This window comes from Ochotona curzoniae, unplaced genomic scaffold (assembly GCF_017591425.1).
Source record: "Ochotona curzoniae isolate NIBS_2020 unplaced genomic scaffold, NIBS_Ocur_1.0 scaffold_274, whole genome shotgun sequence".
Classification (NCBI taxonomy): Eukaryota; Metazoa; Chordata; class Mammalia; order Lagomorpha; family Ochotonidae; genus Ochotona; species Ochotona curzoniae.
The window spans coordinates 4564113-4625263 of record NW_024467101.1 but is presented as its reverse complement, the minus strand read 5'-3'; the positions used below and the strand labels follow the sequence as shown (position 1 = coordinate 4625263).

The following is a 61151-nucleotide window of genomic DNA, read 5'->3' as shown; positions in this document are numbered from 1 at the left end:
GCCAGGTACACACCCCGCAGTAGCTGCCCACAAGGCAGCCAGAGGACTCCTCCTTCCCCCAGCCCCACACCCCTCACTCCTCCTTCCCTCACCCCTACACCCCTCACTCCTCCTTCCCTCAGCCCCAAACCCTCACTCCTCCTTCCCCCAGCCCCACATCCCTCACTCCTCCTTCCCTCACCCCTACACCTCTCACTCCTCCTTCCCCCAGTGCTGCACCTCTCACTCCTCCTTCCTCCAGCCCGTGCTGCACCCCTCACTCCTCCTTCCCTTAGCCCCAAACCCTCACTCCTCCTTCCTCCAGTCCGTGCTGCACCCCTCACTCCTCCTTCCCTCAGCCCCACACCCCTCACTCCTCCTTCCACCAGCCCCACACCCCTCACTCCTCCTTCCCTCACCCCCACACCCCTCACTTCTCCTTCCCTCAGCCCCAAACCCTCACTCTTCCTTCCCCCAGTCCGTGCTGCACCTCTCACTCCTCCTTCCCCTAGTCCTGCACCCCTCACTCCACCTTCCCTCACCCCTACACTCCGCCGCTCCCCTCAGGCCCCTCAGGCGGCGCCCCGACCCGCCCCGCGCCTGCGCGGCGCACCACGTGCCGGCCGAAGCCCCGCCCCCGCCCCGCCCCCTCGCGAGTGCGGCCTCCGGCTTGCGGCGGCTCCAGGTCAGCTGCGAAGGCGTTGTGGTGGCGGGGTGGCTGCGGAGTGGGGGGAGAAGAACCGGGCGCGGGGAGCGAGCGGGTGGAGCGGGGCCGGGGCGGAGGGGTGCGCGAGAGCGGCCGCGGGGTCCGGGTGGAGCGAGGCGCGCGGGAGCGCCCGGAGGCGCGGGGGTCGGCGGCCGGAGGGGGAGCGGGCGGCCGCCTGACGTGGCGGGGCAGCGGCCCACCCACACCCACAGCCACGGGGTGGCGCTTGGCCGGGGCGCGGGGTGTCCGCGCGCGGGGTGCGGGCCCTACGCCCGCTGGGGTTCCCTGCACCCCCGGGCGCTCAGCGGGGCCTTGGCCGGCCCGCGGCGACCCTGCAACAGGCGGGTGCGTGGAGGGGCCGGGCCAAAACGACGCCGCCCTGGGGAAGGGGGCCGGGGTGGGGTGTGTGTGTGTGTGTGGGGGGTGTGCTGCAGCCTGGTCGGGTTAGATCGCTGGCTTTCTTGGTGAAAAAGCCGGAGATGGCGCTGTCCAGTGCCAAATCGCGCAGGGCTGTTGGCGATCTTGGCGCGGGGAGCAGCGGGGGCGTCGCCGCTGCCACCATCACCTTGTGTCCCCGGGCTCCTCCTCCCGTGGGCAGCTCGGCCTGGGCAGGGGGACCCGAGATGCCCTACTAGGTACCAGTCGGCTGAGCTCTGCCAGCTTTTCCCTGCCCCCACCTCCGGAAACTGGGACCCACTTCCTCGTTCCCCGTGTCTCCCTCCCCCGCCCCGGTGACCTGTGGTGCACCTCTTGGTCCTTGGCTACCCCTGGGTTTTGGGGTTCGGTAGAGAACAGTCAGCTTTGATGGGGGGAGGGTGGAGCTGGGGTGGGGAAGCCTTCGGAAAATGAATGCAAGCGTTGCTGAGAGCATTCGGCCTGGGAACTTTCTACACTTAAAAGTGTCCATGACAGTAAGACCGTGACACCCTGAAATATCGAGTTTTTTTTTTTTTTTTTTCCTAATCGTTTCAGTCAGCAGAGATTAAAAAGAAACACTGCCTGTGAGATAACAGCTACTGGCTGCAATCAGGATCTTATAACACAGCCGTGGGGCACAAGAGGGGGGGGTGGGGCCTTCGGGAAGGAGCACGTTTGCTCACAGTCCTTTAGACTGGGCCCTCAACTTCTGGTCATCTAGAAACTTCTCCCCTCCCCAGATGCCTGCTGCATGTATGGCCCAGCCAACTTTTTTTTTTCTTTTCTTTCTTTCTTTTTTTTTTTTTTTTTTTAAAGCATACTACTGTTTGCAGCCTTTGGAGGAGCCTCCAAGGGTCTATTTCTAGTACTGGATGGTGGGAGGGATATACAGTTGCTTGCAAAAGAACTGTGTGGCTCAGCCAGTTAAACTTGCCACTTGGGATGCCTGCAGCCCGCACTGGAATGCCTGGCTTTTATCCCAGCCACTCACAGGCTTTTGAACCAGCTTCCTGCCAATGCCCCCAGGGCGACAACAGGTGATGGCTGGAGTACTGAGTCCCTGCTGCCCTCCTCCACCACGGGAGACCCGGATGGACTTTCTCACCCCTTGGCTTGGTCGTGCCTCAGCCCCCACTGTTGCTGGCATTGGGGGGAGTCATGTCTTGTGTCTCCGTCTTTATCACTCTGCCTTGCTGATAAATAAATACATCTGTAAAAGGAAAAGGGGGTCGGGGAAGAAGGTTCTGGATTTACACATTCTCCCGAGACTCTTTAGAAGGCCTTCTAGAAGGTTCTGCAGGAGTGTGGACTAGTGAGTTTGCCCTGGGAGAGGATCTGATTGGGTTGGAGGTTTTATAACATACCTTTGGCTGGCTTTTGTGTTTGAAGCACAAGTGTATGACATAAGAAAGTTTGAGAATTTATTTATGAAACACCTGTAGGTTGAGGGGGGGCCTACAAGGAATAGCAGACCCTGGTTAGTGTTTCACATTGTTTTTTTCATTCTGCTAAATAAATTTTTTTTTTTTCTGGAGATAATCCTGATGGTGACTGGACCTGTTTATCTGCAATATCCTACTTGCAAGGGATAGTGAATACTGTTTCATTGTGTTGTCAAAAGTTTTATAAAGGAAGTTGTCCTTCACCTCTTCCAACATCCACTGCTCACTCTTCTCTCTGAATGTCCCTGAGAGATTTTCCACTCCATGGCTCAAGCTTGAGCTCACCTCTGTTTGATTTCAACTGTTGTGGTCCCGTGTCCAGCAAGCCCGGTCCGAGGATGGGTGTGGTCCTTCCTAGCAGGAAATTCGTTTTTTCCCCCTCACAGGCCCTAAGCACCTAGCATCCAACCCCATGCCATGGGACACGTAAGGACAGCAAAAATCTTTGGGTCTGCCCTTGCCGAGACAGTCATAGGCAAGACTCCAAGTTCAGTATATGGATAGCAGACTCATGTTTTGAGTTCATAATTGTGTATGGCTAGCAGACGGTACAAACATTCCAGTGGCCCTTGGCAGAAAGAGGGTTTTCCACCCCTACATAACTGAATTCCTTTTTTTTTATAAGATTTATTTATTTTTATTACGAAGTCAGATATGCAGAGAAGAGAGACAGAGAGGAAGATCTTCCATCCAGTGATTCACTCCCCAAGTGACCGCAACGGCCAGTGCTATGCCGATCCGAAGCTAGGAACCAGAAACTTCTTCCAGGTCTCCCACTTGGGTGCAGGGTCCCAAGGCTTTGGGCCATCTTTGATTGCTTTCCCAGGCCACAGCAGGGAGCTGGATGGAAAGTGGGGCTGCTGAGACTAGAACCGGTGCCCATGTCAGATCCCGGTGCGTTCAAGGTGAGGCCTTTAGCCACTAGGCCATGCCGCCGGGCCCATAACTGAATTCCTTGAGTCGTACTTGACACGTGAACATGGCCCTCCCAGACAAGGAGTCCTTCCATGACGCCCTGTAGCAAAGCAGCAGCAGCTCATCCACACCCACAGGAGCTGTTGTGCTCCTGGGGCTTGGTGTCTGAGATAGCTGTCACTCTCAGGAGAAGGCTGCCTGGACTCCGTTGTTGGGAACGATGTTGAGGTCTAGAGATAGGAATCAGGTGTCTGGAGTCTGATTTTACAAACAAATGGTAGGCTTTGAAATGTGTGTCCTGGAGATGAAGTTAGTGCTCCCAGAGGCTGAGTCTCCTTGGGTTAGGCAGGTGACATAGATTGCACATTTATTATTATTTTTTTAATTATTCTGATTTGAACGGTAGAATTATGAGAGAGAGAGAAGGAAAAGAAAGAGAAAGATCTTCTGTCTGCTGATTCACTCCCCAAGTGGCCATTATAGCCGGAAATGAGCCAGTCATAACCCAGGAGCTTCTTCTAGGTCTCCCACTCAGGTACAGGCTCCCAAGGCCTTGGACCATCCTCTACTGCTTTCCCAGGCCAGGGAAGTGGAGCAGATGGGACATGAACCAGTGCTTATAAAGGATTCTGGTGCTTGCAACGGGAGGATTAACTAATTGAACCATCGTGCTGGGTCCTCGGAGGATTTTGAGATGAGTCACAGGGAGCCCCAAGCAGGAGACAGTACTGGAGGCATCAGGGGGAACATTTACGGGCATTTGGGCATCTCTGTGCTGCCTGGGCAGCGTGTGTCCTCTCAGTGTACCCCAGGTGGGTGAGGAAGGAGGTCAGGGAGGGCATGAGGATTAGAGACAGAGACAATGGAGACAGTGAGGCTTTCCACACGGACAGGAGAGCCAGCGACAAAAACAAACAAAACAAAACAAAACAGGCTGGTCGGGAAAGCCCATGGCTAGATTTGGCATAGAGCTGGGGATAATGGCAGGCCATGCTGGCTTCTGGGCTGAACCTGGGAGCGTTGGGTCAGAGGAAGGAGTCACAAATTCCAAGCAGGAGGTGGTCAGTGGGGGGACTGTGCCTCAGCTCTGGCCACCTGGGTGGATGGGGGAATGTCCTGCTTTCAGGAGGGAGATAGAGCATGTCTGATGGGAAGCAGCAGATGCTCCTGGCCAGCCTGGCCAGCAGTGCCAGGGCCCCAGAGAACATGTGCAGGGGGACTGGCCACTCCCTGAGCAGGATCAGCAGATGCTCCTGGCCAGCCTGGCCAGCAGTGCAGGGGGCCCCAGGGAATGTGCGCTGAGGGACTGGCCACTCCCCAAGCAGGACCAGCTGGCTGTTGGCAGTTGCTCCTGGATATCCTGGAGGCTGTGTTTTGCAGTAGGTTTGTCTGATTGGCTGGGTGCCTAAGACTATAATCCAATCAGCTTGTGTTATTTTTTTTTCAAATCTGCATGTAAATTCCATTACTAGAGAGTAACCCTGGGTTTTTAAATAGGAGGCTGATGATCCCTAGGGTCTGCTAGTACTGTGCTTGGCGGTCAGAGTCTCCGAGAAGGCAGTCCTAGGGGCCAGCACTGCTAAGTCAGAATCATTCTCTGACCTCTGGGCTTCATGACCCACATCACTCAGGCCTTGCCTTTTTCTTTTCTTTCTTTCTTTTTTTTTTTTTTTTTTTAAGATTTATTTATTTTTATTACAAAGTCAGGTATACAGAGAGCAGGAGAGACAGAGAGGAAGATCTTTCATCCGATGATTCACTCCCCAAGTGACCGCATCGGCTCTGAAGCCAGGAACCAGGATCCTCTTCTCCAGGTCTCCCACTTGGGTGCGGGGTCCCAAAGCTTTGGGCTGTCCTCAACTGCTTTCCCAGGCCACAGGCAGGGAGCTGGATGGGAAGTGGAGCTGCCGGGATTAGAACCGGTGGCCATATGGGATCCCTGCACGTTCCAGGCGATTACTTTATCCGTGCCGGGCCCGCCTTTTTCTTATTTAAAGATTTACTTTAAAAAAAAAAAAAGAAGATGTATTTTTATTTTTATCTGAAAGGCAGAGTTGCAAAGGGAAGGAGCAAGACAGTAGATTTACCCACTGATTCTCTTCTCAAATGGCCTTATGGCTGGAGCTGAGCAGATCCAAAGCCAGGAGCCAGGAGCTGCTTCTGGGTCTCCCATGTAGGTGCAGGAGCCTAAGGACTTGGGCCATCCTCTGCTGCTTTCCCAGGAAAGCCTTAACAGGAAGCTAGAAGAGAAGTGGAACAGTCAGGATATGAGCCAGTGCCCATTTGGGATGCTGGCACCACAGGTGGAAGCTAAGCCTATATACCCCAGGTGCCAGTGCCAGGCCTTGCTGTTTTTATGCATCTACTCCTGTGGGAGGAAACCCAGTTTTTTTCTTTCTCAAAAGGAGGAACTTCTTGAGAATTTGATATATTCAAGTGTTTCCATGCTGTCTTCATTGTAAGAAATATTTTAAAAATAAAAAAATAATTTGAGAGGCAGAGATCTCCCATGTTTGGGCTCACCGCTCCCCCCCCCCCCCATCCCAGGAGGTGCTCACCAGTAGCCAGTGTGTGGCCAGGCCAAAGACAGGAACTTGGAGTTCCATTCAGGCCTCCCCTTCGTGGTTTGGCAGGGACTCAAGAGCTTGCACCATCCCCTGCCACCTCCAGAGTTGTGCTGTGGTGGGAAGCTGGTTTGAGAAGTGGAACTGGTGGATTCTCAAAACCGGGGGTGTCTTCTGGGACTCCCATGCGGGTGCAGGGTCCCAAGGCTTTGGGCCATCCTTGAATGCTTTCTCAGGCCACAAGCAGGGAGCTGGATGGGAAGTGGAGTAGCTGGGACCCAGGGGACCCAAACCAGTATTCTCATGGGATGCCTGCAGTTGCAAGGAAGAGGATTATCCAATTGAGCCTGTTTTAGAACACCCCAGGGGGACAGGTCTTTTTGGGCCTTTCCCCTCTGCCCCTCCGCATGCCACCTGTCCTCTCACTCGGCCTGGCTCTCTTGTCCTTGCAGCTGACGGGCCGGCCGCGGCGGTGTGGTGGGTGCCCGTGGAGCCGTCGCTATGGCGGAGGAGCAGGAGTTTACCCAGCTGTGCAAGCTGCCCTCGCAGCAGCCCTCGCAGTCTCACTGTGGCACCAACACTTACCGCAGCACACAGCACTCCCAGGCCCTGCTCCGGGGGCTGCTGGCACTGCGGGACAGCGGCATCCTCTTCGACGTCGTCCTCGTGGTAGAGGGGCGACACATCGCGGCCCACCGAATCCTGCTGGCAGCATCCTGCGACTACTTCCGGTAAGTCTGCGGAGAGGGTGGGAGGGGAGGCAGGTGTCCCTCTGCACTCAGCGCCAGCTGCGTGAGGCAGGCTCAGAGCTGTGGCCGGGCTCGCTTCTGCCTGTTCCCCAAAGTCTCCCTTAGCCTTCAAAAGGAGCAAGGAATGGATTCTTAGATTTGACCCGGGTAGTCCCTTGGATGTGCTCTTAAACAAATCTCATATGGCTTTTATATAAATATAAAACGAAGCTTCTGCTGCAAGTACAAACTGATTTTCTGCCTGTCCCTGGCTTGTACCCTCACCCCCTCAGCATTTTCACTGGGAAAACCTGAAACCTTCTGGAACGTTCTGGAGGAATACCAAGGCCCACTTGCTAGCATGTTTCCCACAGTGTGCCCTCTTTCTACTCCCACCCTTTATGTAAGTTCGAAGAAATCATAGTGATCCATTTCTTTTCTCTCTATGCCTACTCCACGCACCCTTCTCCAACTGGAGCTGGCCTCTGGCCCGCCCTGTCTCTTGGACCACGCCCACCCCATCACAGCTCTGATGCCAGCTGGGAGGGTCCTGAGGATGTCGGCCACTGCCACCCTCCTGCCGCCTTCCCTGGCTTGGTCACATCTCTTCTCCCTCAGGTGCTGGCCTTCTGTCCCTCACAGCAGGTGGCTCCATGGCCTCTCATGGGGTTCTCGTGGGATGGCAGACTAACATCACTGGCTTGTCTGTCTCCTGTACACATGGGCTGGAGTTAGTGTCTTCTCCCCAATGCTGGGGGCACAGGCTCTTCAGAGAGACAAAACGAACAGAATACGGGAAGAGAATTAGCCCATGGGACATTGGAAGTCATGACACCACAGATCACACAGCAGGCTGGAGGCCTCAGTGCTGGAGGACAGGGCATTGGGCAGTCTGGAAAGCCTGACAACCAGGCAGTGGTAGCAGCAGGCAGCTGCTGTCCAGTGGCCAGGAGTGTGGGACTGTGATACTCATGGGGGGGAGAAAGGGGTGTCCCAGCATTGGGGGGAGGGAGAAGGGGAAAGAAGGGAGACCCTTCCCTCGCCTGTCCATCTAGTCAGGGCTCCGGCTGATTGGTTGGAGGGCAGAGCTTCCTGGGTTGGTCCTCAGGGATTCAGAGGACTGTCTTTGCTAGAGACAGACTCCCCGCCACACCTAGTTCCTTTAGCCCAGATTCCTAGCCCTGCTCACATTGACACCCTAAAATGACTCATCCGAAGTGGTTGTCAACACACATCCTTCAAAGTTTGAATGCATACATCCTGTGTTCGTGGATACAAGGCAGGCTGCCATTCCATTTCCCTCTCCCCATTTTTCATGCTGCTGTGAACCCCATGGAGGTGGTGCCATTGTGCCCCTCATCACACACTTTTGGGTGAGGCTCCGAGGGAATGAGGGCCACCAGCAGGAGCCAGCCTGAGCCTCTCATCCCCAAGCGTAATACCCTAAGTCTGTTCCTGTTTGTCCATGTTGTCTTCCATGTTGTCTTGTTTGTAATTCTGTCTCTCTTAAAAAAAAAAAAAGAACTTAGAAACTGACTGAACTGGCTCAGCCATGGTATTATAGAAGGTTAAGCCTCCACCTGCAGTACTGTTATCTCATTGGGCGCCAGTTTGAGTCCCAGCTGCTCCACTTCTAAGTCAGCTCCCTGCTTACGGCCTGGGAAAGCCGTGGAGCATGGCCCAAGCACTTGGGTCTGTGTAGTCATGTGGGAAATCCAGAAGAAGCTCCTGGCTCCTGGCTTCGGCGGCCTGGTCCAACCCTGGCCCTTGCAGCCATGCAGATGGAAGAATAGTATTTCTCTCTCTCTCTCACCCCCTCTTCCCCCCCTCTGCCTCTCCCCCCTCCCTCTTTCCTCTGTCTGTAACTCTGCCTTTCAAATAAAAAAAAAAATTACGATTTTTAGCAACTGTCAAACAAAGACTTGCTTTATAGTGTAAGTGCCTCCTTAAAAGACTTGTGGAACATGTGACTTGGTGGTTTGGTGCAGACATGTCCCTGGGCATCAGTGTCTTTTCAGTTTCCTGGTCTGGAGCCGGGCAGGGTTGGGGAGAGGGCTAGTGTCTGGCTGAGGCCTTTTTTAAAAAAAAATTTTATTGGCAAGTCAGATATACAGAGAGGAAGAGAGACAGGAAGATCTTCCATCCGTTGATTCACTCCCCAAGCGGCTGCAACGTCCAAAGCCAGTGGCATGGAGCCTTTTCTGGGTCTCCCACATGGGTGCAGGTCCCAGGACCTTGGGTCACCCGCGACTACTTTCCTAGGCCACAAGCAGGGAGCTGGATGCGAAGCGGGGCCACCAGCCAAGATTGAGATTTTAGCTGCTAGACTACCACATCAGGCCTGACCTGAGGCCCTTTTCCCAGAGACAAGAGAGATTTTTTTTTTTTAATTATTATTTTTTTTTCATTGGAAAGGCGGATATACAGAGAGGAGAGACAGAGAGGAAGATCTTCCGTCCAATGATTCACTCCCCAAGTGAGCGCAACGGGTCGATACTATGCCAATCCGAAGCCAGGAGCCTCTTCTGGGTCTCCCACGCGGGTGCAGGTTCCCAAAGCTTTGGGCCGTCCTCGACTGCTTTCCCAGGCCACAAACAGGGAGCTGGAAGGGAAGCGGGGCTGCCGGGATTGGAACCGGCGCCCATATGGGATCCCGGGCGTGCAAGGCGAGGACCTTTAACCACTTGCGCCACCGCGCCAGGCCCAAGAGAGATTTTTATATCTGCTGGTTCACCCTCTGAGTTCTTGGCAACAGCTGGGGCCCAAATCAGGAGCCAGGAATGCCAGCCAGGCCTCTTGGTGGATGGCAGGAAGCCGGTTCCTTGAGCCCTCGCTACTCCCTGGCAGGAAACTGTCAGGCACTGCCAAATGGGACGAGAGCGTGGAGAAAATCTATAGAAATAATGGGTCATTCCTTCCCGTCCACCCCAACCACCCCCACCCTGCCTGCACTCCTCTCCTGCCGGCTGAGGCCTTTACAAGTCTCCTGAGAGCACCCAGGGCAGCAGTGGACAGGGCTGAGACACTCAGGGAGTGCCTCACTCAGCAGAGAGACCCACCCAGGGACAGCTCTTGCTAGACAGCAGGCTATGGGGCCTCCTGGGCATCCCCTCCCACAGGCTGATCCCATATCCTGCCCCGATCCCCTTTGCTCCTTGAAGGACAGCATGGATGCTGCCTTGCTGTCAGGGGTCAGAAGCCTTCCACGACCTTCAGGATTTGTAGCCGGAACTCTGGAGACCAACAGGAAGGGAGAAGGATGGGGGGAGGGGCACGACTGAGGGTTGCTGGCTCACCCTGCCCTGTGCTGTTTGAGTTACTGTTTTACAAAGAGCAGGAGCCAGGGCTAAAGTCCTCTCCTTGCATGCGTTGGGATCCCCATATAGGTGCTGGTTCCTGTCCCAGCTGATCTATTGCCCATCCAGCTCCTGGCTTGTGGCCTGGGAAAACAGTTGGGGTGACCCAAGTCATGGGGACCCTGCCCCTGCGTCAGCTCTAGGCCTCCTCCCTTCTCTGTTCCTGCCCCTCCCATCTGTCTCCTTTCCCTCCCCAGCCTCTTGACTCCACACAGCTCCTTCCCCTGGAAGTTCTTTTGCCCTCTCAGCTGCCTTCCTCCTGGGTATCTGAGCGTAAACTGGTTGGGTCTGTGACACTTTGCCCGCTCCCCTTCACCTCCTGCTTCTCATCCTGCGGCGATCCCCAAACAAGGAACAAGACATCCTTGCAAATCATTCTTCAACGTTCTAGAGAATGCTAGGGCATCCCCTGGTTCCTTTCCTGTCCCTGCAAGAGCCACAACTTAGCAAGACAGGGTGGACAGAGGCTTGAATTTTCTCTCTCTCTCTCTTTATAAATTATTTATTTACTTTTTAAATTTTTATTGGAAAATCCGACATATAGAGAGGAGGAGAGACAAAGGAGAAAGATCTTCCATCTGATGATTCACTCCCCAAGTGGCCGCAATGACTGGAGCTGTGCCGATCCAAAGCCAGGAGCCCGGAGCCTCTTCTGAATCTCCCACACGGGTGCAGGGTCCCAAGGCTTTGGGCCGTCCTCAACTGCTTTCCCAGGCCAGAAGCAGGGAGCTGGATGGGAAGTGGAGCTGCCGGGATTAGAACCAGCGCCCATATGGGATCCCGGCGCGTTCAAGGCGAGGACTTTAGCCGCTAGGCCACGGCAGCGGGCCCCACCCTAACTATTTTTAACTGCCTAGTTCAGTGGCCATCAGAGCACATTCATGTTGTGAAACCGATTTCTAAAATATGCCTTTGTGTTCTTGCAAAAAACTCTGTATCACCCACCCCAACCCCCGTAAAGCTCCATTCCACTTTCTGTTGTTTCTGTGGGTTTGACTGCTCTCAATTCCTCACACGTAGAATCGTAGTGTTTATCCTTTTGTGAATTGCTTACTAAGTGTCCCATTACAGCAAGTGATATGATTTCCTTTTTTTTTTTTTTTAATTTATTTGAAAGGCAGAGTGACAGGAAGGGAGAGGACGCTTAGCTCGATTTGCTCCATAAGTGACCGTAGCAGCCAGTGTTGGTCCAGGCATTGAAACCGCGAACCTAACAATCCATCCGGGTCTCACCTGTAGATTACAGGGACTTGAGTGTTGGGGCCATCACCTGCTATTTCCCTAGGCACATTTGTAAGGAACTGGCTTGGACATGGAGCAGCCAGGATCTGAACTGGTGCTCTGATATGGGGCGCCAGAAAATGCTGCCTCCTGATGATCTTCATTCTTTTTCTTTTTTTTTTTCCCTTATGATTTATTTATTTAAAGAATTATTTTTATTGGAAAGTTAGATATACAAAGAGGAGGAGAGACAGAGAAAAATCTTCCCATCTGTTGGTTCCCTCCCCTAGTGGCTTCAATGGCCAGAGCTGTGCCAATCCGAAGCCAGGAGACCAGAGTCTTCTCCAGGTCTCCCACACCGGTGCAGGCTCCCAAGGCTTTGGGCCGTCCTCTACTGCCTTCCCAGGCCATGAGCAGGGAGCTGGAAGGGAAGGGGAGTAGGCAGGATACAAAGCAGCGTTAATGTAGAATCCTGGCGTGTGCAAGGCGAGGACTTTAGTCACTAGGCTGCCGTGCTGGGCCCCGCTTTTTGTACTTGTGAGTGGCACCAGGTGTTTGGAAGGAGCTCAGCAGGTTCACATGTCGGGAGTGACTTTTCTTTGTTCTCCTCATTCCACCGTTCCTTCAAGCTGTAACACATTGGAGACGCTGCCCCTCGGTCTGGGCCCCATTTCTCAGGACCCCCAGCCAGGAAGATGGTTGCCCGAGCCTCCATGGCTGCAGGCTGTTCCCCTGCAGAGTGGTCAGCACTCTCCCAGGCTGGCCCTGCTGCCGTCCTGCCTCGTCTAACCTGCCCTGTGTCTTCTTTTGCAGAGGGATGTTCGCTGGGGGCCTGAAGGAGATGGAGCAGGAGGAGGTGCTGATCCACGGCGTGTCCTACAACGCCATGTGCCAGATCCTGCATTTCATATACACGTCCGAGCTGGAGCTCAACCTCAGCAACGTGCAGGAGACGCTGGTGGCCGCCTGCCAGCTGCAGGTGGGGCTTGCCTCCGGGAGCAGCACACAGGCACGCCCAGCCAAGGATGCCTGTGTGCTGTGCCCGCCGGGCAGTGACATTGGCCCAAGGGTGTGCCAGGAGGGTGTGGGGGCACCCAGCAGGTTTATCCTGATCTTCCTTCACCCGAAGATGTGTATAGGCAGCACAGTAACGGTCTGGGCAGCTGGAGGATGCCCTGTCCCCTGCGCCACGATATGGATTGAGCAATAATGAGACTGACTGCCCCACCACACCTGTCTTCATCTAGAACTTTCCCGTGTTCTTTTGCTCAGAGCTCTCTGCTGTCCCCGTGTTATCCCTGCCATTTTCACTCTGGGGAATTCCAGTACATTTGCCCCCTTCCCATCACCCGTCAGGCAACCAAGGTACAGCCATCTGTCTGCTCCTGCCTGGAGTTCCCTGTCCAGGCTCCCAGGCTCCCCGCTCTGTGAGTCCCACACTATTCTGTCAGCGTCCGGGGCACAGGACCTCGGGGACTCCCTATGTGTCTCCCCACACGTTGCACTTACGGCTGTCTCTCTACAGCTGTCCCCTCGTCCCACCCTGGCCTCCCTCTCCTTCTCCCAGCTCGCTTATGCCTTTTCTTTCCCTCCCTACACCTGTCAGATGTGCTGACGCCACACCTTGCCCAGCACTGTCTCTCTACAGTTTGTTCAGCTGTCCCTTGGTCGCCTTCACTGGGCTGTTTGGCTTCTGTGTTGTCAGCACAGCTGTTCACCAAAAGACCCTCAGAAATCCAGCAGTTCACACTGGAGGACTCACCACATTCTCCCATTGATTAAAGAGACCCTGGAAGCAGTAGAGTTACAGAGTGAGGAAGAGGGAGAAATCTTCCATCCCTGCTGGTTCACTCCCCCAGTGACCCCCCAAAGCCAGGAGTGGGCTGGGCTGGGCTAGTGGGGAAAGGGCTGAGTCCTTTCTAAAATGGGGACAAGGTTCCTTTTCTCTGTCGAGCTGACATTTGTCATCAGAAGGCAGCAACACCTGCGGGCGGCTCGCCCTGTGCCAGGCTGTTTCCCACCCTCCAACTCCCACGCCCCAGTCATTGCACATCTGTCTACAGATGTGGAAGCCAAGGCACTAAGTGGCCTCCCCCTGCCCCTCACACCTAGTATATTCCCAGGGCAGTCTGGTGGCAGTCAACCAGCTTGGGGCTGACTCTAATTTATCAGAAAGTTGGGGAACAGTTGAGGAAGGCTTTTTGTCTTCCCTCCTCTGCACCCCTGTCTCTAGTCCTTTCCCCCACCCCTCCCACCATACCGCACTGCCTGCTCCCCAGAGTCCAGACTGGCTGTCCTTCTTCCTGCAGATCCCGGAAATCATCCACTTCTGCTGCGACTTCCTCCTGTCCTGGGTGGATGAGGAGAACATCCTAGATGTGTACCGGCTGGCTGAGCTGTTTGACCTGAACCGCCTGACGGAACAGCTGGATGCCTACATTCTCAAGAACTTTGTGGCCTTCTCCCGGACCGACAAGTACCGCCAACTGCCCCTGGAGAAGGTGTACTCCCTGCTCAGCAGCAACCGGCTAGAGGTGTCACGCGAGGCCGAGGTGTACGAGGGGGCCCTGCTCTACCATTACACCCCGGAGCAGGTGCAGGCCGACCAGATCGCACTGCATGAGCCCCCCAAGCTCCTGGAGACGGTGCGCTTCCCACTGATGGAAGCCGAGGTCCTGCAGCGCCTGCATGATAAGCTGGACCCCAGCCCGCTGCGGGACACGGTGGCCAGCGCCCTCATGTACCACCGGAATGAGAGCTTGCAGCCCAGCCTGCAGGGCCCGCAGACGGAGCTGCGGTCGGACGTGCGGTGCGTCGTGGGCTTCGGAGGCATCCATTCTACACCGTCCACGGTGCTGAGCGACCAGGCCAAGTACCTGAACCCCCTGCTGGGCGAATGGAAGCACTTCACCGCCTCGCTGGCCCCCCGCATGTCCAACCAGGGCATCGCGGTGCTTAACAACTTCGTGTACCTGATTGGCGGGGACAACAATGTCCAGGGATTCCGAGCAGAGGCCCGGTGCTGGAGGTGAGGAGCAGCCGCCTGGTGGTGTCTCTGGGTGACCCTGGGGTGGGTGTGGTGGGAGGAGAGGGCTCCTGGGGTGGGAGTGAGTGTGATGGTGATGGGGAGACAGGGGTCATGTGAGACCCAGACACATCTCTGAAGACCTGCTCCCTGAGTCTACGTTGGGCACACATGCCTCCACAGATGCCCTCAGAGGGACAGGGACAGCTGTGAAGGAAGGCCAGGGGTATCTTGTGTCCCTCCTTTGCCAGCTGCTCAGAAGCCTGTTCAGCTTGCATCCTGGCCCGTGTAGCCTGGCTGGGTGGAGAGCCTGGGTGGTGAGTGTAGTGTCATCCTGGCCTGGCTGCACGTGAGGCGCGGGGAACCTGGAGCAGAACAGGCACTGAGGCTACCGCGAGGGAGGACAGGGCAGTGACTCCTCTGGCCTGTCTCTTTCGCTTCCCTGCATCGTATTTCAGTGTCCCTCTGTCTGCCTGCTCTGCTTGTCCGGCTCTTGTTCTCTTTAAGATTTATTCATTTATTTAGAAAGTCAGGATTACAGAGAAGTAGGAGTGGGGGTAGGGGCTGAGACAGAGAAATCTTTTTTTTTTTTTTTTTTAATTTTTGTATACTGACAGGAGGACACACAGAGACAGATCTTCCGTGCACTGATTCACTTCCCTCGTGGCCATAACGGCCGGAGCTAAGCCGATCTGAAGCCAGGAGCTTCTTCTGCGTCTCCCACATGGGTGCAGGCTTTGGGCCGTCCTCTACTGCTTTCCCAGGCCACAAACAGGGAGCTGGATGGGAAGTGGAACTTCGGGATTAGAACTGGTGCCCATATGGGATCTTGGTGCATGCCAGGCCAGGACTTTCGCCCGCTAGGCTATTGCGCCAGGCCCCTGGGATATCTTCTATTAGCTAGTTCACTCCCCAAATGGCCACAACTGGTGGAACTGGGCCAGTCCAAAAATGGGGAGCATTGTGTGCTGGGCATAGGTTCTCCCAGGAGAAGGAGGGGACAGCAGCGTTTTGCCCAGAAGCAAAATGGACTGCTATGATATATCACATCAGTCATGTGTGAGGCCACTGCTTGGAGCCGAGAAAGGCGCAGTAGGTCGGGAGCCCCCCTCCCCAACTGCCCACCCCACTCTCAGTTACTATTGGATTTCCAGGGGCTCCACTACCATACTTCGGCCTGCGTGGGCAGTATGCCGTTATCTACACTGCGCACAGAAAACCAATGTTGCCAAGAGGGAGTTTGCCAGTTGCTTGTGGGTAGCTATGATTAGGCAGAAGCTGACCACGTTCATTTCTCTTAAGGCAAGGGTGGTGGTGATGGGATCTTGGCCAAGTCATGGATGGCACTTGGAAGCAAAACAGAGTGACCCTGGCTGAACAGGATTGGGGCATTCCCCAACCAGCTCTGCTGTCCTGGCCTCCGGAAGCAATTGACTGTGTGGAAGGGATGTTGACTCCACCGGAAGCTGACAATAATACTTTGTAGTTAAACATGGGGAAGGGCAGAGTTCATGGAGATTTCCTCCCCAGCGCAAACGATGTGCCCTGTGGGCTTGAAACCACGCTGGCGTTGATGCTGACTGGGGCTTCTCTCTGTGACCAGGCTTCAGGATTGTCGCCCACCCCACCGCTCCCCTGAAGTACGTTGAGGTGCGGGGCAGACATGGGGAACCGTGGCTCAGGCTTCTCTCTTCTCTGGAGCAGCCCACAGGCATGCAGAGCAGAGAGCCCCCAGGACGCTCGGGGAAGGTGGAGACAGCCGTGTGCCCAGGACACAGGGAGGCTGGGTTTTCCTGCAGGCCATGCCACCCCTAAATTGAAGGAGAGTGGGGCACTGCCCATCCATGTGCCCCATCCTGTTCTGGGCCTTCCATCTGTGTGTCATGCAGGACAGTGGTTCGGTGACTGAAGCCAAATTCCAGACAGTGTCCAGATCCTGCTGACCATTGCCTCCAGCAGCAGGTGGAGCTGGCAGGGCAGGTGGCTGCGGCCTCTGGGGAGCTAGTGCGGGGTTTGGGTAGCCAGAACCAGTATGCCTGCCTGGGGGCTCGTGGGATGGATGTTTGGTTAACCTCCCCATGGGCCCACAATTGTTTGTTTGTTTAAAAGGCACAGTTAGCAAGAACAGAGAGAGAGAGAGAAGAGAGATATTTGATCCCTTGGTTCACTCCCCAAATGGCTCCAATGGTCAGGGTTGGGCCAAGCCAAAGCCAGGTACCTGGAGTTTCTTCCGAGTTCCCCACGCAGGTGAGGGGTCCAAGCACTTGGCCATCTTCCACTGCCTTCCCAGGGGCATTAGCAGGGAGCTGAGCTGGAAGTGGAACAGTTGGGACTCAAACCATTGCTCATACTGGATGCTGGCATCATAAGAGGCTTAACCAGATACACCACAATGCCTACCCACTGTTATGATCTTTTAAAAAAAATGTGTTTATTTACTTATATTTAAAAGGCGAAATGAGGGCCCGGCACGGTGGCACAGTGGTTAAGGTCCTCGCCTTGCACGCCTGGGATCCCATATGGGCGCCGGTTCTAATCCTGGCAGCCCCGCTTCCCTTCCAGCTCCCTGCCTGTGGCCCAGGAAAGCAGTCAAGGATGGCCCAAGGCTTTGGGACCCTGCACCCACGTGGGAGACCCAGAAGAGGCTCCTGGCTTCGGATCGGCATAGCATCGGCCGTTGCGCTCACTTGGAGAGTGAGTCATCGGATGGAAGATCTTTCTCTCTGTCTCTCCTCTCTGTATATCCGCCTTTCCAATGAAAAAATAAATAAATAAATAAATAAAAATAAAAATAAATCTTTAAAAAAAAATAAAATAAAAGGCGAAATGAGAGCTCTTGTATCCTCTGGTTCATTCCCCAAATGAATGCAGCCACTGGGCCATATCAGCCAAGTCTGAGACTCTGTCCAGGAAGTACTTGAGCCCTTGTCTGCTGCCTCCCAGGGTGAGCATTATCAGGAAACATGATCTGAAGTGGAGGAGCTGGAACTCAAACCCAGGTGCTGCGTTATGGGATGCTGACATACCAAATGGTGCAACTTAACTGCTGCACCACACCTCTGTATCCCTGTTAACGTCGTTTTTGTTGTTGTTGTTAAAGATTTATTCCATCTGCTGGTTCACTCCCCAAGAGGTCGTAATGGCTGGAGCTGAGCTGATCTGAAGCCAGGAGCCCTCACGCAGGAGCTTCTTCCAGGAAATGGTCTCCCGTGTGGGTGCAGGGTCCCAAGGTTTTGGGCCATCCTCCACTGCTTTCCCAGGCCACAAGCAGGGAGCTGGATGGGAAGTGGAGCTGCTGGGATTAGAACCAGCGCCCATAAGTGATGCTGGTGCGTGAAGGTGGAGGATGAGCCAGTAGAGTCATCATGCTGCCTCCCTCCCACCCACCCCCCCGACATTAATATTGTTAAACTCCTTTTTAAAATCACTAAAATATTTGCAAAGGCTTTAAAACATTTAGCAGTCATGAACCACAGAAGAAAGACCATTTATTTGATGAAGACCCCAGGACATTTTTATGCAAACTCGAGATCCAACCTCTGGGTTCAAGGAGCCAAGGTAGTTTGGGAGACTCTAGGTGACCCAATTGGGAATTTGTTTTGCTGTCTGGATGCTGGTAAACCCGGAGTGGCCCAGGAGCAGGTCCTGTCTCCCTGTGTCCTTATGGGGGCTCTGTGAGGGGCGCTGAGCCCCCTCAGAAGGGAACCTCTCCCGAGGTCTGACTTCTGCCAGTCTCCACTGCCCAGTGCTGCCACATGGCACATTAGGAGTGTGAGACAGCAATTTGGCCTGCTTGGATGGGGCAGGGTGATACATTGAGTCTTCAGCAGTGACTAAAACTGTTTTTATCTTTTAAAAAAGTTGTATTTTCCCAAAACATTTACTTCCATCTTATTCACAAGAGAGACAGAGACAACGAGAGAGATCTTCCAAATGGAAGATCTGTTTCTCTTCTCTCTAACCCTGCCTTTCAAATAAACAGAAAAAAAAAAGGAATCACAATGGGAGATTAAAAAAAAAAAAAAACCAAACAGGAATTGGTGTAATTGTGGTTATGTCACAATTATTGCCACATGGAGTCAGTGCTGACTCAGCCCAAAAACCTGAGACAGGAAGGAAGCTGGCAGAAGCAGCTGGTGGGTCCTGTCCCACGCTGGTGGGAGACATGACATGCGCCCAGACCAGGGCTCAAGAGAGATTTTTTTTTTTTTTTTTTTTAAGATTTATTTATAGGCCCGGCGGCATGGCCTAGCTGCTAAAGTCCTCGCTTTGAATGCACTGGGATCCCACATGGGTGCTTGGTTCTAATCCTGGCAGCTCCACTTCCCATCCAGCTCCCTGCTTGTGGCCTGGGAAAACAGTCGAGGACGGCCCAATGCTTTGGGACCCTGCACCCGTGTGGGATACCCGGAAGAAGTTCCTGGATCCTGGCTTCGGATCAGCCGTTGCGCTCACTTGGGGAGTGAATCATTGGATGGAGAGAAGGAGAGACAGACAGAAAGATCTAACACCCACTAGTTCCCTCCACAAAGTAGCCACAATAGCCAGAGCTGAGCTGATCCAAAGCCAGGAGCCAGGAGCTTTTTCGGATCTCCGACACGGGTGCAGGGTCCCAAGGCTTTGGGCCATCCCCTGCTGCTTTCCCAGGCCACAAGCCAGGGAGCTGGATGGGAAGTGGGGCAGCTGGGATGCGAGTTGGTGCCCGTTTGGGAGCCTGGTACATGCAAGGTGAGGACTTTAGCTACTAGGCTACTGTGCCAGGTCCAAGAGATGTTTTCTTAAAAGAGACCAGTGCTCAGGACAGGTGGTGTCCAGCTGATCCCAGCTGGGTCTCCCCGAGTACTGAGCCTGGACTGCCCGTTGCAGCCTGAGCGTCCCCGGGCTTGTATCCCCACCATTCAGGCCCTCCCTTTGGTGTGCTGGAAAGTGTGCTGACCTGCCCTATCCCATTCCTCATTGCATTCCTTCCCTGTCCTGGGATCTGAGGTCCTGGGATCCTCCTCTGGAGCTTGCGTCCCCTTTCACAGCGGAAGGCCTCCCCCGAAGTCTTGAGGGGTCTTCCCACATGTTGCATGCCTGGAGCGAGGTGTCTGTGCTAAGGTGGCGGGGGTGTCTTCCTCTTGTGACTTTTATCCCTCAGTTGACCATGGCTAGCCAATTGCAGGCCAGTGGCTGTGCTGAGGCCACAGAAAGCAGAAACAAACCCCAAGTGTGCGGTGCACTCTCCTCCCTCCTGTTCAGAAGGGAGTCTCACTGTCTTGCGCCACCTCCTTTGGGTAGCTCTCCCAGGCAGAGGCTGTCCCAGCAGGGACAGGTGTGGGTGCCCAGTGAATACCAAGAAGCCAGAGCCATCAGGCTAGACCAGGGGCAGGACCAGCACTCACCCCCAGGCGGGTGTGGCCTGTTGCCATTGGCCCCGCCCTCTGAAGCACCTATCCCTCGTGTTTGCTGGGTGTAGACCACATCTGGCTTGCCCTGTGGGAGCAAGGGCCCAGCTCATCTCTTCCAGGGCCAGCATCAGGGGCCCAGTCAGACTAGCCCTCTCCAGGGCAAATGAAAGCAGTGGTCTGTCAGAGGCCTTTGAGTCACTGGGCTCAGTCATTGACAAAGAAGTTTCAATAGCAGGAGCAGAGTCCAGGCCTCAGGATGGGGAGAAGGGGGAAGAGATGGAAAGAGGTCCCAGGAACTTGGTCCCTAGGCAGGCATTGCTGGGGAGGGTGCTGGCCGTGTGGGGTGGGCCTTGGGCTTCAGTATGCGTGGGAGCAGATGGCTTTGTAGGCAGCCAGGCAGAAAGAATGGGAGAGACAACAGGCAAATGTGTGAGGCTCAGGAAGGGGAACGGCAGGAGCCTGGGCACAGGGCGTTCTGAGCAGACCACGTGTGATGAGAGTGGCTTGAAGCTGGCAGGCCAATGAGGGGAGCCCCATGTGCCCATGCAGCCTAGAAGCTGTGACTTGGGGCCCTTCTGGGTAAGTTCAGAACCACGTGAACCACAAGGCAAGCTGAGTGAAGCAGAGCTGAGTGTAGGAACAGCTGCTGGTACAGACAGTTGGTAAGCTAGAAACCACAGACAAGGAGGTTTCGCCTGGCAGGGCCTGGCCCCTGGGCAGAATCAAAGAGGGTTCCAATCCTCACCCTTTAGCCCATGTGGGCGGGTGCACCTGCACTCAGGGATGTTAACAGCCTTCTGGCAGAGGTATAGGTAAGCATGCACTGACTAAGGAATAGGAGGGGGACAGCAGGGGGCAGGGTCCAGGTCAGGTGTGGCCCTGGCCAAGCCAGAGCCAGAGGTGCAGGGGCCGTGAGAACACCTCTTAAAGCTGTCATGACATGGCATAAACCTTGTTGTCCCCCTGAAGGTACGACCCGCGGCACAACCGCTGGTTCCAGATCCAGTCCCTGCAGCAGGAGCACGCGGACCTGTGCGTGTGTGTGGTGGGCGGGTACATCTACGCCGTGGCGGGCCGCGACTACCACAACGACCTGAGCGCCGTGGAGCGCTACGACCCCGCCACCAACTCCTGGGCCTATGTGGCTCCGCTCAAGAGGGAGGTAAGTCAGGGTGCCCTCCCACGGGGGTGGGGGTGCTGCTCCTGCTGTCTTCCTAGCCCATCACAGGCTCACTTGGCCTCATGAGCTGTGTGAGTTAACCTACTGCAAATTCAGATGCTGACAGAAACCTTACCCTCGTCTGTCCATCCCTTGGCCTGGCTAAGATGAATAGGGATGCTTCCAGAAGTTGGCAGCCACTGAGAGGGATCCTAGGAGAAAGTGAAGTTCCCTGGAGGTAGGGCTTCAAGGTTTTAGTCTTGTGTTAAAAAAAAAAAAAAAAAGGCTTGTGCATCTGACACAGTGCCTTGATTCAGTCCCTTCTGAAGATGATGTTGAAAGTTGGGTTCATTGTGCAGAGGTAGGATAGTTCAGGGAGGTACCCCTTTTGTCCTGTTGCCTTTTTTAAAAAGTTATTTATGATTTTGTTTTGATAATCTTTACAGTTGATTAGGGCATAAAGGGCTACAAGAAAGTGTATAAGACCATTGTTTCCACATTTTTTTTTTATTTTTATACATCTGGGATAAGGGGAGAGATAAAGGGAGAAGCCCTACCCAGCCACCCACCCATCCCCAGGTCCCAGGTCCCAGGTCAAGTGGTTTTGATAGTCCAACAGGTTTGAATTGGTGCCAATCTCGCCATTCCAAGAACAATGAAATCTCTCCAGAATCTTGTTCTGTGGCCTTTTTAAAGATTTCTTTATTTGAAAGGCGGTTGCAGAGAGAGAGCTTTCATCTGCTGGTTTACTCCCTAAGTGGCTGTGGTAGCCAGAGGTGGGCTGGTCCGAAGCAGGGAGCCACAAGTCTCTTCTGAGTCTCACACATGGGTGCAGGGCCCAAGGTTCTCTGTTGCTTTCCCCAGACACCTTAGCAGGCATTTGGGTAGAAGGTGGAGCAGCCAGGACTTAAACCGGCACCTATAGGGTTTACCAGCAGCCCAGGGAATGGCTTCTGTCCGGTGACTTTGGAGTACTCAGGTTGAGCCCAAGAACCAGCTGTGCAAATCCCAGGGGAAGGACGAGACGTTGCTGGCCCGTGGTCCCAGGTCCCAGCCCTTGAGGATGGAGGCATGCATCCTGCTGGTACCAGCTCAGCCATTTGTGAAGCATCCACTAAATGCAGGGTCCAGTTCGGCTGTGCTTTGTGGTGGGTCACGATGGCATTGAGGCCCCATCCCAGCCCCTGCCTGCCTGCACCAGCTTGGGGGCAGGGCATTTTCCAGTCCCCTTTCCAGATAACACAGGGCAGATTGTGTGTGGACACATCAGGCGACCTTGAGACCTGGTATGCAGGGAGAACATGGAAACTCTTCGCCGTTGCATTGGTGCCAGGAGCTGGGATTGAGCGCCTTTGTCTGTGGCTGCCTGGGAAGCCGCAGTTCTCTGGCTCGGCCACAGAGGGGCAGCCGTGGGCTTCAGCAGCCTGCATCCCTTCCTCTTTTTGCGCGCGTGGGTGTTTTTTTTCTGCCTCCCATTGGCAAGAAGTGACAAGGACCCTTGGGATACGCATAGCTTGGCAGGAGTAAGCACACACCTGGCCACCCAGCGAGTCCGTGGCATTGTGACAGTTTCCAGCTGTGCCATAAAGATGGGAGGCACCTGGGCTTGGGTGTGGGGTAGGGTAGAGGTGGGCTCCTTGGGGCGTGCCTACCTGAGAGGTCTGGCTGCGGAAGGTGGCAGGAGAGACTGGGAACTATTTGCAGAAGGAGGGAGAGAGGGAGTGTGCTTGGTCCTGGGCAGGCGGAGGTGGGGCAGACAGGCTGGGGCAGAGAAGCAAGCTCAGAGGGGGAGAGCGAGCTGGGACAGACCCTGGGCGACACTTTCTCTGTGCAAGGATCCGCTGCCCCACTCAGTCAAAACCCTCACCCAGGGCACTTGGGCCTTCTGTAGGACGGAAAAAATATGAGGTAACAGCTCTGCACTGTTCCTTTCCTGGAACAAGATCCAACTGGAAACTCGGAGGAGGCAGGCGAGCTGCCATGGAGTCTCAGGACCCAAGGGACCCCATGGCCGTGGACTCCCTGGGGTGCTCTTCCTGCCTGGTCCGCCTCAGGCTCGGAGCCGAAGAGAGTGTGCCCTGAGAAAACAAGACCCTCTGCAAGGCACCAGGGGAAGCCCCTGCGTTTGTGGGACAGGGGTCTCAGAGAGGCAAGCCACAGTCTGGGTGGATGGCCAGACAGACTGACCCCTTAGGAGAGAGACGGGCTCGTGTGATCTTGGAAAGAGAGAAGTGCCCTAACTGATCTCAGGCTAAGGTTCAAGGCCGGGCAACTCGGAGGGTCGCTGGTGTGATTCCTGACCTGTATAGCCACAGAGCTAGCCTGGAATTCTGTCCCTTCTCTCTCTAAAGGTTTGTTTACATAAAAGGGAGAGAAGAGAAGGGGGAGATAAAGAGAGCCAGAGACATAAAAATAAACAAACAAAAATAATAAAAAAAATTTAAAAAAAAAAAAGAGGGAGAGAGAGCCAGATGGTCATAACAACCAGGGGCTGGGCCAGGTCAAAGCCAAGAGCCAGGAGCTTCTTTTGGGTCTCCCACATAGGTGCAGGGGCCCAAGGACTTGAACCATCTTCTATATTTCTCAGGTGTATTAGCAGAGAGCTGGATTGAAGTAGAGCAAGTGGGACTTGAACCAGTGCCTATATGAGATGCTATCAGCCATAGGTAAAAGATTAGCCCATTACACCACAATGCCAGCCCCCAGACTTACTGTTAAAACAGGAAGGAAGTTCTCCTGCCAGTAAAAGTGCTGTGTTTGGCACTGGTTATGTGGTCACACCTGGTGGTCACGGTTGTCATCCATTGCCTTCAGGAAGCCCGTCAGCTGGTCATAGTGCTGTACCTGGCCTGGTGATCATAGTCTGCACCCCTTTCCACCCGACTTGGGTCACATGGTATGGTAATACTAAGACTCCGTGAGGGGGTACCCCATATGCCAGATCTAACTCTTCCTTGCCTTGCTATGGAGCAGTTTGTAGTCCAGTTCCCCAGTGGCCATCTGGACCAGTTAATGAACTCCTCCGTCAGTCTGCTGAGTTTGGGGGCGGGGTAGCTACCCCGATTTGTGGTTCTGTGATGATGCTCATGCCTCATTGGCGGCAATGTTCTTCCCTCTGGGATGAGCAGAGCGTGTTGATCATGAGAACAAGGAGCCAAGAAAGTGGCAGGTGGAGGTCACCATGAGAGGCGCCCCTTTCATCTCTGCCCTTGTGAGTCCTACGCTTGTCCCCCCAGCTCCCTGTCACAGTGAGAGGCACCCCTTTTGTCTCTGCGCTTTTGGGTCCTGGGTCTGCCCTGCAGCTCCCCCACCCCTGGGAAGCCTGGCTGTGGGAGGAGCAGTGTTGTGGTCAGGGAGCTTGTTGGAAGCATGCCTTTGCGGTCTGCTAGGGAACCCTTCCGGAAGCCCCACGGAGGGTTGTCCGCTCTCCCCTGAGGTTGGCACAGGGGCTTGGTGGATTTTCATGCACGTCCGGCCCTTGCTGTAGTCAGTAACCAGGAGCGTGGCCCTGTGGAGGCAGTTAGTGTGTCCATGCATGGTGGTTTTGGCAAAAGCATAATATGCAGGAGAAGCATTTCCAAGAAGGACAAGATGTAGCCCAGTGTGACCGTCCTGCCGCCTGGCTCCTGGCAAGTGGATGCCCATGTTGCCAAGCCCATGAGTGACGTGCATCCATGTCACCTGAGGCCACTTGGTTCCTGAGCCCGTTGTGTGATGATGAGGTGTCTGAAGAACGTGTCGCACTTTGTGCCTGACTGAGACGACTCCTCTGCTGAGCTCACCATTGGCTGAACACCCACCATGTCCTCAGTGCACTCAGGCTTGTCCACGCACCTTTGGCCCACGTGTCTCTGTCTCCCATTCTCCAGCTACGTCTCCCCCACCCTTTCCCCTGCTTGCTGTTGCCAGGAGATGCCACCACCACTGTCCTGCTCTTCCTTGGTACAGATGGCCAGGAGCATGTGCAGTCAGTGGAAACTACCAATGCCCTTTTTAATCTTTCAAATCAACTGGTAAACCAAAGGAGGCAACCTGTTCCCCCAGAAAAAGTTTACTGTGGTACGCCTGAAATCCAAAGGATGTGGTTACAAATCAGATCAGCTAAGCCCAGAGGGCCAGGCCATCAAACATTGGACAGTGGTCACAGGGAGAGTTTGTCCAGACAGCCCCAGAGTCATACTCATGATGACCCGGGGCTAGGGCCGGAGCTGGAGAGAGTACCTGAAGGGCAGAGTCCCAGTGAGGTTCCTCTTGGCTCCCAGCACCCCACCCCGGTTATCCACGCACAGGTTCTGGCCATCCATCAGCCAGTTGCCAAGGAGGGACCAGCCACCCATTTGTAAGGCTTGAGGGAGCTCAAAATGGTCAGCACTGTCAACTGACAGTTATGCCTGTGCTCATCAAAAACACCAGTTTCCTCCGCCTCACTGGAATCCTGACAGCAAAAAGACAAAACCCCAAGATCCCAGAGCCAATTAAGGAAAAAAAAATGGTGGTCCCAGGCTCCCAGCTATGGAAATGTATGAGCTGGGATGCTCCAGGGTGGGAGCGAGGTGGAGCAGAGCCTCAGACCCGGGAAGCTGAAGTGGTGACTGCCGCCCGCGGTTCAAAGCCTATTCACACCCCCCACGTGCAGGTGGGCATCCTGGAATCATGATGTCCACCATCAGGAGAGGCGCCTGGTAAAGAAGCAGAAGACCCACGGGCTTGGGCCCTGCACCCATGAGGGAGACCCGGGAAGAAGCTCCTGGCTTACGTTTGGCCCAACTAGGTTAAGTGAACCAGCAGGTTGAAAGGTGTCTTTCTCTCTTACTGTCTCGTCCTCTGCCTTCAAATCAGTAAAGAAAAACCAATCTTTTTTTAAAAGATGAAGAAACATCATTTGATTGCGTCAGCTGATGCAACAAGAATATTTGACACTAAGTCTCAAAAAATGGGTCAGTGGGAGTTCCCTCAATTTGGCAGAGCAGATCTGTTAAAAAACAATGAATGAACAGCTAACATTCTAACTAATGTCCACTTGAATACTTTCTTCCCAAAGTTGGGAATAAGGCGGAGCTGTCTGCTCATACTATCAATTTGATGTGCTGGCCTATGACAGAATGCAAGAAAAGAAAAGAAAAAGCATCCAAAGAGCAAAACAAGACAAAATAAGAGAAGCTGAAGGTACTCTTCAGAGGATATTGTGAGAAATGTAAATGGAGTTAACAACAACAACAACAAAAAATCTGATCCCCTAAGAAGCTAAGCAAACTTGCAGGAGCTAAGATCAGCTGGACTTGTTCCCAAGCACGCAGCTGTTGAAATTAGAACCACAATATGATGCTTCCGTCGGAATCTGAAGAAGGCAGGTGGAGGGTGGACACACTGAAAACTTTCAAGTGCCACTGAACAGAAGTTTAAAAAGATAGGGGAGACATGGTGCTATCCATGCTTGGCAGGAGGAGTCGCCAGCCACTGACCTGGGGGCAATGCCGGGCGTAGGTGTCCTGCCCGGGAAGTAACTATAAAGGACACCGAAGGCTCTGGAAAAAGGAACTCACTGGGTCACATCCAACCACCCGGCACTCGCAGTTCCTCAGAGCAGAGCACCACATCCCCCAACTGTGCTTATGTGTAAAAGTGGAATATTCACCATTACCTTCATGCTACAAGTCTCAAAAAAAAAAAAGTCAGCAGGGTTTCTGGCTAGTGATAAGGATGAAATTAAAGTGAGCAGAGTGTTGGCAGTTAGGCAGCCAGCTGGAGCCCTGTCCTGGAAGTCCCTGTTGCCTCCCTCGGAGCCTGAAGACGTGGTGCGACTCACGCAGCTCAGCTTGCACAACCAAGCATCATAACTTCCTCATTCATAACTCCTGCGTAACCACTGGGAACAGGAGCCTCCTCTCACGTTCAGCCCCGGCTGTCCCTATTGATTCACAGATTGCCTAATAAAACCACTAGGTTATTAGTAATTTTTTCCTTAAGCTTTCTTTATTAACTTGAAAGAGTTACAAAGAGAGAAAGAAGGAGAGACACAAAGGTCTTGCATCCCCTGGCTCACTCCCCAAATGGCCATAATAGCTGGAGCTAAGCTACCCCCTCCAAAGCCAGCAACCAGGAGCTTCTTCTGGGTCTCCCATGTGGCTTCAAGGTCCCAAACATTTGGGACCTACTTTTCCTGGGTATAAGCAGTATTGGATGTGGAGGGGCCAGGATTCAAACCTGCACTAATAGGTTATGCTGGTGCCCAGGTGGAGTCTTAGCTTGCCTCCATCTGGTACCCCCTCAATTTATTTTGTAATCGAATCTTTGTTTTTGATAGTAGATAGGGGCGAGGTTGCCCTAAGGTTCACGGATCAAGGCAAAGAAACGAGAGGAGCTCCACCTGGTTTTGAAAAAATGAGTAGTCAGTCTTAAGGACTTAAGGATCAATGCATGGCCAGTCCACACGGTGTGGGGCTGGCTCAGGGACCAACACGGAACAGACAGAGGCACAAGGGAAGCTGGTCTATGGCAGATGGTACCTGGGCCCCATGCGGCAGTCGTGGGCAAGAGCATGCATACAAAATGCAGAACCATGAGGCTTTGTGGCCCAAAGAAGACTTCAGAATCTGGACCCAGGAAAGATATCTTGGGCTTCACCACAACTGCATTCAAAATAATAATAATAATAATAAAGTTGATAAATTAGACTCATCAAAACAAAACTTTACCCTGAGAAGGACCCTGTAAAAAAGATGGGGTAGGTGTGGGGGGCAGTGTCATGGCATAATAGGCTAATCCTCCACCTGTGGCACTAGCATCCTATAAGGGCTTCTGGTTTGAGTACCAGCTGTTCCAGTCCAGTCCCCCACTAATGCTCCTGGGTTAGCAGCAGAAGACGGCCAAAGTGCTTGGGTCCCTGTAGCCATGTGGGAGACCTGGAAGAAGCTCTTGTCTCCTGGAGCTTTGGCCTGTTCCAATCCCAGTCATTGCAGCCGTTCTGTCTGCATTCCTCCTCCTCTCTGTAACTCAACTATTAAAGGGGGGCATCGTGGGAAGCTGTGGCAGCTGCACAGGCTTTCCCTCGGGAAGTGGATGATGGCCACCTGGCATCTCTGGGATTCCTTGTAACAACTTGTGACTCTCATCTCCCTAGAGCAGTGCCCAGGGAGGCAGTAGGCAGGTGATGGCTCGAGTCTCAAGTTCCCGCTCTCCCCATGGGAAGACCTGGCTGGGTCTCCCTGATCCAGGGAGAACCCCATCTAAGATCCTCCCAGCCTTGACTGGGTACAGGGATCTGCGGCAGCGAAGCAGTGGGTGGAAGCTTGCTCTCTCCAGTATGTTGACGTTCGTGCAATTTTCTCATGGTGTATACTTTCCGCATCCCTCTTGTCCACTGTTGGGTTCTGTGATGCCCACAACGTCCTGATGGCAGCCAGTTTCACCCTGTGACACCTGTCACTCCTTGTTAGGCTCCTCCCATCAGACTGACGGTCTCCTCTGTAACCCTTCTGGGCATGAGTGGGTCCTGGAGGCAGTAGGGCCCCGTGAAGGGTGGATGCTGTGTGACAGTGGGCAGGGCCAGCACGAAACAGCCCTTGGAGTCAGGGTAGAGGTCCCTGAGTGCTTTAAGGGCACAGAACAGAGCACAGGACGAAGGCTTGTCCAGTCATCACCTACCTGTTGCTAAAATAGATGGTTTGTGTGTGTGTGTGTGTTGTTTTAAAGACTTATTTATTTTTATTGCAAAGTCAGATATGCAGAGAGGAGGAGAGACAGAGAGGAAGATCTGTCCGATGATTCACTCCCCAAGTGACCGCAACAGCCAGAGTTGAGCAGATCTGAAGCCAGGAGCTTCATCCTGAACTCCACATGGGTGCAGGGTCCCAAGGCTTTGGGCCGTCCTCGACTGCTTTCCCAGGCCACAAGCCAGGGAGCTGGATGGGAAGTGGGGCTGCTGGGATTAGAACCAGCACCCATATGGGATCCCAGCATGTGCAAGGCGAGGAGTTTAGCCACTAGGCCACCACACCGGGCCCTTGTGTGTGTTTTTAAAGATGTATGTGAAAGGCAGAGTTAGGGAGAGACAGTTCTTTCATCTGCTGCTTTATTCCCCAAATGGCAACTGCAGCAGCTGGGGCTGAGCCAGGCTGGAGCCAGGTGCTTCTCCTGGGTCTCCCCCATGGATGCGCTTAGGCCATCCTCCACTGCTCCAGGGACATCAGCGGGGAGCTGAACTGGCAGCTCCCATATGGGATGCCAGCATTGTGGGCTGTGGCCCTGTTACCACAGGGCCAGTTCCACTGGGAATGTTCCTTATATAGCAGTCCTTTAATTTCCACGGGGCTGGAAGGGTTGGGTCCAGGGCCCTGCTATATAAGTACCACAGTCTACTACAATCTGTAGCTGCTTAAGTCAAAAATGGTATATTTGCATATAATCCACATATATCCCCCGATATACTTTTATATTTTTTGCTTTAAAGATGTATTGATTTTGTACTACTTCAAGGGCTGAGAGCAAACTTTTTTGTCTGCTGATTCATTCTTCAAAGGTTTACAACAGCCCAAGGCCAGAACCAAACCAAGAGCTGGTATGGGATGTGAGGGGCCCGAGCCCCTGCTGGATACCTTACAGCATCTCAAGATGGCTTGTCATCCCTCATGGCCTGTAAATGCCTGTAAAGAAAGGATGACAAGAGGAAGAAACACAAAACAGAAATTCTGTTGTTAGTCTCTGTGGTTGGCTGATTAGTGGAAAACTAAAGCTCCAGAAGGCCAGCTGCGGTTGGCCACGTCACGGCACAGGAGGGCCGTTTGCATCCGTCTGCTGGAATTGAGTCGTCGGGCCTGGAGCTGCGGGTGGGGTGGGGAAGGGCAGAGGACACAAGGAGTGGCCCAGGGGTTCCCCATGTTGCGGGAGGAGGGTGCCCCTCCTGGGGGGAAGTTTCCCTAGTGCAAAATGTTCCTTTAGATTTGTAGGGGCCAGAGGAAAAAACACACAAACAAAACCAAGAGTGCACCTGAGGTCAGGGGTCGGCAGCTTAGGACAGACAGGTCCAGTTTGTCCTCTGCTGGGCATACCAGCGAGCTGTAGGAGCCCAAAAGGGTGCCCTCTGACCTTTCCCCTCCAACCCCCCGCACTGTCTGCTGGTCCCCCTCCCCCCAGGTGTATGCCCACGCAGGTGCCACGCTCGAGGGGAAGATGTACGTCACCTGTGGCCGCAGAGGGGAGGACTACCTCAGGGAGACACACTGCTACGACCCGGACAGCAACACCTGGCAAGCCCTGGCCGACGGGCCTGTGCGGCGGGCCTGGCACGGCATGGCCACGCTCCTGGATAAGTTGTACGTGATCGGGGGCAGCAACAACGACGCTGGCTACAGGCGAGATGTGCACCAGGTGGGTGTTCCCTCCAGCTGCCAACCTCCCGCCCTCCCAATCCCGTGAGACGGAGTTTGGGTCACAACCCTGAGTCGCCCTGTCCTGGGTTGTTTGGGGTTACGGAAATGGGGTTGTTTGGAAATGCAGATTGTCCAGCCCCACACCACACCTGCCAACCCAGGGCCACCTGTGTCCTCCTTAACGGCTTACTTATTTCTTTTTTTTAAAGATTTTCTTTTCCCACCTTTTTGTTTGAAAGAGCTGCAGAGAAAGTGACCAGAGCTGGGCTCCCATGTGGGTTCAGGGGCCCAAGTACCGGAGCCGTCCTGCACTGTTTTCCCAAGCCATTAAGCAAGGGGCTGGATGGGAAGTGAAGCAGTCAGTTCATGAAGCAGCGTCCATACGGAATGCTGGCACCACAGACAGAGGCTTAGCCTACATGCCATGGTGCTGTCTCATTTATTACTATGTTTTCTAAGTCTGGCTGTTTTCTCGCTTGAAAGGCAAAAATGAGGGGCAGGGCAGGGAGAGAAGGCTTCCACCTGCTGGCTCACTTCCCAAATGACTTGTAGCAGCAGCCAGAACTGTGCCAAAGCAGGTCAAGCTAAGGAGCCAGGAAGCCCCTCTGGGTCTCCCACGTGGGTGGCAGGGACCCAAGCCCGTAGACTCTCAACCACTGCTTTCCCAGGCTCGTTAGCAGGGAGCTGGATCAGAAGCGGAGCAACCGGGACTTGAACCGGAGCTCCAGTATGGGATGCTGGCGTCATAGGTGGTGGGCTAACTGACTACGCCACAACGCCAGCCCCAGGAAGGGTAAGATGTTGGCAGCTCTCGGTGCGGATTGCCGAACCGCTGCCCACGTGGCAGAGGAGTGACGCACGGCCGTGTGACTGCCCGTGCCTTCCTCCCTCTGCCATCAGATCCAGCCTGGGGTCCTGTGGGTTTCTTTGTTTTTGCTTTCTTTTTCTTCCCCCAGTGGTTGAGGTTGGCAATCTGTCCAAGGTTTTTTTGTCGTTGTTCCTGCTTACTGGTGGGTTGACCATTTTCGTGGTCACAGTTCCCTGCTGTGGATCATTTCAAAATCAGAAAAAAAAAAAGTGGAGATGGTGGTGATGAATCATCAGCCGACCCTCTGCCCACAGGGACAAAGTGGAGAGGCAGTGGCCTCTGGACACCACAAATGACAGTGTCTTGGGAGGTGACCCCCACCCTGTGCCCCGAGGCCGGTGTGGCCTGGAGGAGGGGCTGTGTTGTGGGTGAGGCAGGCCCTGGCTGCTGCCTAGGACTGGGCAGGGGGTCACCCTGGCCCCCCACCGTTCCTTGGGAGGGGTGGACGCCAGCTAGCCCTCCCCCTGGGCTTGACCCCGACCCTGACACTCACCTCCCCCCCACCCAGGTGGCCTGTTACAGCTGCACCTCGGGACAGTGGTCGTCCGTGTGCCCACTGCCAGCCGGCCACGGCGAGCCTGGCGTGGCGGTGCTCGACAACCGGATCTACGTGCTGGGTGGCCGCTCGCACAACCGCGGCAGCCGCACGGGCTACGTGCACATCTACGACGCCGAGAAGGACTGCTGGGAGGAAGGGCCGCAGCTGGACAACTCCATCTCGGGCCTGGCGGCCTGCGTGCTCACGCTGCCGCGCTCCCTGCTCCTCGAGCCGCCCCGAGGCACCCCCGACCGCAGCCAGGCCGACCCCGACTTCGCCTCCGAGGTGATGAGCGTGTCCGACTGGGAGGAGTTTGACAACTCCAGCGAAGACTAGGGCGACCCGGATGCGGGGCCCCTGCCACTTTCCCCACGCCAGCCGTGGTGGGGGCTCAGGCCGATGCTGGGGTGCAGCTGACAGCCCAGGGAGGCGCTGGACCTGGGGTCCCTCGGGCTCCAGCTGGCTCGGCCTTTGGGGCCCCTGCCACAGCCCCCAGCCCTGTCCCTGCTGGCCTGAGAGAACTTCCTTCTGCCAGGCGACCTGGGGGCCAGCAGCCTGGGTCAGGGGGAACTTGGCACTCTTGCTTTTTCTTTATTTGCTTTTTCTTTTTGTCTTTTTTCTTTGTGTGTGTGAGTAGGGGCTGGGAGAGCCCTGCCCAGGGTTGGGGGCATACAGAGGGAATCTGGGGCCTGGAAGCCCCTCTTGCCTGCCTCCATCCCGCCGTGCCTCCCTCTCCTCCTCCCCTGGGGTTTTTCTGGCCCTGTATTGCTGATAAATGAAATAAAAGCATCTTACACGTGGTGTGTGAACTGCTTCCCGGTAGCCACGCCCCGAGGCGGAGAGGGCCATGGGCAGCATCCAGGCAGACAGTGTGCTCCTGGAGCCCCAAGGGGTGGGTGACAGCCTGTCTGCTGCCCTCTCTCGGGGGAGACTTAGCCCCACCTCCTGGAACCTCTTCAGTTCCCGTGGGAAGTCAGGGCTCCCAGCCTGAGGCCCCATGGGGGGCATGGCGATGCTCAGTACCGGTCCTGCGGTCCTGCTCCGGCACCTCCACCAAGGGCCGCCCTGCTGGCCTCTGCCTGGCTCCTCCCCACTCCCAGCCCAGCCCCTGACACCCGAGGGGACTCTTGGGCACTTTGTCCCAAGGGCTGTGGCTGGTACCTCAGAGAGGAGCCTGCCCTGTCCCCAGTACCAGGGCCCCATGGATGCACAGCGGCCCGCAGGTGGCTGGGACTCACGAGGCCCCTTCATCCCTCTAGTCAGCTGGGCTGAGAAAATGCCTGGACAGCTGAGTCTTGCAGATGCTTGTCCCAGAGGATGGCATTGGGCAGCTGTTGGGGCTCTCCTTTCTGGTCCACCCCACCCCATGCTGCCCTTGGCATTGTCACCTGCCCCTTGTGTCCAGTGTGGGACAAGACATCACACACTTTGGGGACATCACACACCTTCGGGCAAACCTCATATTGAATCCCCTATTGGTCACCTCTGGCAGGGTGACCCCTAGTGAGGGCCTGGCCACCCTCAGCATGCTTGACCCCCTCCTTGCCCAGGCTCCTCTCACCCTTCAAGATACACATCTCCTCCTCCAGGGAGCCACCCTGTCCTCAAGTTACCTGCAATTGGGGGGGACTTTGGTCTGGGGGCCACACAGCTGGTTTCGTCCTACTGTCCGTCTAGGCACTTAAGCCTGGCACACAGATACCAGGGCCAGAAAACAGGGCTGGGACAGACTGTGCTGCGGGCTGGGCCACAGGGGGAACCTCTGCTGGCAGCTATAGGGGGCACCCCCAGTGGGAGTGTCCCCACCGCACACCCCCACACACACCGCAAGGGCAATAGTGAGGTCAGATCGGGGGGTGTGCCCAGGTCAAGCTGCCCACAAGTGGCGGGCCTGTTTACTTGTCCAAGGAGAAGTGTTTGCATTTGCCACCACACTGGGCTGACCCCACTGCTGCCTCCTCGCCACACCCCAGCTGAGGGCCGGCTGAGCTGGGGCCTGGGGAGCCCACTGCCCACGCTGCCCCTCCACCGGAGTTCCCCTCCCACCATCACCCCCACGTCCTTGACTTCTCCGAGTGCCCAACCTCTTTGGACCTGTGGACCCCTGGGTATGCCACCCCCTCTCCCTGCTTCTCCCAGCCCCTCCCCAACCTCTGCTCCACACTGGCGGTGTCCTCACCCTTATCTGCACCAGGGGGACCCGCGTTCTCAGCCTCCCTGCTGCCTTGGCACTGTGCCCTCCAGGGGTCCCACAGCTTGCCCTTGCACTATGGTGCTGGCTCCCAGGTGCCCCAGCCCCCTCCCTGTGGATCCCCCTGCCCAGGGCTCCCGCGGTCCCCTTCTGCCCTCACCTCCACCAACCTGTCAGAGCTCAGAGCCCACTGGTCCACCCACACTACATCCCTCCTGCGTGTCCACATGGACTCCCTACCGAAGCCCCTCTGGAGAGCCGAGAGGCACCCCCCAACGTGGGTCATCCTCCCCTAGCTGATTTCATGGCCACGGGCTGGGGCGGAGCAGTGTCGCGCCCGCGTCCCTTTCTGTTCCCGTGCAGGGCGCGCTACGCTACGTGGCTTCTCCCCTGGGGTGCCTGGGAAGGGGAAAGGAAGGGAGGGGACGGCGCGGGAACGCGGGACTCCTCGCGCGGGTCCCCGCGGCGCCGCCTCCAAGTTGGTTCTCCTAGTCGGTCCCCCAAGTTGGTCGAGTGGCCGCGTGGGGGCGGGGGCGGCGGCGCGGCCGGAGGGTGGGGTCTGGCGCGCGCGGGGCGGGCGCTGCCGCCTGGCCGGCCGCGGCTGGCCCGGGCTCAGGGAGCCGATGTGGAATTTCCTGCCCGGCCCCGCGCCCCTCCTGCCGCCCCCCGCCCGGCCTCGCACTCGGCTTCCGGCCGCTCTCGCTGCGGCCGCACCCGCGCCCGCGCCCGCCCCGCGCCTGCCCCGCGCCCCGCATGGAGGGCGCAGGGGCCCGGGGGGCCGGGCCGGCGCGGCGCCGGGGATCCGGGGGCGCCCCGCCGCTGCCGCTGCTGCCACTGCTGCTGCTGCTCTGCCTGCTGCCGGGCCCCGCGGCGTCCCAAGAGCTGAACCCGCGCGGCCGCAACGTGTGCCGCGCGCCCGGGTAGGAGCCCGGCCCGCCTCGGGGAGCGGTGGTGCGGGGGGCGAGGTCGGGGCGTGTCGGGTCCCTTGACCGCCCTTGCCACACCGGATCGGTTCCGAGCGGAGACTCCAGGCAGGGGCCGGAGGGAGTGACGTGGGAGATCCGAGGGGTGACAACACGGTGTCCGAGGTTCCCGTCGGGCCAGCTGTGGAGTTCGCACGGGGGAGACCCCGGAACGGCATGTGCGAAGGCCCGGGGACGGGAATGGAACTGGAGCCGTTTGGGGAGAAGGAAGAGGAAGAGGGAAAGATCGACGTTTCCCGAGGTGGCGGCCGTGGAGATGGGTGTGTGTGTGTGTGGATAGACGCATTTTGGAAAGCCAAGTGTGGGTTCTACCAAGCGCGGGCACGAATGACCGAGGCGGACCACGAGGGATTTGGGGGATGGGAGGACGCGGGACCCCTCACCGCGGCGCCCCCAGTTGTGTCTGCTGGCTGCGTGGTAAAACCCGCAGAGAGATGCGCGCCACGGGGACCCTCGGCGGCGTGGGACACAAGTCCTGCTGGATAGCGTTGGGCGGGCCTCGGGCGCTGCTGCGGAGCCGAGGCCCCGACGCCAGGCGGGCCGGTGGGCCGGGCGAAGGCGCCACGGCAGCGTCCGGGACATCCTCGCGTGGGGCAGCCGGGGCGCGCGCAACGGCGGAGGTGGAGGAGGGCGGGCGGGCGCGGGGGGCTCGCGGCAGACAAGAGGCCGCCAGGGGGGCCCCCGGCGGGGTTTCCGAAGCCGCGCAGACCCCTCCCCGCTGCCAGCCCCGCCTCCGGGGCGTAGGGAAAGGGGGGCGCCATCTGCTTCGCATCCCCGCCGCCGCTGCCGCCTCGCCGGCCTCCCCGGCCCCAGGAATGCGGCGGCCGCGCCGGGCGGGGCTGCGCCTGGAGATGGCGGGGGCGGCGTGGGGCTATGGTGGCCCGCGCCGGCCGTCTCGTCCCGTGTCCGTGGATGGATGTGGTTCCTGGAGTGGGCCCAGCTCTTGTGCTGGACACCCCCTGCTGGGCTGTGTGGGCCTCAGGAAAGGCGCTTTACTTCTCCCAGAGCTTGGAAAAGGCGGTTTGCTGTGTGCTGTGCGCGGGTCAGTGCAGCGCCCGGTGGCCGATATGTCCTAGGGTACTTGACAAGTATTGTGGGGAAATGGAATCCTAAATTTTTGGTGCAAAGAAGTTTTCTGGAAAGTTCAAGGAGGATGTGCGTTATTTAAAAACTATGCATGGATTTCCATTTTTTTTTTTTTGCACCAAAATAAACTTTTTTTTTTTTTAAAGAGGCAGAGAGAGAGAGCGATCCCCTATCTGTTAGTTCACTATCCCAAATGCCCACGATGGTCAGGGTTGACCCTGGGGGCCAGAAGCTGAATCTAGATCTAACCACGGCAGCCATTGTCACCCAAGCTGCAAATGGAAGCTGTGCAGGATCCTGCCACAGGGGACACAAGTCTCCCAAGTGGAACTCTGTCCCGGCACACACACACACACACACACACACACACACACCCCATAGAGGGGGTGGTGGTGGGGGTTGTCTGCCCTCCGTCCCGAGGCCGTGGGCTGTTTCTCCTGGGTCATGGGATCTCCAGTCGGCTGGAGGGTACTTTACAACAGGAGATGGAAGCAGAGGTGGCTGCCCAGTTTCAAAGGCAGAAGGAGGGGTCAGACTGTGCTCATCAGTGATGCCAGCACTGAGGAGTAACTGTGCGGTAATGCAGCAGACAGAGATCCGCTGGTTCACTCTTAAGATGCACACTATGTATAAGGCTGGGCCGCACTGAAACCAGTCCAGGAACTCAGCCGGGCGGCTTCCACGCAGGTGGCAGCTGGAGGCTGTAGGGGAAGCGTAGTGGCCGCGCAGCCCAGGGGATGGTCCAGGCTGCGGTGCGTGGGCCTTGTGTGGTTCAGGGTGGGTGTAAGGCTCCCCAGAGGCGTAGCACCTGGATCTGCAAGCCAGGCTGCCCTGGCAGGGTGGCCTGGACATTACTGAGCAAGGGGAAGGTGGGATTGCAGGAGGCCTGAGGGACACAGCCAGAGGCCAGACGGATGCCCCCCGGGGCAGGAGTGGAGCACTGTGAGGCAGAGATGCCTCCTGGGACAGATGTGGAAGGGAAGAGGGACCCGCAGGGGACCATGAGCTGGCTTTGGGATGAAACAGCCTGTGGCCCTGTTTCCAGGCTTAGGTTCCTGTCACTCTTACAGGAGACCCAGACCGAGTTCCCTCCTCGGCTGCTGATTCCAGTCTGATTTCTTTGTAGCGAGAAGAGTAATGGAAAGGAGCTCTTTCTTTCCAAAGCAATAAATGAATAAACACATTTAGAGAACCTCAGGGCCTACGACATGGCGAAGTAGGTTAGACCTCTGCCTGTGGTACCAGCAACCATATGGGCACTGGTTTGAGTCCCAGCTGCTCCATTTGAGATTTAGCTTCCTGCTCATGTGCTTGGGAAAGCAGTGAAGGATGGCTCAAGTCCTTGGTACCTCGCACCTACTTGGGAGACCTGGAGAAAACTTCTGGCTGCCCCAGCTCTGGCCACTGGGGCCATTTGGGAAGTGAACCAGCAGATGGAAAGAGCTCTCTTTATTATTTTCTTTAAAATATTTTTATTTTTTATTGCAAAGTCAGATATATAGAGAGGAGAGAGACAGGCGGAAATCTTCCATCCACTGATTCACTTCCCAAGTGGCTGCAACGGCCGGAGCAGAGCCAATCTGAAGCCAGGAACCAGGAGCTGCTTCTGGGTCTCCCACATGGGTTCAGGGTCCTAAAACTTTGGGCCGTCCTCGACTGCTTTTCCAGGCCACAGCAGGGAGCTGGATAGGAAGTGGGCCCGCCAGGATTAGAACTGGCGCTCATATGGGATCCTGGAGCACGTAAGGTGTGGATATAGCTACTAGGCTACCGTGCTGTGCCCAGCCATAGCTTTTTCATCATACACATTTTCCGTGAACTTTGCAAGACTCCCCCTCACTCCAGTGTCTCCATTTCACAATCATTTAGGCCTAAATACATTTCACTTTTCAGTTTCCCGTTTCCCCTGTCATGTTTCTCCAACCCGTGCTCTGGGAGGGAGCCCTGGGCTCAGAGAGGTTAAGCTCCAAATCTGAGCTCACACAGCCAGCAGCAGAGGCAGGCCTCTGAGCCAGTGCCCAGCTGCAGGGCCAGTCCAGGGTTCAAGGCCAGGCAGAAGCAGCGGGAGGTCATGGGCCAGTAAGCCAGTGCCCAGCTGCAGGGCCAGTCCAGGGTTCAAGGCCAGGCAGAAGCAGCGGGAGGTCATGGGCCAGTAAGCCAGTGCCCAGCTGCAGGGCCAGTCCAGGGTTCAAGGCCAGGCAGAAGAAGCAGCAGGAGGTCATGGGCCAATGTGCTTCGGTCTCCCTGGACACCCTCCTTTGGCCACCCTCCTGTGGTGGTGGGGGGTGGTCAGACGTCAGCAGAGCCTGGAGGGTCGCAGGAAGGTTGGGGGAGCAGCTGTAGCCTCTTCCCCATATGTCCCCTCTGCCACGGCTTCCCCCCCTCCGCTGCATCCCGCTCCCAGACTCCTGGCCTGGCCTGAGACCAACAGTGCTGTCCTGTGGGACTTCACACCCCTCCAGTCCCTCCTCCCCCACTGTGACCACTCCCTGCTCAGCGCTCCCAGCCCACAAGCCCCTTCACTCCCAAGGGGTCTTCCCAGGCCCCCACACACCAAACTTCAGAGCAAATCTGGGCAGTCCAGCCCCATAGTCCCCACCCACCTCCTGGGCTCATGGGGGCTCTTGGCAGGTCTCGAGGCTGGGACAGGCTAGGGGGACCCTTGAAGATGCGGTGGAGGGACTAGGGCCGTTAGGGCCCGTTTGTGGGGCTTCCTCTGCCACCCAGCAGGGTCTGTTCTCCCAGTGTTTCATTCAGCGCGAGTCTCCTGCGCCTGCACTGCGGTGCACCCACAACGAGGGTCAAGGGTCGGGATAGCTGGCTCCCTGTGCGCGGCCTGGGGGCTCAGCGTCCTCTCCCAGCATGCCAGGGTCGGGAAGCAGGTTCTCAGGTTCAGGCGTCCTCCCTCTGCCCGCAGCTCCCAGGTACCCACGTGCTGTGCCGGCTGGAGGCAGCAGGGAGATGAGTGTGCGATCGGTGAGTGGGCCTCCCCTGGGGGAGCAACTTGGGGAGCGGGGAGAGGACGCTCGTGGCAGCTCGGCTCTGTCTGGTCTGCAGCGGTGTGCGAAGGCAATTCCACGTGCTCGGAGAATGAGGTGTGCGTGCGGCCCGGCGAGTGCCGTTGCCGCCACGGCTACTTCGGCGCCAACTGCGACACTAGTGAGCACGGGGCGGGTGCTGGGCGAGGGGTCGGGGTCCTGGAGAGGGGAGGCGAGGCCTCGGAGGGGCGGGAGGATGGGTCGGGGCTGGGACAGGTGGCCTCTGGCTGGGTACGGGGAGGGGCGTGCTCCTGCATTTCCAGCCCAGGCTTGTCCTCCCCTGCCCCACAGAGTGCCCGCGCCAGTTCTGGGGTCCTGACTGCAAGGAGCTGTGCAGTTGCCACCCACACGGGCAGTGCGAGGACGTGACGGGGCAGTGTACGTGTCACGCGCGGCGCTGGGGAGCGCGCTGCGAGCACGCGTGCCAGTGCCAGCACGGCACGTGCCACCCGAGGAGCGGGGCGTGCCGCTGCGAGCCGGGCTGGTGGGGCGCACAGTGCGCCAGCGCGTGCTACTGCAGCGCCACGTCGCGCTGCGACCCGCAGACGGGCGCCTGCCTGTGCCACGCGGGCTGGTGGGGCCGCAGCTGCAACAACCAGTGCGCGTGCAACTCGTCGCCCTGCGAGCAGCAGAGCGGCCGCTGCCAGTGCCGTGAGCGCACGTTCGGTGCGCGCTGCGAACGCTACTGCCAGTGCTTCCGCGGGCGCTGCCACCCGGTGGACGGCACGTGCGCCTGCGAGCCCGGCTACCGCGGCAAGTACTGCCGGGAGCCGTGCCCCGCCGGCTTCTACGGCCTGGGCTGTCGCCGTCGGTAAGCCGGGGAGATGTGTGGTGCGGTTGGGGTTGAGCGGGCGGCCGGTGGCAGCGGCGGTGGCGGCTCCTCACTGCGTCCTGCCTTCGCACTGCCCTCTCACCTCCCCCGTCAGGTGCGGCCAGTGCAAGGGCCAACAGCCGTGCACGGTGGCCGAAGGGCGCTGCCTGACGTGCGAACCCGGCTGGAACGGAACCAAATGCGATCAGCCGTGCGCCACCGGCTTCTATGGCGAAGGCTGCGGCCACCGCTGCCCGCCCTGCCGCGATGGGCACGCGTGCAACCACGTGACCGGCAAGTGTCCGCGCTGCAACGCGGGCTGGATCGGTGACCGGTGAGCTGGTCGGGGCGCGCCCCTTCCCGTGGTGCCACCCCCTGCCCGCGCACGCAGGGGGCCAGGGTGAGGCCTAGTGGACCTGGGCACTGCTCAGCCCCGCGTCCTCCTGGTTCCCAGGTGCGAGACCAAGTGCAGCAATGGCACTTACGGCGAGGACTGCGCCTTCGTGTGCTCCGACTGCAGCAGCGGCCACTGCGACTTCCAGTCCGGGCGCTGTCTGTGCAGCCCAGGCCTTCACGGGCCGCAGTGAGTGACCCTGGGCTCAGAATTGGGGGGTGGGGGGGACTGGAGGATATACATCTGGAGAGGGGGTTCAGCAGGACCTAGGGGCTGGCGGGCGAGGGAGGTGGGACCAGGCTGACCTGCGTCCTGGGCCCCCTTCCCCAGCCAGGGGGCGGGCCGGTGACGCAGCAGGGGCCTTTGCTTAGCCTGGAGTGGGTGGCCATTTCAGCCGGTGGCCCAGTTGGGCTCCCGAGGTTACCCGAGTTCGTGTCCAGCCAGGGCTGAGGTGAGCAGCTCTTGCTGTCACCCTCCCAAGTTTCAGCCCCAGAAACGAACAACCGAAGCCTCTGCAGGCTGAAAAAAGCTTTTTTTTTTCCAAAAAAGTATGCGGGAGACCTTCAGTCCCTACACAATGGAGCCCTGGGGAAGGGGCCAGGGCGCAGGGGTACGCCCTGCCCCGCCTGCCCTGACCCCACGCTCTCCCGCAGCTGTAACCTGACTTGCCCGTCTGGGTTCCACGGGGTGGACTGCGCCCAGGCCTGCAGCTGCAGGGAGGACTCGTGCGACCCGGTCACCGGCGCCTGCCGCCTGGGTGAGTGCGGCGAGGACGTCCGCTGAGGGCTGACAGCAGACAGGGCAGCGGCGCGCCTCCTGCGCTGACCGGCCCACCCCTGTCCCCTCCAGAGACCAACCAGCGCAAGGGCGTGATGGGCGCGGGCGCGCTGCTCGCCCTGCTCCTCGGCCTGCTGCTCTCGCTGCTCGGCTGCTGCTGTGCCTGCCGCGGCAAGGACCCGGCGCGCAGGTGAGGCCCCCAGGCGCCCGGGGTCTCCCCGAGGTTCTGCCCGGAGCGCGGGCTGCGGCCCGGACCCCGCCATGCCACCTCCGGCCCTGCCCGGCTCCTAGATGGACCGCCCCATGCCACGCCCCTCCGGGCCACGCCCCTCCGACCCTGCCCCTAGATGGACCGCCCATGCCACGCCCCCTCTGGACCCGCCCCATCCGGGCCACGCCCCTCCTGCCCTGCTCCTAGATGGACCGCCCCATGCCACGCCCCTCCGGCCCTGCCCCTAGTTGGGCCGCCCGGGCCACGCCCCCTCTGGACCCGCTCAGCTCCCCCATGCCACGCCTCTCCATCAACTCCTCCCGCTGAGATGGGACCGCCCCTTCACCAGCTCCTCCCATCTAGCTAGGACCGCCCCTCCGCTCAGGCTCCGCCTCCACAGGGACCTCCCGCTGGGGAGGAAGACTCCGCAGAGGCTGTGCGGGCGCTTCAGCCGCATCAGCATGAAGCTACCCCGGATCCCGCTGCGCAGGCAGAAGCTGCCCAAGGTCGTAGGTGAGGAGGGCGAGGGCCTGGGCTCGCGGGGCTGTGCGGAAAGGCAGCTGGTGTCAAGGGGTGCAGGCTCCGCTGGGAAATGCGGGATCCTTGCGTGTTGATGTGAGTGGGGCATGGGGAGGTGGGATCAGATGGGGGCAGAGGCTGCTGCTGGGCTGGGTGTGCCACAGTGTGCGGGGCAGCTGCGGGAGCCTTGGGTCCTCAGGGTGTAGGTGGGGACAGCTGGGTCCCCCCCTTCTGTAGGACTGTGCGGCTGATGGGGTCTGGGTGTGCACGTGGGGGAGAGAATGTCCTGCTGCTGGGAAGCACCCTGCTGCTCTCCTGGAAAGCCACAGGCTGGTCCCGCAGCCAGCCCACCTTACACACGGGCACCTGGTGCCAGGTTGTCCCTCCTTTCCCACTTGTTTCTTAAGTTGGGTGGAGGCGGCTCAGCCTCTGGGAAGGTGAAGGCAGAGAACCCCCCTGTGAGCAGCCAGCAGAGGGATGGATGGATCCCGGAGTGGAGGTGGTGAGGCTGGGCTGCACAGCCCCTCCATTGCAAGGCAGGCCAGATCAGGTGGGCCTCTGGCTCCCTGCTCCCTGTTGGACGCCAGAGCTGGGGAGGACAGCCCACTGAGGCTGGCTGAGATGCCCCCCGACCCCATCTTCAGCCCAGGCTTCTCTGGTTGCTGGGCTTGCATGCACCTGGAGTCCCCCTCTGCCTGCCCCAGCTGTGGCCTCCATGGGATGAGACGGGGCCACCTGGCAGCTTAGCCTCACTCCCTTCCCCAGTGGCCCACCACGATCTGGACAACACGCTCAACTGCAGCTTCCTGGAGCCACCCTCGGGGCTGGAGCAGCCCTCTCCATCATGGTCCTCCCGGGCCTCCTTCTCCTCCTTTGACACCACAGACGAGGGCCCCGTGTACTGCGTCCCCCACGAGGGTGAGTGCGGCTTGGCCTGGATATGGTGCCAAATATTCCGGGAAAGATCTCTTTATCTGGGAGAGGGTCAGGCAGCGTGGGGAGGAAGCGGTTGGATGTGGCTGTGGAAACAGGGTGCTGTGCAGCTCTGCCCTGGGGTGTGTGTGGGGGGAGATGGGTGACTCACCTCTCGCCAGGTATGGCCCAGCTTCCCCTCTGCGCCTGGGGGAGCTTTGGGGGACTTCTCGGTCTGCATCCCAGACCCAGGACAGCAGGACAAACCTACAATTCTGGCCCTTCTTTTTGCACCTTCCTCCCAGTCAGAACCTTAAAGATGGATTGTAATCCCTTTCAGGGTAAGATTTTGATTTAAAACAAAGTTGTGTTTTTATTCAAAAGGCAGAGTTACAGAGAGGGAAAGATCTTCCATTCACTGGTTTACTCCCCAAATGACTGCAACCTCCAGGGCTGGGCCAGGCTAAAGCCTGGAGCCAGAAATTCTGCCTGGGTCTCCCATGTGGGTACAGGGATCCAAGCATTTAGCCCATTCCCTGCTGCTTCTCCAGGCGCATTAGCAGGGAGCTAATGGATGGAAAGTGGAGCAACCGGGATTTGAACCAGTGCCCATGTGGGATGCCAGGGGTGGTGAGGGAGGGAGGGGTGCTTTAACCCACATTGCTGGCCTCATGGGGGTCAGGGGTGTGACTGGGGAAGGGGGTACGAGGTCACACTGACCCAGCAGCTGCACACGGTGGAGAGGAGACTCCACGTGGGTTTGTGGCAGGAGTCCCGACTCTGGCCAGGCAGGGTGCCAGGGTGCCTCCCCGAGTGGGTCAGGGTGGAGGGGACGGTCGAAGGTGTGTCCCTGCATGGGGCTGACTGTCTCGCTCTTGACCTCCCCCAGAGGCGGCAGCCGAAAGCCTGGACACGGAGGGGCCCCCTGACCCTGCGGAGGCCCCGGCACCGTCCCCCGCGCCCTTGGCCTCGCCGGCCTCGGTGGAAGAGCCGGCTCCGCCGCCTGCGTCCTCCGACAGCGAGCCCTCGGCCTCGAGCGTGGAGGGCCCCGGCGCGGCGCTGTATGCGCGCGTGGCCCGGCGCGAGGCCCGGCCGGCCCGGGCCCCGGGCGAGGCTGGCGGGCTGTCGCCATCCCCGGAGCGCAGGAAGCCGCCTCCGCCCGACCCCGCCACCAAACCCAAGGTGTCCTGGATCCACGGCAAGCATGGCAGCACGGCGGCCGCCGCCCGAGCGCCCTCGCCGCCGCCCCCGGGCCCCGAGGCCGCTCCCAGCCCCAGCAAGAGGAAACGGACGCCCAGCGACCCGTCGGCGCGGCCCGAGGCGCCCGGCAGCCCCGGGGCCCGCGACCCGACGACGCCGCGGCCGCACGGGCTGGCCGAGGAGGCTCCGGCCGCCCCGTCGCCGCCCCGAGCCCGAGCGCGAGGCCGAGGCCTCTCGGAGCTGACGGACGCTCCCGGCCCTCCGCGCAGCGCGCCCGAGGCCGCCTCCATGCTGGCCGCCGAGCTGCGCGACAAGACTCGCAGCCTGGGCCGCGCCGAGGGACTGCCGGGCGCCCAGGGGCCCCGGGAGAAGCCGGCGCCGCCGCAGAAGGCCAAGCGCTCGGTGCCGCCCGCCTCGCCGGCCCGCGCGTCCCCCGCGCCCGAGGGCTCCGCGGCTGGCTCGCCGGCCCCCGACACCCCGCGGAAGAAGACCCCCATCCAGAAGCCGCCGCGCAAGAAGAGCCGGGAAGCGGCGGGCGAGCCGGGCAGGGCGGGCGCCCCCACCCTCTAGCTCCCTCAGCTTCCCCGGCTTCGCCATGCTTACCGCCCCTGCCGCGCCCTCAGCGTCTCTGGGCACGAGGCGGCCTCCCATTGGCCAAAGCTCGGCGGGAGGCCGCGTCTCATTGGCTGAGGCTCCAGCAGCCGCTCATGGATTGGAGGAGCGTCTTCTGGCGGGAAGGCCAATCCATTCATGCCATTGGTTCAAGCTTCACCTGGGTGCTTCGAGCAGGGAGTTGTGCCCAACGGCCCTTCCTTGTATCTCATTGGCTGAGTCTAGGAAGAGCGTCCTGTTGAGACACTACCTCCTATTGGCCAAAAGTACGTGTTGGACTGGAGATATTTTCTCATTGGCTGAGGCCAGAAGCACTTCTCTCCCGGCTGCCTCTCATTGGCTAAGGCCTGGCGCCTGTGGCTGGCAAGAGGCGCCCAGCTTCCTGGCAGAAGCCTAAAGCCACGTGGACTGGGCAGGCTCGCGGGGCATCTGGTCGACCAGAGCCTGGGGAGGAGGGCTGGTCTCCTCTTCCTCGGGGGGCTCAGCGTCCCTGGGCTTAGCCCGGCCCACCCCTGCCCTACCCTGCGACCCCAGGCCTGGCCCGTCCCCTTCAGCTGTCGAGCTGGTTTTGATGGCCTCCCAGACCCACCCGCCCTGCCCCGCACGCCTTGGGGACCCCCCAGTGGCCTGAGGAGATGTATTTATAGGCCCCCGGCAGGGCTGCTCCCACCCACCCGGATGTCCCAGGATGGGCGCTTCCCGGCTGGGGTTTGGCCACAGCTTAATAAAATGCCTTTTTCTCCCTTGCTCTCCGGTTCTCTGCCGATTCCTTCCTGTCTGGGGGCTTTGGGCTGAAGGGATCCCCTCTCACCATCATAGGGGACCTGCGTGCACTTGGTGACCCTCGTCTCCCCCACCCCACACCTAAGCAGCGCTGTGGGGACTTCAGGGCCCCCGGGGAGCAGTGGGCTGTGGCCATCTGTCCTTCATCCAGCCATGCAAGATCTGCATGGGATTTCCTGCCGCTTGGGCCTGTCCCACCCCCATGGGCTGCTCACCTGGTGCCCAAGGAAACAGGCTGGGCCTCCAGGGCAGCTGGGGGGAGCCGCCTTGCAGGCTCTCTGGTCACTGTGTGGAACCCACCGGGGGAGGGTCCAGGCTGTGCCACAAGGTCTGCCTGCAGCCCCGGCCACCTCTGCGTAAACAAGGCGGCCTGGCCCCGCGCAGGGCCCTGCTGTCCACCTCAATGGGCTCCTTGTCCTCTACCGGAAACCCCACACACGCCAGGAGGAGGAGGAGGGGAACCTGCCTGGCCCTGTGCCCTCACCCCTAAGCCAGCCTCTGCCGCAGGCATTCCACTGTGCTGATGGTTCCTGCCCGTCCTCTGCCCATTGTTTAGTCCCTTGGCCCTGGCCTCCCTTGCTGCCCACGTGTCCATTGGGCTAACCTTCTCCAGCTCTCTGCCCAGTCTTCTGATGTTTTCTGGGTTGCCTGAGGAGGGGAGGGGGCTCTCCCTGAGAGGCATTCCCCCTACCCGTACCCCCGGCACCCGCGCTGGACACTGGATGAGGTCTGTTTCATGCTGCATTGCCTCTCAGCCGCCCGAGCGGAGATGGCCTGTGAGCCCTGGCCAGCGGCTGGCAGGGACACATACCCTCACGCCTGGCCTCAGCACATGGGCGAACATGGCTCTCCGTGCTAACTGGGCCCCCTTCCCCGCCTCCAGCACTGGCCCTGCAGCTGCCCAGCGCCACCAGCGTATTCGGGCACCTCGCCCGAGCTGGCTGTCCGGCTGAGAGTACAGGGCCCAAAGCCAGCCAGGAGAGACAGATGCCCGGTTCAGCTTGGAAAGAGTAAGGTGCTGACCGGGCAGGGGTGGGATGGGGGTCCTGGTGTATCACACAGTTGCTCCCTGAATTCCTTACCCTGAGCTCTCCTGCACTAGCCCAGTGGGGGGGCCGGGGGGGCATCTCCTGCTACTGCGTCCCAGTCTTGACTTGCAAGGGTCCTTCTAGGGGATCCCTCCCTCCCCTCAGCCAGCACAGAGGGTCACCTCCGTGCCTCCCCCACTCCTCTGCCGCCACCAGCTCCTCCCCCTCCCCTCTCAGGGCTTGCAGTGGTGCCAACTCCCCCGGCAGGCGCCACAAAAAGGACCTGTGGCTGCTGGAGCCTCCGTTGCCATGGCGATGTGGACCGCAGGATCCACATCTGGTAGCGATTGAGGAGGAAACGCTGTGAGTTGTGGAAAATGCAAATATTTTCTGTAGCACAGAGCACAGAGGAATGTGGGGACTGGAGCAGGGCCTGGTTTGCTGCAGGGACGTGGCTCACAGGGAGGCCCGGGCTGCATGCACACACGTGTGCACACAGTACACAACTACACACTTAGACCGGGGCACACACATTTATACTCACATGTGTGCACATATATAGTATACAACCACATATATGTGTACACACAACACTACATGCACACTTATAACTGCATATGCTCACACAGCATAACTGTACCATACATATTCACACATTATACACATATGCACACATATAGCCATGCACACACATATATGCGTGCATGTAAATTCACATATACACACATACACAAAATGTAGGGCTCTGGAGCTGCAGCATTGCAAGCTAAGTCTTTGCCTATGGTGCTGGTGTCCCATGTGGTTGCTTATTCGAGTCCTGGCTGCCCCACTTCCTCTCCAACTCCCTGCTTGTGGCTGGGAAAGCAGTGGAGGACGACCCAAAACCTTGGAATCCTGCACCTGCATGGGAGACCCAGAAGAAGCTCCTGGTTCCTGGCTTAGGATCAGCTCAGCTCTGGCTGCCGTGGTCATTTGGGCAGTGAGCCAGCGGATGGAAGATTATCTTGGCTCTCTTCTCTATAACTCTGCCAAATTACAAATAAATAAATCTTAGAAAACACACACAACCTGCACACATATACATACATGCATAAATATCTATGCAAATAACACACAAATATACTCTCTCACACACACACGCTCCACCTCACACACTGAAACACCAACATGGACACATTCTTGACGGCACACACATACACAACCTCTGACACGCTGACCCCAAGAGACAGAAGAACATGGCAATGCACACGTCACCTGACACAGGCCAGGATCTGACTTGCGCCTGAGAACCTCACAAGGGCAACACACAAACACGCAGAAACACTGTAGGACACCCCGTCTCCAGCCGCCCCCAACACACATACCCGAGACACAGGGGACAGGTCCACCGTCGTGGACACACTGGCTCCACCACAGCCAATGAAATCCTGATAGGACAATAACACGCGCCCACCCCACTGGGGCAGACACACGTGGGCACCTAGCCTTGCGCATGCCAGGATCCCAAATATGTGCCAGTTCGTGTCCTGGCGGCCCCTGTCTACCACCCAGCTCCCTGCTTGTTGAGTGGGAAAGCAGTCAACGACAGCCCAAAGCCTTGGGATCCTGCACTCATGTGGGAGACCCGGAAGAAGCTCCTGGCTCCTGGCTTTGGCTTGGCTCAGCTCCAGCCATTGTGACCACTTAGGGAGTGAATCAGCACGTGGAAGATCTTCCTCTCTGTCCATTCTCTCTGTATATCTGAGTTTCCAAGAAAATAAATAAATCTTAAAAAGAAATGAACACACAGAACTTTGACCTGGGAGTGATCATTTATCCTAGTGGCTATAGCAAGCTCAGACAGCTGTGTGCATGCAGTCCACTTCCGAGGACCTGGACGGGGTCTCTGGTTCTACTTGCGACTCCAGCTAATGCAGACTCTGGGGGGGTGGGCAGCGGCGATGGGTCCAGAACTTGGGTCTCTGCCAGCCCTGGCGTGGTTGGGGCGGGAGGAGGCGGGGAGACCTGGATGGAGTTCCCAGCTCTTGGCCTCCTCTTGCAGCTCCTCCAGGCATAAATCCGTGGCAGGCGCAACAAGGGGCAAAAGACAGTGAATGAATCTGTAGACACTGGGTGACTTGGGGCAGGCCCAGGGCGGAGCAGGAAGTTTGGGGTGGAGTGGACTTTTCACAGGGCCTTGTGGGGTTCGGAGTAATTCTGCCTGGTGGAGCGCTGCTGTTGGGCAGATGTGGAAAAAGGCAGTCCTCTCTGGGCAAGGTCACGGTGGGTCCGAGTCCAGCTGCTGAGGCCACTCACCTGTGGCTGGTCAGGCTGAAGTCCTGGGCACCCCAGGCTTTGCTATGTCCCTGGAACCTGCAGCCATCTGTTGGGCACTGAACAAATGGAAATGTCTGGTTACAGCTGGGTGCTGACCCCTCTCTGCCCGCCCCCATGCCAGGAGGCCTCCCATTGGGGGTTCAGCGACTCCCAAAGGGCCTTTGATACCTGCTGGCTCGCTAGAGGTTTCTTGGAAGCTTTTCATGATGGTTTCACGTGCGTCTGGAGAGGCGAGGTACCACCAGCCTCCCTCCCTCGGGCTGCGAATCCCCGACCATCCGAGCAGGCGGCAGGCAAGGCGAACACGGAGCCACAGCGCCCTCTGGTGGCAATCTCTCGCAACGTCCACACAACCGGAGCGTGCCAGGAAGGTGCCAGGCGGGGCTGATGGACAGCTCTGTCCACCTCACCTGCGCCCAGGTTAACCCTCCCCAAGTCGGGAGAGCCAGGTGAGGAACTCAGAGGGAGTAGCGACAGCATCTATAGCAAGTGGGGGGCTACAGTTTGGGGCACCGAATGATTTGCTGATGGGATTGTTGACATTTTCAAGCCTTTCTTTAAATATCTGAGAGGAAGAGACACCGAGCCCGGAAGACATGTTCCCTTCTCCTGGTTTATTCACTCCCTCACCCTCCAATGCCTGCCATGGCTGGGGATGGGCCAGGTCAGGGTCAGGAGCCTGGCATCCCATCTGAGTCAATCTGGAGCCATCTTCACTGCCAGGATTCCATCAAGGCAAAGGCAGGGCTTGAGCCCAGCCTGCTGAGGCGGGATTCGGGCGTCCCAGGGGCCGTGGTAACTGTGCCCACCAGACAGCTGCCACCCGGAAGCCAGGGGCATAGGGCTCTGAGCCTCATACCAGGGCGATGGTCCCGGCTCAGTTAAGAGCAGCAAGGGGGTGCTTGGCAGAGCCTGTGTAGACGCGGCTTTGGGGTGCACAAGCTGTGGTGTAGACAAACCTGAGGATACTATTATCAGTAGACTGTGCCAGAAACACACACACACACACACCACGCACACAGACACGTGACTCCAGAAACACACACACAATGACTACAGGAACACACACATACACACGAAATGCCGTGTGACTACTGCAGCAACACACTCACACACACTCACACACACACACCCATGCACACACTCACACTCCCACACACGCACTCTCACACACACACTCACACCCACGCACACACACTCACATACACACACTCACACCCACTCACTCACATACACACACTCACACCCACACACTCACACATACACACACTCACACCCACGCACACACACTCACACACACTCACACTCCCACACACGCACTCTCACACACACTCACACCCACGCACACACACTCACACCCACGCACACACACACACACACACTCACACACACACACCCCCTGTGACCATCTCACAAGGTGCCCGGGGCGCTCACATGCAGAGGCCAGCAAAGGGCTGCCCTTTTCTTTTTTTATGCATTGTAGGTCCAAATACAGGACTAGGGGATTTTTTTTTCAAGCAGCTTGTTTGTGAAGGTCTGACTCTCTCTGAATAGATAAGCTTTCTGGAATGTTCTGAAAGACAAACTGGAGGGAATCAAGTGTTTTAGATTCTCTGCTCCAGTGCCCCTTTCTTGCCTGTTTTCATTTTTTCTTTCCTTTGTTTTATTTATTTTATTTATTGGAAAGTCAGATATATAGAGAGAGGAGAGACAGAAAGATCTTTTGTCTGATGATTCACTCCCCAAGCGGCCGCTATGGCCAGAGCTGCTTTGATCTGAAGCCAGGAGCCAGGATCTTCTGGGTCTCACACATGGGTGCAGGGTCCCAAGGCTTTGGGCTGTCCTCGACTGCTTTCCCAGGCCACAAGCAGGGAGCTGGATGGGAAGTGGAGCTGCCGGGATTAGAACCAGCGCCCATATGGAATCCTGGCGTGTGTAAGATGAGGATTTTAGCCACTAGGCTATTGTGCTGGGTCCTTTTGTTATAACGTTTATTTATTTGAAAGGCAGAGAGACTGAAGGAGGAGGGGTTCCTCACCTCGCTCCAGGTGAGAGATCACGTCCGGCTTGCAGACCCGGGGCCCTGCTCACGGGGGAGAAGGCAGCAAGGCTAGGGGCAGGGCTGACCACATGTCAAGGGTACACCCCTGGTAGGAAGTAGGAAGCTCACTGGGCCTTACCCAGAGATGCAGTGAAGGGGGTCTCAGGTGTGGAGTCCTGGTCATGGTGCATGCTCTGAACACCCTACAGGACACCTCCCTCCATGGCCCGTGGACTGCGTGGGGTGAACCCAAGGCCTCCCAGCCCCGCTGGCCTCCTTGCCAACAGTCCTCCCTGGCTCCGTCATACCCCCAGCGAGGAAGGCACTATTGAGGGAGCTGTGAGCCCGACTTGCCAAGTCACTGCTGTGTCTGGTGCCGGGGGCTGGTGCTGCCGGGGTGCCGAAGGCAGCCGCTCACCAAGGGCGAGAAGGTTCTGATAGTTCTCCAGCATCATGTCCCGGTACAGGGCCCGCTGAGGGGAATCCAGCTGATCCCACTCCTTCTGGGTGAAGTCCACGGCCATGTCCTTGAAGGTCACCGACTCCTGAAATGACACATGTGTCCACTCACCCAGGGCAGGGGTGGTTCTGTGGTCAATGATTCCAGAGGGTTAACTTTGGCTCAACCTTTCCCATGCTGGGGGCAGGCTGAGTGACAGATACTGGCAACAGCTGGGTTGAGGGCCCCAGAAGGTGTGGGTGCAGAAAACTGGTCCAGTTTTGGGGACTGGAAGAATTAGGCTGAATGGAAGCCGAGGTACCCTGGCACCTAGGCAGGTCTTGCCTATAGCTGCCGTGACATGTGTTAGGCAGAGTCAAGAAGAATTTCAAACATAGGGGCTAGCGTGGTGGCTCAACAGGCTAATCCTCCACCTACAGTGCCAGCATCCCACATGGGGGTCAGTTCTAGTCCTGGCTACTCCACTTCCCATCCAGCTTCCTGCTTGTGGCCTAGGAAAGCAGCAGAGGATGGCCCAAAGCTGAGATCAGCTCAGCTCCAGCCATGGCAGTCATTTGGGAAGTGAACCAGTGTATGGAAGATCTTTCTCTCTGTTCCTCCTCTCTGTAAACTGCCTTTCAAATAAAAATAAACAAAATCTTAGAAAAAAAAAAAACTTCAAACTTAGAAAACTCTGAAAGAAGAGCATAAAGCACTTGGTCGCTCTATTCTAAAATTCAGTATTGCAAGAGGGGTCAAACCCACACTCGAAACCACTATTACTGGCAAGTCCACGTCCCAAAGTGTCCCGAGTGACAGGCTCCTCGTGCTGTCCACTGACTGGGGCCCACTGCTTCCTGCTTCACCCCTCCCACTTCCCTTGCTCCAAATCACAAAGCCGGCAGACTGGAGTTATAGAGAACTGGAGAAGGGCACTGCTATACATGAGAAAACAATCAAAAGGTGTCAGGTCAACATTTGGGTTTCTATCTTAAGAAACCAAAGTCAATAAAGGAAGAAAACAAACAACAAGGAGCAGAAATCAAGGCGAAGGAAGGCTCAGAGCAGTCGAGGGAGGGGGTGGGGAGCCAAAGCAGCCGGGGGACTTAAGAGAAATGAAAACAGCACGCACTCAAAACCATTTATAGTGGGGTGGGATTGGAGGGAGCAGGCACGCAGGAGGTCAAATCTCCCGTGTTGTATCCGTGAATGGCACAGAGAGGGTGAGGGCTCAGCCGGCTGCAGAGTGGGGACTGGGTACTCTGTGAGGGGAGCAGATGAGTGTCAAGTCACCTCCAGTGGAGCCTGAGGCGGAAGCTTCAAGGAAGGATGCCCCCTGGACTCAGCTGCATCTCTAGTGGTCTTGGTGTTCCTGGCTGTACCCTCTTTGCTCTTATCTTTATGGCTGGAACAATGCTATTTATGCGTGGCAAAGGCTCAATGTTCCTTTTTAGTTCTATGAAGCCACCCTTATATCCACTATGAAGTTGGATAAGGATTGAAAGTTGTATAGGATAAAAACTATCAGGCCACTGGCTTTAATAAACCCACCTGGGACTATTTTTGGGGATCCCCCTAAAAGAAGACTATATTAGAGATCTATAGCTTAAAAACCATACAGGAAGAAAAACTAAGAAAAATAGACAGTTAATGTTAAAACCAATGTAAGGCATAATGAGAGCTAACTGCTTACTGATTAAAACTGCAACTGGTGCCAAATCGCGTCCACAAGACATAGCAACCACAGTCTGTCACCAGGCTATCAGAGAACAATTTTTTCTCAACAGCCCCGCTTACCTCCCTGGAATAATTGTTTGTAGAAATGTAACCACACGAATAAACAATGTCCCTTTGCAATAATCTAGTGTGTATAAGTGGATGCCTTGCTTTTGCAAAATGCACTCAGATACAACTGCCTTGAATTGCTGTGTCTGTCACTCGCCGAATCCTTGCCCACTCTTCTCGGGGTCCTGTTCCCCTCGGACTGCTTGCTCCTGGCCGAGCCAGTCGTGGGGCGGGGTCTCATGACTAGGCCCTGAAGGAAGCGAGAGAGACACGGGTGAATGCCCAAACCTTTGCTGGAGAGGACTTTGGGGCTCTGTCAACAAGGCTGTCAGTAGGGGCTGAACCACTGGGACACCCAGTCATCTTGGACTCCAAGAGACATGAGGCAAAACAAATCTTGTGTTTTTTCGGGGGGAAGGTTGTTGACATCTTTATTTGAAAGAGTTACAGAGAGAGACGAGACGGATCTTCCATTCAGATGCATTAGCAGGGGAGCTAGAGTGGAAGTGGAGCCAATGGGACTTGAACCAGTGCCCATACTGAATATCAGTGCCACCGGTAGAGGCTTTGTCCATGGCTCTGGCCCCATCTTGTATTTTGATAAAAGTAGCCGCCTTTGGGCATTTTGCTGTGATCATGAAAAAGTGATTGACAGAATCAACTTCCAAGTCAACTGGCAGTGAAAGGATCCATCAGCCGTAACTATTTTATAATGGTGTTATGGGCTAGACTGTGGAATGCCTCAAGTGCCCATGTGTGAGTTCTAACCCCACAATGCTGAGTTGTTTTGGGACACAGGCTGTTTAAGTAGATAATGAAGTTACAATGAATTCATCAGGCTGAGCTCACGTCATGAGGGTCCCGGAGCTCTGGACCCCACCAGGTGTGAGAAGACCACATGAAGATGCAGGCAGACTTCCATTCCTGAGCCCCAAATGGGGGTAGGGCGGGGTGGGGCTCAAAGACACCAACCCTGCTGAGACCTTGACCTCAGACCCGTACCTCCAGATGGAAAATGCATTGGTGTTATGTCCAGGGCTTCGTGGGGGGCAGCTTCTGCAAACGGGTCCAGGTAATCTGAGCAATACAAAGGGACCACACCGCTGACCTACCCACATGGCAACACAGGTGAACGGAGGGCACCGCACAAAGTGAAACAAGTCAGAGATGTGAGCTAAGTGGGGCATGATGGTATGGGAGATTCTTAAACAGGCTACCAAGGGGCAGGGCGGGAGGACTGAGTCAGGCACTAAGGGGCAGGGCAGGAGGACTGACGACTTACGAGGGACATGATGTAACTTGCTGGGGGAGGGGTTGTGGTGGTTACACAGCTATGTGTGTTTGCCATAACGCATCCAACTGGGCACTTACAAACTGGAGAACTAGGGGTGCTGTTGTGGTACAACGGGTTAAGAGAATCTACCACGTGCGATGCTGGTGTTCCATACAGACACTGGTTTGAGTCTTGGCTGCTCCACTTTGGATCCAGCTCCCTGCTAACATGCCTGGGAAGACAATGGAGGATGGCCCAAGTCCTTGGGGTGGCCCTACACCCACATGGGAGAGCCTGATGAAACTCTAGGCTCCAGCCTGGTCCAGCCCAGGCTGATGTGGCCATTTGGGGAGTGAACCAGTGGATGGAAGATTTGTCTCTCTTGTAACTCTTTCAAATACATTAAAAAAAAAAAAGGACTAGAGAAACTGCCTTGTGTAGAAATCATAGCTCAGGAAAACTGATCCAAACAAAACAGAAAACAAAATCTACAGCATGTCAGGGACATGAGAAGGTGCAGGAGACAACCGCTACGGACACAGCCGGAGCTGAGCAGGCAGGATGATGGCGTCCAGGGAAGGAGAAATGGGTTAGAATCAAAGCTCTAGATGCATCAGAATGAGGTGCCAGCTGGAGGCGGTGGGGTGTCAGAGATTATGTGGGTTCAGTGTGGGCACTGTCACCTGGCAAGAGGAGTGCATGGTACCCCCCACCCTCACTGGGAGAAGCTCAAAGCCCCTGCGTCTTCATTCTCTGGGAAGAGGGTCACAAACTTCAAGGGACATGGGGATTTCATGCTGACGTGGTTATGAAACCCAAAGAGAAGTCAGGAGAGCCCTTGGCCATATTCCCAGGGCACTTGAACTGGGGGGAGACCGCTGGGGGGTAAGGGGTGGGGTGGGAGAAGACCCAAGGCAAGTGGTGCTGAGTGTGACGGGGTATTCTGAGATCAGACACGCAGATGTCTCCTGTATTAACAAGTGTGCAGGAGTGGGTCCCGGCGGCTGACCCACCGGCAGTGTTTGCTGGACGGCCTCATCTCGAGGATATGCCAAGGTATGCCAAGGGTGGCCACCTAGGGGTGTCTTCCCAGTGCTCAGCATTTCCTGTAGGCTGCACAGCAGGTCTCCCTGTGCGGGCAGGGGTGTCTGTGAACGACTGACCGCCCAGGGCTGGGGAAGGAACGCACAGACACCGCAACCTCTCACCTCAGACCTGGCTTCCAAGAGACCCCAACCGGCCTCATCCTCTGGATTCTCTGGGAGGCCAAGAGCAGGGCCTCAAGAGCACAGAGCTGGGGAAGAAGAACAAGGTCAAAGTTGTGATGGTGGTGGGTGCTGTTCTCTTAAAGTGCACCCTGAACCGTGCAGGCTGGGATGAGGGGGGGGTGCCCATTCCGACCCTCAGGCTGGGGAGGGAGTTCCTAAACAGGATACCATCTAAACCGGCACCAGGGGTCCCTCACAGCCCGCATCTCCTCCCCTCAGCACGCGTGGGAAAGTGGAACACGAATGATTGCACAGCATGCAAAAAGCAGGGGACCTATCTGAGGAAACCGTCAGGTTCTGCAGCGGAAAGCTCCAGAACCACGGACTCACAGAGAAGCTGTACCTGTCCCCTCAGGCTGCAGGGCCGAGGTCTCCATGGCGCCCCCAGAGGAGGGGGCAGCTCTGTGGCCTCCGGATCGGCTGCTTGCGGAGGAACCCCGCGGGATTCGAACACCTACCAAAGCCAGCCCTGCTCCCGGTCCCCACCGCACACACACACACACACACACACACACACACACACACACGCCCCCTTCTTCCCCACAGGCGAATGAGCCAGGCCTCGGGCTCCTCCGCTCAAGGGCAGCAAGCTCTGGAACTCGGTCGTATACGGGGTTTGGGACGGACGGACGGCGAGTGTACTCTACAGCGGGATGACCAGCTTCGCACAAAAGGTCCACAATCTCCACAAAGAGCCGCCCAAGGACCGTCGAGGGAGAGCGCGCCTGCGCAGCGGGTCGTGAACTACATCTCCCAGGAGCTATTGCGCCGCGCAGGCGTGGAGCTATAGTTGACCAAGGCGGGACCTCGGAGCTGCCCTGACGACTTGGCCAGATGAGGGAGTAACACAGCCTTCTGGGTAATGTAGTTCTGGGGCCGCCAGGGCACCTTGCTCGCTGTGGGAGGGGCCGGGCAGCTGCTGGCGGACCCTGCAGAGACCCACAGGATGTTACCCGGACTGCAGTGTGAGGGGAATGAACAGTTACTTTCTCCACATCTCCAGGTGGAGTCAGGAGCCTAGCCCCCCGGCCCTGGAGAAGCTGGAGGTGGTGAGCGCGCCTGCAGGCTCTCCCAGGTCCGGAGTAGAAGGCGCCCCTGGTCTGCTCCAAGACAGGAGGACAGGGGGTCCTGACGGCGGTCCACCTGGAGGTGTCAGCGCAGCCCTAATGCGTGCGGAGATTAGTACCTTGTTGAGGCCAGGAACAGCAGCCAATGGTTTTCCTCCACAGACCAGCAAGGGCTTGGTCCTGTGTTGGGCAGAATGCCCACTGCAGCACTTGACATTTCATGATTGCTGGAGAAAAAGGACAACCCCACCCCCGCACCTTTTAAATTCAAAATAAAATCTACATTTTGGGGTGTGTCTGTATTTTCTTCTCAGTCCTCTGACAGGATCTTTTCTAGGAATAACACCGTGCTTCGTCCATAGCCCAACCTGGAGAGCTTCAGTCCTGGCTGGCGCCCATGGCTACCAAGACAAAACACTTGCTAACTCCAGCTCATGTGACCTTACCCTCCGCTGCCCCCCGATCCTGAGTTACCAGGCTCCTGCTGGGACCTGACCTACGGCTGGGCAGGGTGGGACAGATTTGGCTCCTACCTGACCTGTGGCCAGGGCCCACACAGGCATCGTGGGGTCTCAGCCTGCGCTGGCAGTGAGGTTTCAATGCTGGACAGCAGCGCTGGGGTAGGAGCCCTGGAGGGTGCAGCTGAATCGCACAGATCTGTGACTGTGTGGGCGCATACATGCGCGCGCAGGTTCTTAAGCGTATCTCTCTGGGCAAATGTGAACCTGCATCATGTCACTTCAAAAAGCTGGTGGAGGATCTGGTGGCTAAATCCTCATCTTACATTCACCGAGCCACATGTGGATCCGGTTCATGTCCTGGTTGCTACACTTCCCATCCAGCTCCCTGTCTGTGGCCTGGGAAAGCAGTCGAGGACGGCCCAAAGCCTTGGCACCCTGCAGCCACGTGGGAGACCTGGAGGTCTCCCTGGCTCCTGGCTTCGGATTGGCTCAGCTCTGGCCAACTTCACATATATGTACACGCCCAAGTCCCGCAGGTGACTGTGCATCTGAGTATGCACTGGCATGTGACTGCTGGCCACTCGCTGTGTGCCTTCATGGGTCTTACAGATGCAGGATTTTGTATATGTGTATAAAACTATTAAGTGCATTTCGAATTGTGTGTTGCTGTTGCCTCACACTGCTGGGGAGACAGACAAGAGATATCTTCATCTGCTAGTCGTCTCAGCACACGTAGTAAGACAAGCAAGGGAGCAGGTGTTTGGCACAGCAGTTAAGACACATACCCTATGTATCAGAAGTGCTTGGGTTTGAACACCAGCTCCGCTTCCTGCTAACTGAAGAAACCTGTTCTGGCCCAGGGACAGGTTTCCGTGCTTTTCGTATCAGCTGGAACCAGCTGCGGCTGCCAGCCTGACGGGCGCCACCCGGCGGCCAGCAAGGGAATTGCTCAAGCCAAGCCACGCATTTTCTGTGGGAGCCGGAGGGATCCACAGGACCTAGAGCCCCCGGTGCAACCAGCACGTGATTCTGGAGAACGTATGGTCTCCTCCCTGGGCTCTGAGTGTACGCAGTGAGTAAGCGGCTCAGTCTGTGGAGCAGCCAGCAGTGGCACAATGGACTAACCCAGTGCTTGGGACTGCTTGTTCAAATCCAGCTCCCTGCCTATATGCTGAGGAGGGAGGTCGCACGTGTGTTTGTGGGTCTTGATCTGGTCTGGCATTCTTGACATTGGCTCACTCAGACCCCGCTATTGCAGGCATTTGGAACTGAATGGTAAGTGATTAGAACTTATTCATTAGAGAACTGTCTTTGAAGTATATTTCTGCTTTCCATTTTCTGGAAGAAGTATCACTTCTCTAATTTTTGTAAAATAATTCAGCAATCACAAACACATGCATAGAGTAGAAGAGCATGTTATTATTCCACTTTGTCAACTTGACATGTTAAGGTGATGTCATTTCCATTTGTTCTCTTCCTCAGCCTCCAGTGACAAAGCTGCCCTAACCCTCAGCAGTGGCACAGGGACCTAACCTTGAAAACTACTTATTTTACTGCCTGAAGGAACAGTAAGAATTGTGTTGCCGAGGACTAGGAGGAAACTCTTAGTGTTCCTGTGTTGTTTCCCTCACAGGTGGTCTTCCTGTGGGACTGCAAACAGCTCAGTGGGATAAACACCCGTGAGAGGACCAGAGGAGAGCGGCCCTGGTCAGGACAGAACTGTGCCAGGGAGAGAGCAGCAGGGGATGATCAGAGTCTGCAGAGGAACCGGCATGCACTGTGGGCTCTCCCTGAGCTGCACATGCAAGGGCCACACCAAGGGACAGGAAAAAAATGTCCTAGATGTATTCAACAGCAGAAGGAATGCACAGAAACACAACCTGATTGTGGCCAATCAATGTAAGAGGACAAGTTGACGAACAAAGGGAAAAGGAAGAAGCCTGAACTGCAGTGACTGCAGCCTCAGATATATGTGAGATTTTAAAAGATTTATTTCATTTTTACTGGATAGTCAGATTTTACAGAGAGAAGCAAGTACAGAGAGAAAGATCTTCCATCTGCTGGTTCACTCCCCCCAGTGGCTGCAATGGATGGAGCAGAGCTGATCTGAAGCCAGGAGCCAGGAGCTTCTTCTGGGTCTCCCACCTGGGTGTTGGAACCCAAGACTTTGGACTGTCCTCGACTGCTTTCCCAGGCCACTAGTGGGGAGCTGGGAGTGAGTGGGGGCACCGGGTCATGAACTGGCTGCCATATGGGATCCCAGCGCATGTGAGAATTTAGCCATTAGGCCTCCATGCTGGGCCCAAATGTATGAGGCTGGCTCTGGGGAGGCTAAAGCAGGGAGGGGGTAATAAAGAACAGAAAAAAAAACGAAGGCATATAATGACCGTGAACATCATCCTTTTAGACAGACAGCCCCAAGCAGCGCAGATGCCTCACATGGACACCTGAACAATCCACAAGAAAGAAGAAAAATCTGGAAATCACCCAGAGCCACAGATGTGCTCTTAACAACGACCAGGAACCAATTCTCATCAGAAAATACTGAGGTCAGAATAGAATTGGAACCCTGTCCCCCAAGTGTGGAAAGACCACCCCAGGATTCTCCAGGCAGCTAAGATGTTGCATAGAAAATGGAGATGAGAAACCACTGGGAGACAACTTGCTATCAACACAGGAGTGTGTGGGAGCAATTCCTCAGGCTGAAGTGAAGTGCCACACCAGGGAAGGCTGGTACTCAGAATCAAGGAGGAGCGAGGGAAACCAAGTCTTTAGTCACTGTGCCCTGGGCTGCACTGTCCTTCCTCCAGGCCCTAACAGGCCCCTGATCTGAGAAACAAACTGTAGAGCACAGTCTCCGAGGGTGGTGAGCCATTCACAGAAAGGCTGCACCAGGAGGAACATTCAACACGGAGCAAGAAAGGTTGGGCCTGAGGTTTCTCTCCTCCATTGACTGCAGAAAGAGGGACTCCAATTAGAGTGGGAAAGCATCAGGATGCACAGTGCTACCTCCAGGACAACTGAAAGACAAAGGCAAATTCAAGAAAAGCTGCATCCCCTCAGGACCTACAACATGAACCGGAGCAGCGCCAAGATGCCACACGGGAAACTGGCAGGAATGGGATCTCGGGTCATATGGACCCCCTTGGGTCATATGCCTGGCCCCCACCTCAGCTGCCAGCCCAGCAGGCTCTGACGGGCTCCTGCCTTTCTGTTCTGAGGGACTCTCCTCAGTGTTCCCAGCCAGGGCAGGAGGACACACTGAGGCTGACCCTAATGCTGCCACCTTCTGTGGGACCTGCTTGTCAGGAAGACTACTCCCCAGCATTCCCCCACCTGAGCTGTGGCCCGGGCCCTGCTTAAGTGTTGATGGGATGTGGTCCTACCAGGAGCCCACGGCACTAAAGGCAAACACCCTCCACCCTCTGCAGGAAACTGACATGGTACGTCCAGAGGGGATCCGCAGCCTTTATTGGCAGCACTTTCTTATCATTTGCGGGCGGGCCACCCCATGACATCTGTGTCTCACACCATTCCTGGCTGGCGCCTTGGGCGTGCCAACAGTCCATGCACCCGCCGTGATGTGTACTCCTAGCAGCAGGTTCAGCATCACGTGTAAAGTCTGCGATCTATGTTCTGGCCTTAGTCTCAGCCTTTCTCTGTTCTGAAACTAAAAGCTATACTTGTAATGTCCACTAATATGGAAGACTCAAATTTTGTCCAATTTCCTCAGAATGTACTTTTTGACAGAACTGATCCCTCACACCTGACCCCAGGCTTCAGGTGACTGACCCAAACAGCTCACAGGCCCAGGTCATGGTCACTTTTCTTCCCCCATCCCTGGATTAACTGGTAGATGGCCCAGTAGTGCAGAGCATTAACAGCCCAGCAGTTATTTCACAAACCCTAAATCAGACAATCCACTCTAACTGTGAAAGCCTTGACTGTCTCCACTCACCTATATTGGTGTGTCTCACCATAGTTAGGTGTGTGCACCAGCTCACAGAGCACAGCTACACACACATATAGCTACATAGGATGTCACTGCCTCCTAAGGCAGGTAACTGGGTCACAGGGACATCAGGTACATTGGGATGATGTGCAGGGTTGTGTTGTTGGGAGTCCAGCAGCTCAAGCTGCAGCCTGTGACACCAGTAACCATATGAGCGCTGGCTACATTGAGCCCAGAATACTCCATGGATAATCCACTTCACTGCACACGTACCTGGGAAGGCAGCGGAAGACGGATTCAGCATGTGGTCATCTGCCCAGGTTCTTGG

General features: G+C 56.8%; 2 protein-coding genes across 4 annotated transcripts; both read left to right on the top strand.

Moving 5' to 3' along the window:
• Positions 1-610: 610 nt before the first annotated feature.
• On the top strand, positions 611-32476 carry KLHL22 (kelch like family member 22). Of its 2 annotated transcripts, none has more exons than XM_041003492.1 (7): positions 611-664; positions 6476-6754; positions 12142-12307; positions 13638-14356; positions 20713-20905; positions 30035-30268; positions 31647-32476. In XM_041003492.1, the coding sequence occupies exons 2-7, from the start codon at positions 6525-6527 to the stop codon at positions 32010-32012; spliced, it is 1908 nt and encodes a 635-aa protein (XP_040859426.1). In that variant the 5' UTR covers positions 611-664; positions 6476-6524; the 3' UTR covers positions 32013-32476. The 2 variants fall into 2 exon arrangements, with proteins under 2 accessions (XP_040859426.1, XP_040859427.1); XM_041003493.1 differs by lacking the exon at positions 31647-32476 and adding an exon at positions 30939-31057.
• A 2044-nt stretch (positions 32477-34520) lies between these two features.
• Positions 34521-44368, top strand: SCARF2 (scavenger receptor class F member 2). Of its 2 annotated transcripts, none has more exons than XM_041003805.1 (11): positions 34521-34787; positions 38854-38912; positions 38994-39095; positions 39266-39785; positions 39901-40119; positions 40240-40368; positions 40833-40936; positions 41029-41146; positions 41553-41680; positions 42452-42604; positions 43488-44368. In XM_041003805.1, exons 1-11 carry the CDS (start codon positions 34621-34623, stop codon positions 44366-44368), a joined length of 2580 nt encoding a protein of 859 aa, XP_040859739.1. In that variant the 5' UTR covers positions 34521-34620. The 2 variants fall into 2 exon arrangements, with proteins under 2 accessions (XP_040859739.1, XP_040859740.1); XM_041003806.1 differs by having other exon boundaries at positions 34548-34787; positions 41568-41680.
• The last annotated feature ends 16783 nt before the right edge of the window (positions 44369-61151 follow it).

Coding starts and splice junctions, on each gene's coding strand:
- KLHL22 (XM_041003492.1), top strand. CDS start 6,525: ATGGCGGAGGAGCAGGAGTTTACCCAGCTGTGCAAGCTGCCCTCGCAG. Junction 6,755..12,141: donor GCATCCTGCGACTACTTCCG/GTAAGTCTGCGG, acceptor CTTCTTTTGCAG/AGGGATGTTCGCTGGGGGCC. Junction 20,906..30,034: donor TGGCTCCGCTCAAGAGGGAG/GTAAGTCAGGGT, acceptor CCCTCCCCCCAG/GTGTATGCCCACGCAGGTGC.
- SCARF2 (XM_041003805.1), top strand. CDS start 34,621: ATGGAGGGCGCAGGGGCCCGGGGGGCCGGGCCGGCGCGGCGCCGGGGA. Junction 34,788..38,853: donor AACGTGTGCCGCGCGCCCGG/GTAGGAGCCCGG, acceptor CTCTGCCCGCAG/CTCCCAGGTACCCACGTGCT. Junction 40,937..41,028: donor CACCGGCGCCTGCCGCCTGG/GTGAGTGCGGCG, acceptor TGTCCCCTCCAG/AGACCAACCAGCGCAAGGGC.